A 72,089-nucleotide genomic window follows, 5' to 3' on the forward strand; every position below is an offset into this window, starting at 1 on the left:
TTTTGTGTGTCGAGTTGCATGTGACAGGTTAGTGTAGAAAGTTGTGTGCAGCAAGTTTTGCGCATGGCGAGTTTTGCGCGTGGCGAGTTTTATGTGTGGTGCCTTTTGAGTATGTGCAAGTTTTGTGTGAGGCAACTTTTGCATGTGTTGCAACTTTTGTGCATGTGGTAATTTTTCCGCGTGTGCAAGTTTTGCGTGTGCCGAGTTTTCCATGTGGCGAGTTTTGCACGTGTGGCGAGTTTTGCATGTATAGAGTTTTGCGCATGGCGAGTTTTGAGCGGCGACTTTTGTGTTTCGACTTTTATGTGGCGAGGTTGGTATGTGTTCGAGCACGTGGTAGTGTGTGGCGCATTTTGTGTGTGTGTTCATATCCCCGTGGTGGTGTGGTGATTATCCCATGTTGTGGCCCCACCTTAGCAACTGTACAGTATATACTCTTTGGCGCCATCGCTGTCATTCTTTAAGTCCCCCTTGTTCACATCTGGCAGCTGTTAATTTGCCTCCAACACTTTTCCTTTCATTTTTTACCCATTATGTAGATAGGGGCAAAATTGTTTGGTGAATTGGAAAGCGCGGGGTTAAAATTTCACCTCACAACATAGCCTATGACGCTCTCGGGGTCCAGACGTGTGACTGTGCAAAATTTTGTGCCTGTAGCTGCGACACCTCCAACACTTTTCCTTTCACTTTTTCCCCATTATGTAGATAGGGGCAAAATTGTTTGGTGAATTGGAAAGCGCGGGGTTAAAATTTCACCTCACAACATAGCCTATGATGCTCTCGGGGTCCAGACGTGTGACTGCAAAATTTTGTGGCTGTAGCTGAGACGGTTCAGATGCCAATCCCGGACATACACACATACATACACACATTCAGCTTTATACACTCACCGGCCACTTTATTAGGTACACCATGCTAGTAACGGGTTGGACCCCCTTTTGCCTTCAGAACTGCCTCAATTCTTCGTGGCATAGATTCAACAAGGTGCTGGAAGCATTCCTCAGAGATTTTGGTCCATATTGACATGATGGCATCACACAGTTGCCGCAGATTTGTCGGCTGCACATCCCAAAGATGCTCCATACAAGGCAGGATGGATCCATGCTTTCATGTTGTTTACGCCAAATTCTGACCCTACCATCCGAATGTCGCAGCAGAAATCGAGACTCATCAGACCAAGCAACGTTTTTCCAATCTTCTACTGTCCAATTTCGATGAGCTTGTACAAATTGTAGCCTCAGTTTCCTGTTCTTAGCTGAAAGGAGTGGTACCCGGTGTGGTCTTCTGCTGCTGTAGCCCATCTGCCTCAAAGTTCGACGCACTGTGCGTTCAGAGATGCTCTTAGGCCTACCTTGGTTGTAACGGGTGGCGATTTGAGTCACTGTTGCCTTTCTATCAGCTCGAACCAGTCTGCCCATTCTCCTCTGACCTCTGGCATCAACAAGGCATTTCCGCCCACAGAACTGCCGCTCACTGGATTTTTTTTCTTTTTCGGACCATTCTCAGTAAACCCTAGAGATGGTTGTGCGTGAAAATCCCAGTAGATCAGCAGTTTCTGAAATACTCAGACCAGCCCTTCTGGCACCAACAACCATGCCACGTTCAAAGGCACTCAAATCACCTTTCTTCCCCATACTGATGCTCGGTTTGAACTGCAGGAGATTGTCTTGACCATGTCTACATGCCTAAATGCACTGAGTTGCCGCCATGTGATTGGCTGATTAGAAATTAAGTGTTAACAAGAAGTTGGACAGGTGTACCTAATAAAGTGGCCAGTGAGTGTATATTAGATATACCTATTCTATGTGTATATATCTACTCTATTCTAACCTGTCAGTGTGATTTTACTGTACACCGCGCTGAATTACCGGCTTTTCAAAGGACACCGGTGCGTAAAAATCGGACAGAACTCGCATGGTGCGAGTGCTGTGCGATTTTTTTTCTCGCACCCATTGACTTGCATTGGCGAGTCTCGTCCGAGAATCGCAGCAATATGCAGCATGCTGCGATTTTTTTCTCAGCCGACCCAGATTTTTCTCAGTCCGATTTCGGCTGAGAAAAAAATCGCAAATGAAAAGACACCTATTGAATAACATTGGTCCGAGTGCAATCCGATTTTTTATCGGATTGCACTCCTCCGTTTTCCTCGCAAGTGGAAAGGGGCCCTAATTGTTCCACTCCTGGTTTTGGCTTGCAAATACTGAGGTAAAATACTGACCAAATACTGCTAGTGTGACGGCAGCCTATCTCACATGATACTAGCAGTAATCTTGGAAACGCAGGAGCTATGAATCAAATGACTCGATGTGTGAAAAAAGAAATAAAAAAATGCAAGAAAAATCAAAAGGTAATAAAAGAGATTAATTTTAAAAAATAAAGACAAAATACCAAAAAACGCACTTACATGCCAGCTAAAAGAAAGTAAAAGACATGGTCCTGATAGGTTTTTGTAAACTTGCTGAGTTTTTTTTCTTTTTTATGGAAAACCAAACAAATAAATGGTGCCATGAGGTGTTATCTGAAATGTAAAAAATGAACTACAACCACATGTTTAGGCCTCATTCACCTCTATTTTTTGCATGTTTTCATGGCTAGAACACGTTCCCATTATAGTCTATGGGGTTGTTCTTGTCTGTCCATAAACAAAAACTGGGATGTGTCCATTTTTGATCCGAGTCCTGGATTCTGCATTATTCTGCTCCGTATTTTGCTCATTAAACTCAATAAGGGCATGAGAAGAACTGATGGCATATCGACAACATCCATATTAGAACTGTTTATTATGGATCCTCTGTGATTATTAACTATATGTGGCTTTGTATTACATTTGTAATAGTTGACGTATAAAGTGGAACGTCAAACGGATGAAGAAACAGAAGATTTTTCATCTGCAGCCGGTCAAAAGTAATGAAATCTTGATAGTAGAAAGTGACATTCTGATCAAAATACTGGTGAAAATGTGATTCAGCACAATGATGGAAATATAAAAAAGAGACTGATGAGAGGTGTTAAAAGGAACAAGGCAGCGGATACGTGCTCCGATCTACGGGCAGCAGGGATCAGGCACTGGCTGTATGGTCTCAGCCCGGTATGTGGGACTCTGTAAATCTGCGGCATTTCAGAGAAAATCATAGTTCAAAAGCCACCTGGGACCGAGCCGCACAAGAAAGTAGTTGGACAGGCGGATCCCTGATGGCTTCTTCCCGCGTGCTACTAGTGACTGACAGGTCTCTCCCTATACATGCATGGAAGGAGAGCTCTGTCACACCTGGGCATCGGGCGGGTATAGAAGTCGCCAGGGATCCGCCTGTCCAACTAGTCTCCAGGCCGGCTCATTCCCTGATAACTTTTAAAGTATATCCTTCTCTGAAGCACCGCAGCATTTCAGAGTGAAACATACATATGTGGCTGGAATCATACAGCCAGAATCTAATATATGCGGCTCGTTGATGGCCAGCATGTCTCAGCTGTCAGGTTCCCTTTAAGATGCGTTTACAGTGCGTTAAACAACTGCTGACTTACATTTTCGCACAGGCTGACCGTGCTGCACATGCGCAATGAAAGATCTGTAATAGATCACTTACTACACATTGGATGCCATTGTTCTCAGCAGCACAGGTCATGTTAACACAGGACGATGCAATGCTGAGGACAATGATCTTGTGAAGACCAAAAGAATTATTATCATTATTTATTATTCTAGCGCCATTTATTCCATGGCACTTTACTTGTGAGGAGGGGTGTACCTAATAAATAAACAAGTACAGTAATCTTAATCAATACAAGTCATGACTGGTATAGGAGGAGAGAGGACCCTGCCCGCGAGGGTTCACAATTGGGGATGGGTGAGGATACAATAGGTGAGGGTAGAGCTGGTCATGCAGCGGTATGGTGGACCAGTGGTTTCTGCAGGTTGTAGGCCTGTCGGAAGAGGTAGGTCTTCAGGTTCCTTTTGAAGGTTTCCATGGTAGGCGAGAGTGTCATGTTGGGGTAGAGAGTTCCAGAATAGGGGGAATATGCACGGGAAATCTTGTATGTGATTGTGGAAAGAGGAAATAAGAGGGGAATCAAGAAGGAGATCTTGTGAGGATCAGAGGTTGCGTGCAGGTAAGTACCGGGAGACGAGGTCACAAACCTACTTCACCACCCTGATCTTCTCACTATCCCACAACCCCAAGAAACTTTTTGACACCTTTCATTCCCTCCTCAGGCCCAAAGCACAATACCCTATCACAGACATCTATGCTGATGACCTGGCCTCCCACTTTATAGAGAAAATAGATAATATCCGTCAGGAAATCCACTCCCAGCCACCAAGTGCAGTGACTCCCATCCCTCCCTGCATTTCACCTGGCTCGCTTTCCAAGGAAATCCACTCCCAGCCACCAAGTGCAGTGACTCCCATCCCTCCCTGCATTTCGCCTGGCTCGCTTTCCACATTCGATCTCATCACAGAAGAAGTCTCCAGGCTCCTCTCTTCTTCTCGTCCGACTACATGTACTACTGACCCAATTCCCTCACATCTCCTCCAGTCTCTCTCTCCAGTCGTCACTACTCACCTAACTACAATCTTTAATCTCTCCCTCTCCTCAGGCATGTTCCCATCCTCCTTCAAACACTCTATCATTACTCCATTACTAAAGAAACCCGTCCTCGACCCATCCTGCACAAATAACTACAGACCAGTCTCCAATCTCCCCTTCATCTCTAAGCTCTTGTAGCGCCTGAACTACTCCCGCCTTACCCGTTACCTCTCCATCATTCCCTCCTAGACCCTTCACGGTTTGGTTTCCGCTCCCTACATTCGACAGAAACTGCACTCATCAAAGTGACCAACGACCTTCTGACAGAAAAATGTAACGGTGACCACTCTCTGCTCATTCTTCTCAACCTTTCTGCAGCTGTCAACACTGTTGACCACCGTCTCCTACTCTCTAGGCTCCAGGCACTAAGCATTAAGGACACTGCTCTCTCCTGGTTCTCTTCCTACCTTTCTGACGGCTCCTTCAGTGTTCTGTTCACTGGCTCCACTTCATCTCCTCTTCCTCTCACTGTCGGGGTACCTCAGAGCTCAGTCCTTGGCCCCCTTCTCTTCTCCCTCTATACAGCCCCAGTTGGACAGACCATCAGCAGATTTGACTTTCAGTACCATCTTTATGCTGATGCACACAACTATACACATCATCCCCTGACCTTACCCCTGCTGTACTACAGAACACCAGTGACTGTCTGTCCGCAGTCTACAACATCATGTCTGCTCTCTATCTGAAACTCAACCTCTCCAAAACTGAACTTCTTCTGCTCCCGCCTGTCAGGATTCTGAACATTTTTTACCTTTTGTGCATTACTGCCCTTTTCCAACATGGCGTCTTTGGTCTCATGTGCACTTGTCTTCCTGCTATAAAACTCCACCCCAGCCTTCAGTCTGTGCTAGATTATTCTGCTTTGCATCCACCTCCTGATTACTCCCTGGCCTTGCACCTGCACCTGCTCCTGTGAACCTGTGTTGGAGATCCTGCCACTCTGCTCTGAGTTCCTGCTGCATACACCAGTGTTCAGTAATCCTCCTTCATCTGCTGCTCGTGTTACTTCCATCTGCATTTGCTGGACATGTAAGCTGTTTGCTGCTCTGCAAAACCTGAGACTATTAACCAGGCCTCCCTGGTTGAGCTAAGATATAATTTGAACTGCCTAATAGCATATCTATCTGTGTCTGGACTAAGTCAAGGATCTATTCGTGTCAAGTTTCCTCAAGAATAACTGTGCTTCCTAGACTTTCTGTTTGTTTGCATCTACCTCTGAAGTTTCCTATTAACTGCTAAGCTGCGTTTATTATTTGCACCAAGTGTTGTGGACTTGAGTTTCTCTCTGCACCTGTTTGAATCACTATGTGATAATATAAACTTTACCACTTATAAAACTGTGTCCTGTTGTCTTGTTCCACGCAAAGAGTCTCCTGAATTATCCCCTATAATTATTACACCGCTATCTACTAACCTCCCTAAATCTGACATTTCCCTCTCTGTGGGTGGCACCATAATAACACCCCGGCAGCAGGCGCGCTGTCTGGGTGTTATGTTTGACTCTGATCTCTCCTTCACTTCCCATATACAATCTCTTGCCCGCTCGTGCCGCTTACACCTAAATAACATCGCTAGAATCCGCCCTTTTCTCACCACAGAAACAACAAAAATGCTCACTGTCGCCCTGATCCACTCCCACCTGGACTACTGTAACGTTCTATTAATTGGCCTCCCCCTTACTCGACTTTCCCCTCTCCAGTTCATCCTTAATGCAGCAGCCAGGGCCATCCACCTGGCTAATCATTACTTGGACGCGTCCGCTCTTCGCCAGTCGTTACACTGGCTGCCCATTCATTATAGGATTCAATTCAAAGTACTTGTTCTCACCCACAAAGCTCTCCACAGTGCGGCACCCCCTTACATCTCCTCCCTCATTGCTGTCTACCGGCCTAACCGACCACTGCGCTCTGCAAACGACTTTCGACTAACTTCTGCACTATTCCGTCCCACTCCGACTCCAAGACTTCTCCCGTGCTGCGCCAATGCTCTGGAATGCTCTATTACAAGAAACTAGGACCAGACACAACTTGCACAGTTTTAGGTGCTCCCTCAAAACATATTTGTTCAGAGCAGCCTATCATGCTCCCTAATCAAAGTCATTTTATATGTAAGTGTGCGTGTGTAGCCCATTCACTATCTCCACCTATCCCCCACCCCCTGAAGATGGCTGGACCTTCACTGTAAATACATCATTGTAAATACACACCTGTACTTTGTATCTCCCCCACCTCATTGTAGATTGTAAGCTCTCATGAGCATGGTCGTTTTACTTTGCTTTAACCCCTTTACCCCCAAGGGTGGTTTGCACGTTAATGACCGGGCCAATTTTTACAATTCTGACCACTGTCCCTTTATGAGGTTATAACTCTGGAACGCTTCAACGGATCCTGATGATTCTGACACTGGTGTCTTGTGACATATTGTACTTCATGATAGTGGTAACATTTCTTTGATATTACCTGTGTTTATTTGTGAAAAAAAATGGAAATTTGGTGAAACTTTTGAAAATTTCGCAATTTTCCAACTTTGAATTTTTATGCCTTTAAATCACAGAGATATGTCACACGAAATACTTAATAAATAACATTTTCCACATGTCTACTTTACATCAGCACAATTCTGGAACCAAAATTCTTTTTGTTAGGGAGTTATAATGGTTAAAAGTTGAGTAGCAATTTCTAATTTTTACAACACCATTTTTGTTTAGGGACCACATCACATTTGAAGTCACTTTGAGGGGTCTATATGATAGAAAATACCCAAATGTGACACCATTCTAAAAACTGCACCCCTCAAGGTGCTCAAAACCACATTCAAGAAGTTTATTTACACTTCAGGTGTTTCACAGGAATTTTTGGAAGGTTTAACAAAAAATGAACATTTAACTTTTCTTCACAAAAAATGTACTTCAGCTCCAATTTGTTTTATTTTACCAAGGGTAACAGGAGAAATTGGACCCCAAAAGCTGTTGTTCAATTTGTCCTGAGTACGCTGATACCCCATATGTGGGGGTAAACCACTGTTTGGGTGCATGGCAGAGCTCAGAAGGGAATGAGTGCCGTTTGACTTTTCAATGCAAAATTGGCTGGAATTGAGATCGGATGCCATGTCGCATTTGGAGAGCCCCTGATGTGCCTAAACAGTGGAAACCCCCCAATTCTAACTGAAACCCTAACGCTAATCCCAACCCTAACCATAACCAAAACCACACACCTAACCTGAACACGCCCCTAACCCTAACTTTAGCCCCAACACTAACCCTAACTTTAGCCCCCAACCCTAACCCTAATGGGAAAATGGAAATAAATATATATTTTTTTATTATTTTTCCTTAAGTAAGGGGGTGATGAAGGGGGGTTTGATTTACTATTTATAGCGTGTTTTTTAGCAAATTTTTATGATTGGCAGCTGTCACACACTGAAAGATGCTTTTTATTGCAAAAAATTGTTTTTGCGTCCCCACATTTTGAGAGCTAGAATTTTTCTATATTTAGGTCCACAGAGTCATGTGAGGTCTTGTTTTTTGCGGGACGAGCTGACATTTTTATTGGTACCATTTTCGGGCACGTGACATTTTTTGATCGCTTTTTATTCTGATTTTTGTGAGGCAGAATAACCAAAAACCAGCAATTCCTAAATTTCTTTTGGGGGGAAGGGGGGGCGTTTATACCATTCAGCGTTTTGTAAAATTGATAAAGCAGTTTTATTTTTCAGGTCAGTACAATTACAGCGATACCTCATTTATATGATTTTTATGTTTTGGCGCTTTTATACGATAAAAACTGTTTTATATAAAAAAAAATATATATTTTTGCATCGCTTTATTCTGAAGACTATAACTTTTTTATTTTTTCGCTGATGACACTGTATGGCAGATCTTTTTTTGCGGGACAAGATGACGTTTTCAGGGGTACCATGTTTTTTTATATCCCTCTTTTTGATCGCGTGTTATTCCATATTTTGTACGGCAGTATGATAATAAAGCGTTTTAAAGTTGTTTTTTGCCTGTTTTTTTTTTTTTTTTTTTAACGGTGTTCACTGAAGGGGTTAACTAGTAGGACAGTTTTATAGGTCGGGTCGTTATGAATGTGGCGATACTAAATATGTGTACTTTTGTTTTTTTTTATTTAGATAAAGAAAATTATTTATTGTAACAATATTTTTTTTTCTTTATTTAGGATTTTTTTTTTTTTTTTTACACGTGTAAATATTTTTCTTTTACTTTGTCCCAGGGGGGACATCACTGTATAGTGTCAGATCGCTGATCTGACACTTTGCAGTGCAGTGTGTCATATCAGCGATCTGACAGGCACTGCAGGGAGGCTTGCTCTGAGCAGGCGATTGCAAGCCACCTCCCTGCAGGACCCGGAAGGCCCCCCACGGCCATTTTGGATCCGGTGCCTGCAGAGAGGAGGAGGTAAGAGACGCTCGGAGCAACGCAATCACATCGCGTTGCTCCAAGGGTCTCAGGGAAGGACGCAGGGAGCCCCCTCCCTGTGCGATGCTTCCCTATGCCGCCGGAATGCTGCGATCATGTTTGCTCGCAGTGTTCCGGGAGTTATTGTGCCAGGAGCGGTCCGTGACCGCTCCTGGCACATAGTGCCGGATGTCAGCTGCGATAGCTAACACCTGGCCCCAATCGGCCGCGCTCCCCCCGTGAGTGCAGCTGATCGGTGATGACGTACTATCCCGTCGGTGGTCATACGGGCCCATACCACCACGACGGGATAGTACGTCATATGTCAGAAAGGGGTTAATCATTATATTATTGTTAACACTGTTACTTATGACTGTTGTGTTTGAAACTGTTTAACTGTAAAGCGCTGCGGAATATGTTGGCGCTATATAAATAAAGATTATTATTATTATTATTATGGAGGACACAGGTCGTGGATGGCTTTGTATGTCATGGTTAGGGTTTTGTACTGGAGTCTTTGGGTAATGGGGAGCCAGTGAAGGGATTGACAGAGGGGAGAGGCCGGGGAATAGCGGGGGGACAGGAGGATTAGTCGGGCAGCAGAGTTTAGAATAGATTTTAGGGGTGCGAGAGTGTTAGAGGGGAGGCCACAGGGCAGGAGGTTGCAGTAGTCAAGGCAGGAGATGAGGACATACACTAGTATTTTTGCAGATTGTTGGTTGAGGAATGTGCGGAACTGGGAAATATATTTGAGTTGAAGTCGGCAGGAAGTGAAAAGGGCTTGGATATGTGGTTTGAAGGAGAAATCAGGTTCAGGATTACCCCGAGGCAGCGAGCTTGTGGGACTGAGGAGAGTGAGCAGCCATTGACTTTAATGGATAGGCCTGTTGGGGGGATAGAATGGAGATGGGGAAAGATGATGAATTCTGTTTTGTCTATATTAAGTTTTAGATATCTAGCGGAGAAGAAGGATGAAATAGTGGACTGACATTGTGGGATTCTGGTTAGTGAGGAGGTGATATCTGGTCCAGAGAGTTAGATCTGTGTGTCATCAGCTTAGAGGTGAGATTCTATGAGCTGTCCCAGGCCAAAGGTGTAAATGGAGAAGCGCAGGGGCCCTAGGACTGGACCTTGTGGGACTCCGACAGATAGGGGGCGAGGTGAGGAGGTGGTGTGTGAGTGGGAGACGCTGAAGGTCCGGTCTGTTAGGTATGATGAGATCCAGGATAGGGCCAAGTCTGTGATGCCAAGAGATGAGAGGGTCTGTAGTAATAGGGAATGGTCCACTGTCTCAAAGGCAGAGGACAGAAGGAGGAGGACAGAGTAGTGTCGCTTGCTCTTGGCGGTTATTAGGTCATTGATGACCTTAGTTAGGGCAGTTTCAGTTGAGTGATGCAGTCGGAAGCCATAATGTAAGCGTTCGAAGAGGGAGCAGGAAGAGAGGTGGGAGGACAGTTCAAGATGGATGTGTTGTTCCAGTAGTTTTAAGGCATAAGGAAGATGTGATTTGGGGCGAGACGAGCTAGATTTAGAAGATGGGTCAAGAGAAGGCTTTTTGAGGATAGGTGTAATCATTTCACCTGATGAATGTTTTGCTCATTCATCGGATCATCAGCAGCTGGTTTACACTGCAAGATTATTGTGTAGCAAATAGCAATGGTTTCAAGGTTCACTTATTCCTGGGTCCTACTAGGAAATCACATCCGATGATTAGCCGCTAATGACCCTCGGCTCCTGCTCTGCTGCGAGGGTGAGCCACGTGTCAGCGCTCCGTGCTCGATCCTCTCGCATGAGAGAACCGCAGAACAGCTGCGTCTCCTCTCATATCCGAGTGCAGTGCGATGTTTCAGAAGCACCCATAGACTTATATGGGTGCCTACGATCCAAATTCAGCAATAATCGATCAGAATAAATGGACGTTTCGGACAAGCGTATTAGGCAGCCGTACAATGGATAACATGCAAGTCACTGGGAAACACCCAGAGAGTAAAATCCACAGCTTGCACTGATCTGATCTGGTTTTAGATCAGTTTCGCCCATTACACTCAATGGGTGAGTTAATAAAACTGATGCTGTATTCGCCATCCGAATGTCATTCACTTTTTATGGCTCCATTGCATAGAAAAGTAATGGCGTCATTTACAACTGCAGGGTGTGAATGAAGCCCAATGCGCTACCTCCAGGATTACTGCACTTGTCCTTTCGGAACACTAGGAGGCGCCATAGCGCACCCCAAACTTCTCATGAAACACAACTGACCAGCAGAGGGCGACACTGACTTCTGGTCACTACAACATGAGTCCTGTATTTTAGGGGCTGGACACAAAATGTGACGTATATTTTGTATGAATCGACAGTTCTTGCTAGTAGGTAAGAATGACTACACATAAAACAACAGAACCACATAAACTCATAACATGGCTCAAGGAATGAAAAATACAATTTTATTGACATAATCTGGACATAACAATAAAAACAACAAAACCAAAGTACCTCACAGTGCAATTAAGCCATCACTCAAAACTGAGGCACTATACATATATACTTCTTATTGCACAACCACATTCCCAATAAATACTCCTGATCTTAGTGATAATAACACTTAATGATAATGGTCTGAACCTTTGTTAAAATTTCAAAGACTATCACTGGTAATTAAACCTAAGTGAAAACAAGCCTATTGACGGTCCTTCTGCTAGGTTACAAGTCAAATCAGGGACGCTAAAATGCGGGTATATATGTGCAGAAATAAATATAACTGTAATTACCTAGTGGCGTGCCGAGACCTGAGCGATTGTCCCACCCCATGACGCGCGTTTCGCCTGTTCTTCTTCCGGGGGCGTATTTGGCTAGGGAGGTGTGTGCTGTATTTAAGTGACTGGGGGCCAATCAATGGCATGCGTGGTTTAGCAACAGTAACTAAGTGGAGGCACACGTGACTGGGGTATGACGGCGCATCCGGCGCTCAGCCGACCTCAATTGGGAACATCCCACCTCCGGTCAGCTGGACGCCAGCACCTCGCCCGGCAACTGCAGGGCGAAATCCTGACATCGTCACTAAAGACCAGAGACAGGAGCCCCGAAGTGGTCCGAGCAGCGCATGCGCACACCCTGTCAGATCGTGCGGCACAGTAAACAGAAGATATTGTTATATGGAACAAACGAATTACATTGCTCAAACCCCAAAGCAGTCTAACAACACTGCATGGTATATAACATAATAAAGGTGCTAATGTGCTGAATCGCTAAAGTGCATATATTGAATGGGTGACCTCATGATGGTGCTTATAATGGGATTAACATACAGTTGTGTACTTTGTGCATGAACCACAAAGCCGTCTAACAACACTGCATGGTATATAGCATAATCAAGGTGTTAAAGTGCTAAATCGCTAAAGTGCGTAAAATGAAATAGGTGACCACCTGATAGTGCTTATAGTGGGATTTACATACAGTTGCATACTTTGTGCATAAACCACAAAGCAGTCTAACAATACTGCATGATATATAACATAATCAAAGTGCCGATGTGCTGAATTGCTAAAGTGCATATAATGAATAAGTGACCTCATAATGGTGCTTGTAGTGAGACTTATATACAGTTATGCTGACAATAAATATGATTAATAACCCAATAAAATTAGATTACATAAAATACCAAGCATGCAATTTACACAATAAGATAGGTAATTAGTGGCTACCAAAATACTAAATAACATACAATAAAGTGATGCAAATCTGCACAGAAGTGCCTATGAATCCATAACGTACCTGAAGCGAAAATACTACATATTAAAAAATATATATAGCCAAATACATAATTAAACATACATATATTAAATATATTAAACATACATATATTAAAAGAAATACATAGTGATATAGACCAAATACCCACACATGTCATGTAAATAGTTGATAAGATAGATAATAAATAATAATAAAATAAAATGAAATGAAATGAAAAAGGTGTATAAATATATTACCCACATGCATATAAATGCGCATACATAAACCCAAAAACCCCCAACAAAGTCCCCACGCTAAACTACCAAACTACTATATAGCACATGCAACAGAAATCCCGAGTCCATATCCATATCTCTGTTCAAATATTTTTTCTCTTTTTCTTTTTTTCTTCAATGGAGAATTCTTCCATAAGACTGTCAAAAAGACCATGAGCTCTACATGATAGGCACCCGATCACCATAGCCACAAGAATACATAATCTAAAAACAATAAAAACAATGTCAATACAGTTCTCATAAATAACATAAATAGCAAACCCCCCCTAAAAAGACTTCCTATACACCGTGGAGAACAAAGACTCTTTCTCATAAGAATGCTCCGAATCCAAAACTTTCATTGAGGCCCTGTGGTGCCATTGTACCCAGCCGGTAAATCCATCGACTTTCAATTTGCGCAAGTAATTTCCCCAGATTGCCTCCTCTGATTCCCATTGATACCAAGTCAATCCCAACCACCCTCAAACCGTGTGGGTTGCACTGATGATATTTTTTGAAATGCCTTGGTATCGTTTTTAATGTTGACTCATCCTCAACTGTTTTGGCACCCATAATATCCCTACAATGCTCCCGTGTACGGATTTTTAATTCGCGTGTGGTTAATCCGATGTACACCTTTTTACACGGACAGGTGGCATGGTAAATTACCCCACGAGAAGCACACGTAATTCTTTTTCTAATAGTGAATGTTCTGGTGCTGTTGAAATTGGAGAAGGTCTTGGCCTTAGTATGATTGCCACAAGCTTTACATAGGCCACAGGGATAGAAGCCAGGGTCTATACATTCAATGGTATTTGAACTTCTCCCTGGATTATATAGGCTGTGTACTAGGATATCCCGTAAATTTTTGGTTCGTTTAGCCACTATCATAGGTCTCTCCGGTAAAATTCTCTTCAAACCAGGGTCAGTTTTTAACACATTCCAGTGCTTGTAAAGAATTTCCTTAAACTGATGCCATTTATTATGGTATGTGGTGATAAAACGTACCCCATTCAGTTTTTCAGGCTGTTCTAGTTTCTTTGGCCTATAGAGAAGATCATTTCTATCTATCTTCTTTGCTCTTTGATATCCACGTCTTATATTCCTATGGCTGTAACCTCTCTCCGAAAATCTCCTGCTGAGGTCGGCAGCTTGTCGCTCAAAATCTTCAGGCTTTGTGCATATCCTTTTTGCACGTAAAAACTGTCCTATTGGAATTCCTTTAATTGTCCCTGGAGGGTGAGAGGAAGTGGCATGGAGGAAAGAATTTGTAGACGTAGGTTTTCTATATAAATCTGTAAATAAGAAACCATTGTCATCTGCTTTAATAGACAAATCCAAGAATTCGACACTCCTGCCAACTTTAAAGGTGAGTTTGATGTTTAAATCATTTTCGTTTAGTGCCTCCATACATGATGATAATTCAGCCATTGATCCCTCCCAAATGAACCAGATGTCATCAATATACCTCATCCAACCTGAAATCAGGTTGGCATGAGGTATAGGATCACATACAAAAATCTGTCGTTCCCATAAGCCAAGAAATAAATTGGCATACGAGGGGGCACAAGTGGCCCCCATCGCAGTGCCCTGGCATTGTTTATACACACCACCCTTGAAGGTGAATATGTTATGGGTAAGGACAAATTCCAGTAATTGCAACAGCAATGCCACCAGATCACCATCAAGGTTCGTTGTCTTTAAATACCATGACACCGCCCTCAGACCATCCTGATGTCGTATAGATGTATATAGGGCCTCAACGTCAGCCGTCACCATGGTTACCTCCTTTCCGATGTGTATATTATCCAGTCTACGCAAGGCTGAATTCGTATCCTGAATATACGAAGGTAGATCGCTCACCAGAGGTTTTAGATAGTAATCAATAACCATGGTGATGACCTCGCAGAGGCCCCCATTACCAGATACGATGGGTCTTCCGGGCGGGTCAATGGCATTTTTATGAACCTTGGGGATCAAGTACAAGGTTGGAAGGCGGGGGTGCATTTCCTTCACTACTTCCACCATTTTTTTCGGAATAATCCCCTTTTCAAAGGCTTGTTCTAAAATACCAATTAATTCCCGATGAAATATGTCCAGGGGGCTGGATGGCAATTTGCGGTAACACGTCTGATCGTTCAATAATTTGAATGCTTGCCTCTCATACATTGAGTTGGGCCATACTACTAAATTTCCCCCTTTGTCGGAGGGTTTGAAAACAACCTCCCTCATTTCTTGTAGGCTGATGATGGCCTCCCGTTCCGCCCTACTGCAGTTGTTTACCCCGTATCCACTATGGCATAGTTTTTCAATATCTTCTGAGACTAGTCTAGTGAATACTTCCACCGCCGGGCAGGTACTCAAAGAGGGGAATTTCTTAGATTTACTGATGAGGGATAAAGGGAACTTTTGACTTTGCAGTTCATACTCACTCTCTTCTGCCAGTGCCTCCAGATTCTCCAAGGCTTCCCTCTCAACATCTGATATAGATATCCCTTCAGGACCAGATTTCAAATGTAACTTCTGCAAGATGACTTTCCTAGAGAAAAGATGCAGATCCTTGATCGCTATAAAGGGGTCTGGATGTGTAGAAGGAGAGAATGTTAGACCCTTCTGGAGGACCGAAATCTGGACATCTGATAAATTATAATCTGACAGGTTTATTACCTTGAGGTGGTCATTCTTTGCTTTTTTGTAACCCTTAGTGAAGAAATCAGATGGTTTCCTATTTCCCCCATTCCGAGTGTTATATTTAGTTGGGTGGTAATTTTCACGTTCATTACCAGACATATTATGTTCAGATACCGAGGATACCGAGCTGAAGGATGCTTCCCGTGGTCTTGATCTTTTAACAGAATCCTTTTTAAATTGCCACTTAAAGATTCTATTTTCTTCATAATCCGTTAAATCCCTTTGATATTTTTTCATTTTTTTATCACAGATCTCCTTTTCCCATTTTTCCATATCTTTATTAAGGTCATTTGACCACACCTCCAAAATATCTTGTTTAATGTCTTTTTTAATTGCTGCTTCTAATTTCTCCAAATCACTTTCAATGTTTTTCAATGATTGAGAATTACTCTCAATAATTATTTTTAAAAATTCCAATGAACACCTAGATGCCGCTGCTGACCATCTCTTAATCAATATTTCGTCATTCAATTCAAACGTTGGAAATAATTGAACCCTCAGGCCCCTTGGGATTATTTCATGACAGACATAATTCTCCAAGGATGTCTTGGTCCACCATATCCTAGTTTTTTTAAACATCGCATTCTTATACTGTCTGAAAGTCTCCTTATCAGATATGGAAGTCTCACCCATTGCCTTAGAGGTACCAGGTTTAAACATATCCGTAGCTTTCTGTCGCCAGGCTGATTCCCTGGCTTTGTAATCCATATTCACAAAGCGGATTTTCTGTCTGAAAACAGAACATACATATGCATACATATTAATCCTATATGACCTATAGCTAATACTTGCTTGGTCCCATTCCGTGCAATCAAATAAAACAACAGAACCACATAAACTCATAACATGGCTCAAGGAATGAAAAATACAATTTTATTGACATAATCTGGACATAACAATAAAAACAACAAAACCAAAGTACCTCACAGTGCAATTAAGCCATCACTCAAAACTGAGGCACTATACATATATACTTCTTATTGCACAACCACATTCCCAATAAATACTCCTGATCTTAGTGATAATAACACTTAATGATAATGGTCTGAACCTTTGTTAAAATTTCAAAGACTATCACTGGTAATTAAACCTAAGTGAAAACAAGCCTATTGACGGTCCTTCTGCTAGGTTACAAGTCAAATCAGGGACGCTAAAATGCGGGTATATATGTGCAGAAATAAATATAACTGTAATTACCTAGTGGCGTGCCGAGACCTGAGCGATTGTCCCACCCCAATGGTGTGACAAGGGTGGGACAATCGCTCAGGTCTCGGCACGCCACTAGGTAATTACAGTTATATTTATTTCTGCACATATATACCCGCATTTTAGCGTCCCTGATTTGACTTGTAACCTAGCAGAAGGACCGTCAATAGGCTTGTTTTCACTTAGGTTTAATTACCAGTGATAGTCTTTGAAATTTTAACAAAGGTTCAGACCATTATCATTAAGTGTTATTATCACTAAGATCAGGAGTATTTATTGGGAATGTGGTTGTGCAATAAGAAGTATATATGTATAGTGCCTCAGTTTTGAGTGATGGCTTAATTGCACTGTGAGGTACTTTGGTTTTGTTGTTTTTATTGTTATGTCCAGATTATGTCAATAAAATTGTATTTTTCATTCCTTGAGCCATGTTATGAGTTTATGTGGTTCTGTTGTTTTATTTGATTGCACGGAATGGGACCAAGCAAGTATTAGCTATAGGTCATATAGGATTAATATGTATGCACAAGAATGACTACACGACGACTATAGCCATCATAGCAGAAATACAACACTGCCTGAACCTGTGTAATCTACTGCGCAGGCGTACAGCTCCTCTCCCTTCTCTGGACTACACTTCCCGACGGTCCTTGCGGCGGATGTGTCGGCACAGTCATGGCTTCCCGCATAGCATGGCTAGTGCGGAGGATTCAGCCGCAGAGGGTAACCGGTCACCGGAGCCTGTGTGCAGCAGGTGAGAGGCAGCTGGACGTCCCGTCATTACTGTCCTCCGCTCTTGCCTGTGTGTTCACCTCTTTTCTCTGTGCAGCTCCCGGCTCGTCCCCCTTCCCTGTGCGCTTCTCAGACCCCGAGGTGCAGGGCATCCTGAGGAAGATGACGGGTCTGAACCTGCAGAAAGTTTTCCAGCCCATCCCGCAGGTGTCCCGGCCGCCCACCTACAAGCTGATGACCCAGCAGCAGTATGATGAGGTACGGTGCCCCAGAGGGGTCGGGTGCTGCCCCCAGAGGGGTCGGGTGCTGCCCCAGTGGGGTCGGGTGCTGCCCCGGAAGGGTCGGGTGCTGCCCCGGAGGGGTCGGGTGCTGCCCCGGAGGGGTCGGGTGCTGCCCCGGAGGGGTCGGGTGCTGCCCCGGAGGGCGGTAAACGTGTCCCGTCTGTGGGGCATCTGCAGATCACGGCCCAGAATGGCGCTGACTGACACACAGCGGGATACGGGCACAGGGATTTATAGTGCCTGGGACTGGAGCAAGGCGGGTTACCGTATATTAAAGGGATCTGTCAGTCCACCCCCCCTAAGCCATCTATATGGACATGTAGATCATAGGAAGCGGAGGAAAATGATAACTTGATATCTGCGATCCGATGTCTTATTCCAGAGAGATCCATGTTTTTGTCATATGTAAATGAGCTGTTAAGATCTATGGGCCGGACATAGATCTCCCTGAGAATCTGCCTCCAGAGATTATTATAAGTGAAAGGGAGTGATACCAGTGTGAGACATGTAGATCAGGAGAGCGGATTGTCAGTTATTACATGTCTCACACTGGTGACGCCTCCTTGTATTTATAATAATCTCTGGAGGCAGATTCTCAGGGAGATCCATGTCCCGCCCATAGATCTTAGCTAATTTACATATCAGAAAATACTGGATTTCCTTGGAATAAGACATCAGATTGAAGATCTCAAGGTGTCATTTTATTCTGCTTCGTACGACCTACATGCCCATATAGACGGCTTGGGAGAGTGGAGCCAACTGACAGAGTCTCTTTAAAGGGAACCTGTCGTCACCTTTTTACATCTGAAGCAGTGGTATGGCTGTATAGGCACTTGGCCCCTATAAAAATGTTTTGGTTTTTTTTCATATAGAGATGCATTATACCAGGCATGAGAAATACAGTGTTGAAGTCATATGCAAATCAGGGTGGAGGTGCCGTGGGGGCGTGTCTGGGCACTTACCTGATTTTTCCACAAGATTGGAGGCAGTATAAAGGACCGCTAACACAATCCACTAAGATGCCCCAAACTTGCTGCAGGGGATGGCAGTCCTCAATGTAGACTGGATCTCCCTGAGGGCCATGATAGAAAGAAATTCATAAGAAAAAGAAAACTCATAATAATTGCACGTACAAAACAGTCGCACCCCAAACGACAGAACATACACCAGGTCTGCACCTCAGGGCCTCCATGTCCATAGTGTGGTACTGTGTGGTGATCGTTATTTACCAAGTAATGTGAGACCCATCTCTGCAGGCCCTCCAGAAAGCCGTGATGGTTGCCCAGCAGCACCTGGAGGTGCCACCTATGCCAAGCGAGCGAGAGCCAATAGATGAGGCACTGGCTGTGGACGAGATCCTTGAAGGGACAGATACCGCTAAGTTTGTGTTCACAGACATAACGTATAGCACCCCTCACAGTGTAAGTACTATCCAGCCGTGGCAGCGAACACCGTCAGCCGCAGGTACTTGTTGGGCACTGACCATCACATGTTGTCTTCTTAGGAAAGGTTTATTGTAGTGAGGGAACCAAACGGTGTCCTGAGGAAAGCCACATGGGAGGAGAGAGACCGCATGATCCAGGTATATTTCCCCCGGCATGGTCGTAAGATGGTTCCTCCACCAGTGTTCAGAGAGGAGAACATGAAGGTAAAGATGTCCGGATGTTTCCTCCAGATCTCCGCTGTTAACGGTGTCTGATAATGACCTTGTGTTGGTCTCTTCAGCTTTTGTTCCAGCAGGACCGCCATGAGGAGCTTCTGAATCGCTGCCTTGTCCAGTTTGAGCCTGACGCTGCCGACTACATCAGGGTAGGGCTCGGGGTCTTTTGGTTACTGTTGTGTCTACGACATCTCTCACACTTGTCTTTTTTTGAAATGCAGATCAGAAACCAAACCTTTGAGGACGTTGACAGACAAGGAAAGTATGACTTACTGCGATCCACGCGGCACTTTGGTGGCATGGTGTGGCACCTGTGTTCTGAAAAGAAGGTCGATGGGCTGCTGGTAGACATGCTTCAGAGAGACCTGTAAGTGTCTTCATAGGGTCAGGAAGGGGGATTATTGGGGAAGAAAATCCCATTACATATACAGGTCCTTCTAAAAAAATTAGCATATAGTGTTAAATTTCATTATTTACCATAATGTAATGATTACAATTAAACTTTCATATATTATAGATTCATTATCCACCAACTGAAATTTGTCAGGTCTTTTATTGTTTTAATACTGATGATTTTGGCCTACAACTCCTGATAACCCAAAAAACCTGTCTCAATAAATTAGCATATCAAGAAAAGGTTCTCTAAATGACCTATTACCCTAATCTTCTGAATCAACTAATTAACTCTAAACACATGCAAAAGATACCTGAGGCTTTTAAAAACTCCCTGCCTGGTTCATTACTCAAAACCCCCATCATGGGTAAGACTAGCGACCTGACAGATGTCAAGAAGGCCATCATTGACACCCTCAAGCAAGAGGGTAAGACCCAGAAAGAAATTTCTCAACAAATAGGCTGTTCCCAGAGTGCTGTATCAAGGCACCTCAATGGTAAGTCTGTTGGAAGGAAACAATGTGGCAGAAAACGCTGTACAACGAGAAGAGGTGACCGGACCCTGAGGAAGATTGTGGAGAAGGACCGATTCCAGACCTTGGGGAACCTGAGGAAGCAGTGGACTGAGTCTGGTGTGGAAAGGCGTGTGCAGGAAATGGGCTACAGGTGCCGCATTCCCCAGGTAAAGCCACTTTTGAACCCTAAACAGCGGCAGAAGCGCCTGACCTGGGCTACAAAGAAGCAGCACTGGACTGTTGCTAAGTGGTCCCAAGTACTTTTTTCTGATGAAAGAAAATTTTGCATGTCATTCGGAAATCAAGGTGCCAGAGTCTGGAGGAAGACCGGGGAGAAGGAAATGCCAAAATGCCTGAAGTCCAGTGTCAAGTACCCACAGTCAGTGATGGTGTGGGGTGCCATGTCAGCTGCTGGTGTTGGTCCACTGTGTTTCATCAAGGGCAGGGTCAATGCAGCTAGCTATCAGGAGATTTTGCAGCACTTCATGCTTCCATCGGCTGAAATGCTTTATGGAGATGAAGATTTCATTTTTCAGCACGACCTGGCACCTGCTCACAGTGCCAAAACCACTGGTAAATGGTTTACTGACCATGGTATTACTGTGCTCAATTGGCCAGCCAACTCTCCTGACCTGAACCCCATAGAGAATCTGTGGGATATTGTGAAGAGAAAGTTGAGAGACGCAAGACCCAACACTCTGGATGAGCTTAAGGCTGCTATTGAAGCATCCTGGGCCTCCATAACATCTCAGCAGTGTCACAGGCTGATTGCCTCCATGCCACGCCGCATTGAAGCAGTCATTTCTGCCAAAGGATTCCCGACAAAGTATTGAGTGCATAACTGAACATTATTATTTGATGGTTTTTTTGTTTGTTATTAAAAAACACTTTTATTTGATTGGACGGGTGAAATATGCTAATTTATTGAGACAGGTTTTTTGGGTTATCAGGAGTTGTAGGCCAAAATCATCAGTATTAAAACAATAAAAGACCTGACAAATTTCAGTTGGTGGATAATGAATCTATAATATATGAAAGTTTAATTGTAATCATTACATTATGGTAAATAATGAAATTTAACACTATATGCTAATTTTTTGAGAAGGACCTGTACATCAGCTGCTACATGAGAATCTGAGTCAGCATTGCGGATGGGATCCATTGCCATAATAGGTAAAGTTCCTCCAAACTACAGAGGACCGAGAGCAGTGTAGACCCCAGCCTGGGGAGATGGGCATGTAGGTGGCAGAATGCACATCTTTATGCCCCTGGCCCACAATTGTAAGTGCCCAGAAGGCAGCCCCCTTATGTGCTGATCACTGCCCATCTTCTGCCCTGAGTGATGGTATTAACATAGGCGCTAGATTTGGATGATTTCAGGACACGCTTGTGACTCTGAGGTCTTTAAACTTGGATCTCTTAGGTATCACGCATCCCCCCCCGTTCCCTTACATAGCGCTGTAAGTGACGGACTCCCCTATAATACCATTCTCATAGCTAAACACTGTACATGTAATTATTATTGTATTATTTTACTCCAAATTTATAATTACCTTTTTCTTATTTTGCAGTTAAATTACAATTAATGGAAAATCTTCCACTTAGTCCCTTTTTTTAATCTTGGGTTGTAGATTTGAAGATACAGTAAGTCTGGTGCGACTGTATCACATGGTGCACCCGGACACGGCCTGTGCCAAGGAGTCCCAGGGGGCCGACGGCAGAGAGCTCATTAAGGTATTTCAGCAGTAGCCTGATTATATATGGGGGCACGCCGTTACTCTGAAGTCGTCATTGTCCACCTGAGCAGATCTGAAATCTCTGCTCTTATTTGGTGACTTCTTTTTATCTATGGTGTAGTGTATGATGTAGTGTGACTACGTGTTCTGCCCTCTAAATATCGTAGTAACATCGGCGAGCTAAAACCAGTGGAGGTGTTCAGTAAAAATGACAGAATAACCTGGAGAAGGCACCAGAAGGAGCATAATGCACCTGTTACATGGCTTCACAAGGGCTGTAATGTAGTCGGGGCCTAGTGAATAACCTAGTAATGGGAGGAACCAGGGCTCCCCGACAGCCCCATTCACAAGGCTGCAGCTGTCAGCCAAACTTTCCCTAGGTACCGGACTGGCTCAGACAGGTTATTAATCTGCGGTTCATGAGGACGACTAACACTAAAATGGCAAGGGTTAAGCCATGACTTGATTATAGCACTGAAACCATAAACTACTGGAGTCAAAGGTGTACAGCCTTACCCTTCGCTGGTGCCGCAGGCGTGTAGCCTTCCAAATGCGGGCTCTACACCGGAGACCCAGGTCCTTAGCTTTCTGCTTCCTAACCTGTGCTTGAGGCAGTCACGAACATGTACTCCTTGCAGGATCTATGCTAATGTTAGACATGTCACCTCCCCCTTGCGGGTACCGTGCCAGTCACAGACGTAGCCTCCCCCTCGCGGGTGCCGTGCCAGTCAGACATGTAGCCCCCCCTTGCGGGTGCCAGTCAGACACGTAGCCTCCCCTCCATGTCAGTCAATATCATCTGTAAACTTTCCATTCTTTTTGCAGCTGTTTGTAAAAATGGAGGCACAGAAGCCAGGTTATCTAGAACTAGCCCTGCAAGCCTACCCAGAGTCCGCAGCTTCATCCTCCTGACACCACCAATGGACGCTGGAGCTTTTTTCTGTATGTTAATAATGTGTAAAATATTTGTAATTTCTACATAAAAAAACAAAACAAAACCCTAGTTGCCTACTATGTGTCTATATACTGGCAGCCTTTCTGGCTTCTGTACTCAGCTCATTTATGGGTTTGCTGTGTGATTGCAGTAGGTGATGGCGGCCGCTCTCCTCCCTGCACACAGACCACTTTCTACTCTCCCGTACAAGTCACTGCATTTTCATGTTCTGTAATGTGAAAAACACTATATAATTAAGGAATAAAAACAATTAGAAAAACTTGGTCACTAGCTAGTTTCAATTTAATTAATAAGCAACACATTCCCTTTATTGTTCATTTTTACTTGCTCAATGCAAGTTCTGTAAGCGAGGCCGGATGCATCTTGGCAGACTATGGCCGGGAGTGTGCAAGCCGCAGAGCATCTACAGACTAGTAGCGTGAGGCCGGACAACCACTTTAATTTCCAAAAGCGTATCTATTTCTTGTGTCCAGTTGTAAGTTTAGGGATAATCACTGTAGGAACGGTTTTAAAAGCATGATCATAAAGCTCGGGAACAATCCTCCGCCATGCTTTATACTGCAGCCCTACCTGAATTTGCTTTTCTGTATACAAACAAGGCCTGCAGGAAGTAATTTTTAATATAGCAAAATAAAGTGCATGAAAAATTCATTTGTTTTTGCATAAGTCCTTAAGGTTATGTATACCTCCTCACAGAATCATTTGCTTCCTAAGCACAACATTTATCAACTTTCAAAGTGGTCTTCATTTAAAAAAAATAAAAATAAATACAAGTGTCTTAATTTATCTAGCTCAGTGCTTCTGTGAAACAAAACAAAAAAAGGTTACAAATCCTTCGGAGCTCCTGCTGATTCCCTCTGCCCTACCTTCTCTCAATGATAGGGTAGGTGCCCACAGTCAGTAAACTCTGCAGGTTGGACGCTCCGTACTTGTGCAGCGTCCAGATGTTACAGCATAGTGGATGGGATTTCAAGAAACCTTCTGCCCACTATGCGTCCAGAGACGCCCGCCGATCAGACCCGGAGACGGACATGCGAGAGTTGTACACAGACAGATCTGCAGTGGAAAGGTATGTCAGGGAGGGCAGAGAAAACACTGTAGAAATGTATAGCACATGAAGATGAAATAGAGTGGCATGTAAAAGTTTGGGCACCCCTGCTCAAGATTACTGTCATTATGAACACACATGAATGAATGACACATTTATTTTGTATTTAGGTGTGTGTATATATATATATATATATATATATATATATATATATATATATATATATACATATATACATATATATATATATAATTAGTCCAAATTTAAGGTATCATCTTACCTGTGGTCCAGTGGCGGTAGAGCGGGGTCACGGGAGCCACGATCCCCTTCCTCAGGAGCTGGCAGATGTGGGCAATGCTGCAGGCCTTGGGTGGGAGGAGGGTGTATCCCAGCAGTGCAATGCTGCGGGCGCGGTGTCAGCAGTGAGGCAGAGCAATTTGCTTTGCATGGTGTGGGTTGTCGTGAGATCCCAATCTACCCACGCTCCCCCTCCAGTGGCCCACGGCTCCAAGAACATGGCCGCTGGGAAACCTATGATGCACTCCACTCTGCTCACCGCCGACACTGGTCCCGCAGAATCGCCACATTTCCGCTGCCACCGGCTTCCTGAGGAAGGGACCCTGCTCCACTGCAACCCCCCCCCCCACGTAAGCCTGCATTCGGACTATAAGACGCACCACCCATTTTCCTCCTAAATTTGAGGAAAATGTACATCTTATAGTCTATTTTGAGGTCTATCCACCGATTTTCAATGATGTTCAGATCAGGGGTGTGAGGAAGGCCAGTGTAAAACCTTCAGCTTGCACCTTTGAGGTAGTCTGTTGTGGATTTTGACATGTGTCTAGGATCATTATTAGTGATGAGCGAGCGTACTCGTTGCTCGGGTGGCCTCCGAGTATTTTTTTAGTGCTCGGAGATTTAATTTTCATAGCGCCAGCTGAATGATTTACAGCTACTAGCCAGCATAAGTACAGGTGGGGGCTGCCTGGTTGCCATCAACTTCAGCTTTTTTACAAATTGTGTTATTTGCATCCAGAATTTGTTGAAGTTTCATTGAATCCATTTTTCCCTATGCCATTGGCTGCAACACAACCCCAAAGCATGATTGATCCCCATGCTTCATGGTTGGCGAGATGTTCTTTTCCTGAAATTCTGTGCCCTTTTTTCTCCACACATGCCGTTGATCATTGTGGCTGGAGAGTTCTATTTTAGGCTAGGTTCACATTGCGTTAGGGTATTCCGTTTAACGGATCCGTTTCTAAGCGGCACTAACGCTATGTAACGGATTCGTTAACGCACCCATAGACTTACATTAGGGCATCCTAACGCATGTCAAAATCGGCATTCATTAGCAATGATCCATTATTTTGTGACGCACCTTCGAATGCGGACTACCGCGTTTTCGGCGAGCGCACAGGCTCTGCATAGAACCCTATTAACGCATGCTGACACAATGCGACCATGCATTAGCGCATGCGTTAACGTGATTGCAAAAATACAGACAATTTGGGGCTCATCGTTAGAGCATCCGTTAAACGGATTGCCGTAACGCGATGTGAACCTAGCCTTAACCTTATCGGTCCACAGGACTTGTGTCCAAAATGCATCAGGCTTGTTAAGATGTTTTGCTGCTTACTTCTGAAGCTGAATTTTATGGTGAGGATGCAGGAGATTTCTTCTGATGACTCTTCCGTGAAGGCCATATTTGTGCACGTGTCTCTGAACTCCAGGCTTCTAAATCTTTCTGAAGGTGTTTTGTAGTCAAGTGGGGGTTCTGATTTGCCTCTCTAGCAAGCCTACAAGCAGCGGTTACTGACATTTTGCTTGACTTCCACTGTTCCTTTAAACAACCATTTCTTAATTACACTTCAAACTGAAGAAAAGGCAACTTGAAAATGCTTTATTTTCTTATAGCCTTCTCCTGCTTTGTGGGCCTCCACCATTTTCAGAGTGCCAGGCCGCTGCTTAGAAGAACCCATTGCTGCTGTTTTTGGCACAAGGTTAGAGGAGGCTGGGTTTGTATAAAGCTGGGAAATTTGCATCAACTGGCCTTCCCTAAGGATGATAGTGAACAAGTCATAACCCTAGCAGGATAAGTAAGGTCTGAACTCTTAAGGTTTCAAACTTATCTGAGCACACAAATCTCCAAGGGTGGCCAAAATTTTGCAGTGGCCCATTTAACTTTTCACAATTTTTAAAATGTAAAAAGTTACATTATATTTCTGTTTTTGCCTAAAATACAAAGGAAATATGTCATCTTTAACCTTAGGCCTTTTAGAGATCATTTCATCTTCAAGACCAATAATTTTGACCAGGGGTACCCAAACGTTTACATGCCAACTTAGGTGTAGGATAGAAGCTGTGTTGATACACGAAACCAAGTGAAGAAAGCAGCACCTTGGATAGATATGAACATCACATCCAGCCTCTTACCAGGACAGACACTGGTATAAAAGAAAAATCTAAGACAGTCAGGGTGTTGAAAAACAAAGGCATTAAGATTGCAGACAAACATGTAAAAAATCATTATCCATAGCATTTAAGAGGATGACACATCCCTGCATTATCCACACAGTCTGCTCGGAATCGCGCTGCGGCGCAGGCGTACTTCTCTGCCCTGTTGAGGGCAGAACTTTGGGCAGAGCAAAGTACTGCAAGGTGCTGGGAAAGGTCAGAGATGCCCAGCGCCTGCGTGTCATCCACACAAACCAAGAAGATGGGAGGCGCTGGACCAAGAAAAGTGACACCCCTCAGACCGGAACGCACCGCTGGTGAGTATAAGAAGTTATTTTTCTTCTCTTCCAGGCTGGATGGGGGTCTTATATACAGCATTATAGAATACTGTACATCAGCCCTGAAAGGCGGTGGCCATAACTTGTATCCACCAAACCTGGTGACAGGTTCCCTTTAACCCTTTCATGACCCCAGCCTATTTTGACCTTAATGACCTGGCCATTTTTTGCAATTCTGACCAGTGTCCCTTTATGAGGTAATAACTCAGCAACGCTTCAACGGATCCTAGCGATTCTGAGATTGTTTTTTCGTGACATATTGGGCTTCATGTTAGTGGTAAATTTAGGTCGATAATTTCTGCATTTATTTGTGAAAAAAACGGAAATTTGGCGAAAATTTTGAAAATTTTGCAATTTTCACAATTTGAATTTTTATACTGTTAAACCAGAGAGTTATGTGACACAAAATAGTTAATAAATAACATTTCCCACATGTCTACTTTACATCAGCACAATTTTGGAAACAATTTTTTTTTGCTAGGATGTTATAAGGGTTAAAATTTGACCAGTGATTTCTCATTTTTACAACAATATTTACAAAACCATTTTTTTAGGGACCACCTCACATTTGAAGTCAGTTTGAGGGTTCTATATGGCTGAATACACCCAAAAGTGACACCATTCTAAAAACTGCACCCCTCAAGGTGCTCAAAACCACATTCAAGAAGTTTATTAACCCTTCAGGTGTTTCACAGCAGCAGAAGCAACATGGAAGGAAAAAATGAACATTTAACTTTTTAGTCACAAAAACGATCTTTTAGCAACAATTTTGTTATTTTCCCAAGGGTAAAAGGAGAAACTGGACCACGAAAGTTGTTGTCCAATTTCTCCTGAGTACGCGGATACCTCATATGTGGGGGTAAACCACTGTTTGGGCGCACGACAGGGCTCGGAAGGGAAGGAGCGCCATTTGACTTTTTGAATGAAAAATTGGCTCCAATCTTTAGCGGACACCATGTCGCGTTTGGAGAGCTCCTGTGTGCCTAAACATTGGAGCTCCCCCACAAGTGACCCCATTTTGGAAACTAGACCCCCCAAGGAACTTATCTAGAAGCATAGTGAGCACTTTAAACCCCCAGGTGCGTCACAAATTGATCCGTAAAAATGAAAAAGTACTTTTTTTTCACAAAAAAATTATTTTAGCCTCAATTTTTTCATTTTCACATGGGCAACAGGATAAAATGGATCCTAAAATTTGTTGGGCAATTTCTCCTGAGTACACCGATACCTCACATGTGGGGGTAAACCACTGTTTAGGCACATGGTAAGGCTTGGAAGGGAAGGAGCGCCATTTGACTTTTTGAATGAAAAATTATCTCCATTGTTAGCGGACACCATGTCGCATTTGGAGAGCCCCTGTGTGCCTAAACATTGGAGCTCCCCCACAAGTGACCCCATTTTGGAAACTAGACGCCCCAAGGAACTTATCTAGATGCATAGTGAGCACTTTACACCCTCAGGTGCTTCACAAATTGATCCGTAAAAATGAAAAAGTACTTTTTTTTTTTTTTACAAAAAAATTCTTTTAGCCTCAATGTTTTCATTTTCACATTGGCAACAGGATAAAATGGATCCTAAAATTTGTTGGGGCAATTTCTCCTGAGTACGCCGATACCTCACATGTGGGGGTAAACCACTGTTTGGGCGCACGGCAAGGCTCGGAAGGGAAGGCACACCATTTGACTTTTTGAATGGAAAATTAGCTCCAATCGTTAGAAGACACCATGTCGCGTTTGGAGAGCCCCTGTGTGCCTAAACATTGGAACTCCCCCACAAGGGACCCCATTTTGGAAACTAGACCCCCCCCAAGGAACTTATCTAGATGCATAGTGAGCACTTTAAACCTCCAGGTGCTTCACAGAAGTTTATAACGCAGAGCCGTGAAAATAAAAAATAATTCTTCTTTCCTCAAAAATGATTTTTTAGCCCGGAATTTTTTATTTTCCCAAGAAGGGTAACAGGAGAAATTGGACCACAAATGTTGGTGTCCAGTTTGTCCAGAGTACGCCGATACCCCATATGTGGGGGTAAACCACTGTTTGGGCGCACGGCAGGGCTCGGAAGGGAAGGCACGCCATTTGGCTTTTTGAATGGAAAATAAGCTGCGATCACCATGTCGCGTTTGGAGAGCCCCTGTGTGCTTAAACATTGGAGCTCCCCCACAAGTGACCCCATTTTGGACACTAGACCTCCCAAGGAACTAATCTAGATGTGTGGTGAGCACGTTGTTGTCCAGTTTCTCCTGAGTACGCTGATACCCCATATGTGGGGGTAAACCACTGTTTGGGCACACGTCGGGGTTCGGAAGGGAAGTAGTGACGTTTTGAAATGCAGACTTTGATGGAATGCACTGCAGGCATCACGTTGCGTTTGCAGAGCCCCTGATGTGCCTAAACAGTAGAAACCCCCCACAAGTGACCCCATTTTGGTAACTAGACCCCCGAAGAAGCTTATCTAGATGTGTGGTGAGCACTTTGAACCCCCAAGTGCTTCACAGAAGTTTAGAACGCAGAGCCGTGAAAATAATAAATACGTTTTCTTTCCTCAAAAATAATTTTTTAAGCCCAGACTTTTTTATTTTCCCAAGGGTAACAGGAGAAATTTGACCCCAAAAGTTGTTGTCCAGTTTCTCCTGAGTACGCTGATACCCCATATGTGGGGGTAAACCACTGTTTGGGCACATGCCGGGGCTCGGAAGTGAAGTAGTGACGTTTTGAAATGCAGACTTTGATGGAATGCTCTGCGGGCGTCACGTTGTGTTTGCAGAGCCCCTGATGTGCCTAAGGCTACGTTCACACGTTCAGTTTTTTCATCAGTTTTTTTTCCTGTCCTGTTTTGAAAATCCGCAGCTAAAATTCAGCGCTGATTTTAGCTGCGGATTTTGATCCTTTTTCTTCTGCGGATTCCACTGCGGGTTTCCAAATGCAGTTTCCTATTGGTGCTGCTGGAAACCCGCAGCGGAATCCGGAGAAAGAATTGACATGTTACTTCTTTTTTCCGCAGGCAAATCCGCGCGGATTTTCCTGGGGAAAAAAGGATCGTCGGCACAGCGGATTTTGTTTTCCATTGGGTTACATTGTACTGTAACCTACATGGAAAACGGATGCGGATCCGCAGCTGAAATTCCGCTCCGGATCCGCACCAAAAAACGCACCGTGTGAACATAGCCTAATAAGTAGAAACCCCCCACAAGTGTCCCCATTTTGGAAACTAGACCCCCCAAGGAACTTATCTAGATGTGTGGTGAGCACTTTGAACCCCCAAGTGCTTCACAGTAGTTTATAACGCAGAGCCGTGAAAATAAAAAATCATTTTTCTTTCCTCAAAAATAGTTTTTTAGCCCACAATTTTTTATTTTCCCAAGAGTTACAGGAGAAATTTGACCCCAAAAGTTGTTGTCCAGTTTCTCCTGAGTACGCTGGTACCCCATATGTGGGGGTAAACCACTGTTTGGGCACACGTCCAGGCTCGGAAAAGAGATAGCACCATTTGACTTTTTCAATGCAAGATTGGCTGGAATCAATGGTGGCGCCATGTCGCGTTTGGAGACCCCCTGATGTGCCTAAACAGTGGAAACCCCTCAATTCTAACTCAAACACTAACCCCAACACACCCCTAATCCCAACCCTAACCCCAACACACCCCTAACCCTAGTCTTAACCCTAATTCCAACCCTAAGGCTATGTGCTCACGTTGCGGATTTGTGTGCGGATTTTTCGGCACTGTTTTTGAAAAATCTGCAGGTAAAACGCACTGCGCTTTACCTATGGATTTACCTCGGATTTCCAGTGTTTTTTGTGTGGATTTCACCTGCGGATTCCTATTATGGAGCAGGTGTAAAACGCTGCGGAATCCGCACAAAGAATTGACATGCTGCGGAAAATATAACGCAGCGTTTCCGCGCTGTATTTTCCGCACCATGGGCACAGCGGATTTGGTTTTCCATAGGTTTACGTGGTACTGTAAACGTGATGGAAAACTGCTACCAATCCGCAGCGACCAATCTGCCGTGGATCCGCAGCCAAATCCGCACAGTGTGCACATAGCCTAATTCTAACCCTAATTCCAACCCTAGCCCTAATTGCAACCCTAATTCTAACCCTAGCCCTAAGTGCAACCCTAGCCCTAAGTGCAACCCTAGCCCTAAGTGCAACCCTAGCCCTAAGTGCAACCCTAGCCCTAAGTGCAACCCTAGCCCTAAGTGCAACCCTAGCCCTAAGTGCAACCCTAGCCCTAAGTGCAACCCTAGCCCTAAGTGCAACCCTACCCCTAACCCTACCCCTAACCGAAAAACAAAAATAAATATAATTTCTGTATTTTATTACTGTCCCTACCTATGGGGGTGATAAAGGGGGGGTTTATTTACTATTTTTTTTATTTTGATCGCTGTGAGCGAGGGGAGGACGGGGGAGGGGCGGAGGTGAGAGGAAGGCGTTTAGAACAGGACGGAGGGGTAGGGAACACTGACGGCGGCTGCAGATTGCCACCGCCAGTCGTGGGGGGGCCAGAACGGGGTCTCCAGCCATGGCCGATGCTATTGCAGCATCGGCCATGGCTGGATTGTAATATTTCACCAATTTTCATAGGTGAATAATTACAGATTGCTCTGATTGGCTGTTTCACTTTCAACAGCCAATCAGAGCGATCGTAGCCACGGGGGGCGAAGCCACCCCCCCTGGGCTGTAGTACCACTCCCCTTGTCCCTGCATGTCGGGTGAAATTGGAGTTAACCCTTTCACCCGGCCTGCAGGGACGCGATCCGGCCATGATGCATACGCTGTGTCAAAGGTCGGGAAGGGGTTAAGGTCATTTTGTAAGATGCATTTATGGAGTATGCTACAAATAGGTATGTAAGGATCAAGTAGCAAAAAGTCTCCACCTCTAATCTCTGTATAAGATCCCAGTGTAAATACATAATTTACATGCATTATACCAATCTGATGTGTGTGAACCTTTTATAGACTGGAAATAATTTCATGACTGAAAAATGAGAATGAGTTGTAGACATGTTTGCAATAACTTTTATTGAGTTAATGCACAAAAATCAAAGGTTTACGTTTTGTCAAAATAGTAGAGAAGAATTAATGATGAGGAAATGTACAAGGAAGGCCCTGCTGCTACACTGATGGACTGTGTCTAGACATGGAACATGATGATCATTCAGATCCCAAATGCAGTTTGGCCAAAAAATGGAAAAAGCCATTTTGGTCACTTAAATTAAAATTCTGTTGAATACAGTTTAGTCAGAGAGCTCATCATCCAGGTTTATGTCTGTTGTGTCGATGTCGTCTAATTCCATGTTGTCCAGATCATCTTCTAAGTCCAGGAAAGCCTAAGAAAATAAAATCAGCTCAGTTTCGATCACAACCCGAAAGCCCTGTCTACTGCCCTTCACATCAGGTGACAGCACCTACCTTCTCTTCAGAGGTTTTGGATGCAGGAGGTTCCGTCTCTGGCACAGGGCTGGGTGATTTTGGTGCTGGCACTGTGGGTATAGGTGCCGCTACTGAGGGTGTTGCTTCGCTTTCTTTCTCCTCTTCCTACAACAACATTCACATCAGTATTACAACAGCTGAGGAATCTGCTTTTTTTTGCAAAGGTTCGAAGCAAGTTTTTCCTCCACAATCTCTACTCTTTTTAACTACACTATTGTGTTCAAAAATAGCAAGTATGACCTGGACACATGATGCAAATTAATCACCTATCATAAAGCCTCCCCATGTGTCCATAGGATTAACAACCTATCAATTATCACATAAGACTAAACCAAAAAAACCTGTCCCCTTGAGAAAGGTGAGGTCCGAAACGTGCGTCTGGGCGGACGCACTCATCTGGACTCCGGTTTTGGCCCCAATACTCCCGGCAACCACCAATTGGTAAATACAATATGTGTTATTGGCATGTTTCCTCTGGCACTATGGGAGACATTGAGGCGGTAACATGTAGCCGGTGATGTGTTTGGGTTATGACTTCTATCCATGAGCAGGCTGGATAATTGGTGACATTATAAATAGTGGCATAGTGCCAGGTTTATGTGTATATATATATATATATATATATATATATATATATACACACACACACACACGTGTGTGTGTGTGTGTGTGTGTGTGTGTGTGTGTGTGTGTGTGTGTGTGTGTGTATATATATATATATATATATATATATATATATATATATATATATATATATATGTGTGTGTATATATATATATATATATATATATATATATATATATATATATATGTGTGTGTATATATATATATATATATATATATATATATATATATATATATATATATATATATATATATATATATATATATATATATATATATCTCATAGGCTGCAGTTTGTTGAATTTACTTGTGGATAGAGGTAGAGCATGGCTCATACTGTTATATACAGTTGTAAGCATATATGATTATGTAAACCGGTAGTCCACATGTAGGCGTTCGTAACACATTTGTGAACATGTTGTTCTATTTTTCACCTTCTTCTCTAATTGGTTATATGGATTTTAAAGTTTGTGATGAAATAAAATTTATATGTACTTTTTTATATAAACTGACCTTTTGATCATCGTTTTTTTGGTTTAGACTACTGTGTTCAAGAAAAACAAAAACTGCCAGAAAAGATGGGAAACAGTCTGACATTTCATATTTTAGACTCCGATTGCCTCAACAAACTCAATGTTTACATGGGAGGCAAAGGAGAGGGAGACATGTGAATATCACTTTTGGGGTATCTAGATGGAAGTCCACAGCACAATACTGAATAGGTAGCAAGCTGTGAGTTGCCTTAGAACAGCTACTGGGAAGAAATTGACTCTGTTCCTCCCAGGAGCCGCCGGCTTGTAATCAGGGGTGTAGTGAAGCTACAGTCAGTGCTCGCAACATGGTGAGTGGCAGCCGTCAGCACGTCGCGGCACTTTGACAGCTCGTTCTGTACAATTGCACGGCAAAGCCGGCTGCCCAGTGTTGGTGTGTCCTTACAGTCTATGCTCAATGTTCTGAGTGGTCACCGTATCTTCTCCAGTGTGCCTGTAGCCTCTATGACAGAGTCAGAGGAATAAAGTTCATTACGGGCAGCACGGTGGCTCAGTGGATAGCACTGTAGCCTTGCAGCGCTAGAGTACTGGGTTCAAATCCCACCAAGGACAACATCTGCAAGGAGTTTGTATGTTCTCCCAGTGTTTGCGTGGGTTTCCTCCGGGTTCTCCGGTTTCCTCCCACATTCCAAAGACATACTGATAGGGGACAGCGATGATAATCTGTGCAAAACTGTAAAGCGCAGCGGAATATGTTCGCGCTATATAAAGAGATTATTATTATTATTATCTCCAGGTAGCTGTGTTATCAGTACTAAAATGTAACTATGTCAATCTCCAGATTAACCCTATATTTGCCAGTTGATGGTGTTTGGTAACATGACAGGTTATCTATAAAGGAACAATGACCCCTCTCCCTCAGAACACTGTTCATTAGTTTGTCTAAAGGTACCGTTACACTTAGCGACGCTCCAGCGATATAGTCAAACTAGATCGCTGGAGCGTCGCTGTTTAGGTCGCTGTAGAGACGTCAAACACAGCAGCTCCAGAATGATGCAGGAGCGATCCTGTGACGTAACGGCGACTCACTTATCGTTCACACTCCATGTAAAAACATTGCTGACATCGTTGCTTTTGCTGTCAAACACGACGATACACGCCGACCTGACGACGAAATAAAGTTCTGGACTTCTAGCTCCGACCAGCGATATCACAGCGGGATCCAGATCGCTGCTGCGTGTCAAACTCAACGAGATCGCTATCCAGGACGCTGCAACGTCACGGATCGTTGTCGTTCTCGTTGTAAAGTTGCTGAGTGTGAAGGTACCTTTAGCAACATGCTGCAAAGTCTTGTTGCAGAAGTCCTACACCAACAAAGACCCCATGTAGATTAGATAACTGATGGCCAAACAATGGTTACTGCCCACTTTCAATCAACAGAAATCATGTGAAAACTATGTGCTGCTCATTTATGCATCCCCTTAAACATTGGGCAAAGCAGCTCTCCTCCAAAAGCAAGAAAGCTCTCACGTCAGTGCAAACCAGACAGGGGCACAATAGCATACAGGTCACCATCTGTTCATGACAGGTGTATGTACATGAAGAACTTGGCTGCTAATGTTCCCTGTCTGAATAAAGGTTTTGCATATACAGGACCACGGCTCCATTCATATTTATGGGAAGAGCAGGGGGCTCTCAGCTCCGATACTGAATGATGTGTTCAGGTATGCGCACGTCTGCTCCATTCATCCCTATGGGTTGAGTGGTGGGCTTGCATTGAGCGAGGCCATGCTCATCTAGTCGGATTGTGACCGGGAGTATGCATATTGCATACTTGTGGGATCATATGACTGCCATTCCTGTCGCTGACACCGGAGAGTCCTCACAGTGCGCAGTGGGCACAATGTGAGGATTCACAAGTCTGCAGTCACAAACTAATGTTGAACAAGCTTCATTCATTCATAGGTAAGATGAATTATGGAGCGGAACTCACCGCTATGGCGGCCTCTTCAGAGGGTTCAAATCCCTTTGCCTCTTCCAAGACATTTCTCTCTTCATTTGGCTGCAAAGTGGAGATGACGGTCAGCCTTTACGACATTAGCCTTCGATTGTGTAACCTTTTACAGAAATTACAAGCAGTGTACAGGTACTCACAGTGACATGGCGATACTGGCTGCCAGGACGCAGCATGGTGCCTTTCTGCTTCAGAAACTGTTCGCCCGAAAAGGCCTCTTTCAATCCAGGAAACAAATTCTCATACTCGGTGGGGTCAGCCAAGGAATCTGCAGCCTTCTGGTTGATTTTGGATAGACTTTCCTTCCACAGCTTCACCACCCTAGTAACACAAATTAAAGCTAAATTCAAGTCCTATGACATGTGCACTGGAAAGTCAGATCCTGGAGATATAAACATTCATGGGATAAAATGTCCAAGCTTTACTAGATATTTCTTTTAAGCCCTTAAGCACTACCACAGAATATTCGATGAACTCCGGCACTCAGAAAGAACAGTTCATATAATAATTTTTTATTATGATCAATTTATCCTCAATTGATTCTAATATATGATGCCACAGGTGATAGTAATACGAACAAAAAATTTTTACAGACTTTTTACACAACGTCTTATCATGCCTTTTTCAAGTTATGTCTGTTTTCTGAAACAGAGAAATATGACATCTATTACAACAATATTGTGGCAAGAATATTCAACTAAAGAAAGAAAAAAAAAAGGGAAAGGAAAAAAAAAAAGACGGAAAAAAAGGGGGAAAAAAAAGGCCAGACCATTCTGGTCATAAAAGGGATGTCATAAGGAGATCACCTTTGAAAGAAAGATCAAGTGCATTATTCCACCCAGGATAAAGAGAAGCTCAGGTCCAAAAAGGAGGAAAACCACCAAGGATTCACCAAATATGTGGAAAAAAAAAAAAATAAAAAATTATATATATATATATATATATATATATATATATATATATATATATATATATATATATATATATATATATATATATATATACACACACATACATATATATACATACATACATATATATATATTTTTAGATATATATATATATATATATATATATATATATACACATACACACACACATATATATATATATATATATATATATATATATATATATATATATATATATATATATATATATATTATATATATTACACATATACACACACATATATACACACACATATATACACACACATATACATACATACACTTCACTAGTATGTAAGTTCCTATACGGATAAGGCTACGTTCACATTTGCGGTCGGCGCCGCAGCGTCGCCGCATGCGTCATGCGCCCCTATATTTAACATGGGGGCGCATTGACATGCGTCGCACTTGCGTTTTGCGCCGCATGCGTCCCTGCAGCGCCCGCGTCCGGGCGCAGAGGACGCAGCAAGTTGCATTTTTGCTGCGTCCAAAATCAATGAAAAAAAGGACGCATGCGGCGCAAAACGCAGCGTTGTGCATGCGTTTTTGTTTGCGTTGTGCGTTGCGGCGCACAACGCAAATGTGAACGTAGCCTTAGTGGTATGGCATCCCACTATAAAAAAAAGAACAACGACAAGTAAGCACATCAATATGAGTGTTATAGACCGATCAGAATTATCGATCGGTAAGTATTAAACTACCTGTAACAAGGTATCAGATTCACGTAGCCAGCAGGGCAGAGGGAGCTAAACGAAATCCGGGATGTGGAGCCTAGCCGCGTTCCAAAGTGAAAGTGAGAGACAGACGGCGTGCGCGCATTCTTAAGTGTATCGTGTCCGTGCAGGAGCCAAAGACTTCCGGGTGATGGATTACAGGTGAAGTTGGGAGTGCGCATAAATTCATCATAATAAAAAATTATTATATGAACTATTCTTTCTGAGTGCCGGAGTTCATCGAATTTTATGAGATTTTTCTCCTGAGCACCCCCTTTTTTCACTGTGAGCACCCCATAATCTCTCTGACTACCACAGAATAGTCATACATTAATGTCTATACTAGAAGGAAATCCCACAAAATAAAAACTGAGCATTTCTACCTGGACACCTGGCTCGGCAGGTATGTTCGTGCCAGGAAGGCCGCCTCGGGCAGACGACCAGTGGAAATCAGTAGCTCCAGGCAAGTGTCTACTCTGAAAATGAAAAAAGTAACGAATGTGACAACTCGGCCTTGTGCAAGCCAAATTCTCCGACACAAGACAAAGGAAAAGTCTAATAATTTACAAAGGCAAGGTTATTCTGCAGGCACTTACTTTCCCAATAAAAAGTAGCTCAAGAAAGCCACGTTGTTCTTGCCATCTCTGTCTGCCCCCTCTGCCAGCTTGTTCACCATGGAGGCATTTCCTGAAGATGTAGCTAACAGTAATAGACCTCCATAGTCCTGAGCGTTGTGCAGACACTCCTGGGCCAGGCCAAACTGGCATTTGCTGATGGCCAATTCAGCCAGCTGCTTCCACTTCTGTTCAGACTACAGACAGAAAAACACAAAAAAGGAAAATTACTATTAGCAATTACTAAAGAGAATATGCATTAGAAGGAAATCCACCAAGAAAACAACAGTTCCACAGGCAGCCGTCTATACGCAGTAATCTCTCCAATGGAGCGGGAAATAAACACTTACTACACCTCAACTATTTTAGAGAAACCCCTTCCTGCTCCATGAAAGCACCTGCCTCTACAGCAGTGGTTTCACCAAGTCAATCTATGACCGTGGGGCAACACTGGTGGGGTATTGGGCCGGCCATCACACCTTCCCGGCAGAGCTACCCCAAGATGCCATGGCAGCCGCAGCCTAACTAAGCAAAGGAGATTGTGATTCTTGCTGTATACTGTAATATTTAAGTATTCAAATAAAATGATTGCAGGTTAAAGTCCTCAAAGGTGGAAATAAAAATAGATAAAAAAAAGTTTTTAAACAGATAAAAATCTGAATCACCCTTTTTTCCAATTCAGAAATAAATTAAAAGCATTGGATATTTTTGCATCTGTAAAGTCTGGTCTCTTGAAATATAAAATGATTTAACTGGCCCAAAAATGCAATGCAAACGGCTCAATATGTTGTATATGCCCCAAAATGGTATTCGTAAAACTACAACTTTGCATGTAGAAACAATTCCTCATACAGCTTCCCCGTCGGAAAAAATTGTGTCTCAGAAAGTGGCAATAAACAAGTACCAATTTTTTTTAAGCCACTAGAATCGTACAGACCTGGAGAATCTTGGTGGTAACTGTACAATAAATAATTTAGAAATAGTGATGAGCGAATATACTCGTTACCCGAGATTTCCCGAGCACGCTCGGGTGTCCTCCGAGTATTTTTTAGTGCTCAGAGTTTTAGTTTTTTTCGCCGCAGCTGAATGATTTACACCTGTTAGCCAGCATAAGTACATGTGGGGGTTGCCTGGTTGCTAGGGAATCCCCACATGTACTTAAGCTGGCTAACAGATGTAAATCATTCAGCTGCGGCGAAAAAAACTAAAACTGAGCAGTAAAAAATACTCGGAGGACCCCCGAGCGTGATTGGGAAATCTCGAGTAACAAGTATATTCGCCCATCACTATTTAGAAACCAAACCCCAAAAGAATGGCAAAAGTGCCTTTTTTTTTACCCTCTTTTTCACCATTTCAACGCACTTGGAATTTGTTCCCATCTTTCAGTACATCAGATGATAAAATTGATGGTGTCATTTAAAACTACAATTCGTTCAGCAAATAAATAAATCCTTATGTGGCTATATCAATGGGAAAAAAAAACAAGGCACAAAAATAAAAGTTGGCTTGTAAGGTTAAGGGGTTGTCCAAGATAAGAAAAACCTGTCTGCTTTTTTGCAAGATTAGCACCACACGTCAAAAGTACTGCGACAATACCGCACACTGTCGAAAGGTCAGTTGATTCTTTTTTTAAAAACGTAGACATGGTTTTTAATTTTGGGACAACCTGGGTTGTCATATTGGGGCATATGCACAGGCCTTTTTGCCATCAGTAGTCTGTAATGTCACATTTCTCCTGTAAGATAGATACGTGCAGCTGCCGCAGCCTCCACCACGACAGCAGGTGACTTCCACAAGGTCTTCAGTTACAGATTAAGTTGTCCAGTGTACAAAGAAAGAATCTTGAAGAACAGGAACATAAAGAAGTATGGATGTGATGAGGATGATGGAGTATGGGAATCCAAGTATAAGGCGTGAGAATCGAGATCCTACATATTGTACAGAATCCAAAAAGACCCAGCTCCTTACCTCTGCTTCCACTGCCAGCTGATAGGCAATTTTGAGTTCTCCCAGCTGCAGTGCCAGCTCAAAGCGATGCTCCGGATCTGTGGAGACCGCCAGCGCTTGTTGTTTGAAGCCCTGCAAACAGAACGCCATATATTGTCATACACGGAGTGCCATCACATACAAGGTGAGAGCTTAGACAACCGTCCTTACTTGCTTCTCCAGAAAGTGGGCGACACGTGTCCTCTGCTCTTTAGGGATGGTTGGGATTACTTTGTCTGCCATGCTGAAGTCTCTCCTCATTACAGCGGTCTGATACTCCAGAACCGACACCAGCAGAGAGTAGCTGACGATGTTCAGTTCTTTGTCTCCCAGGTACAGGCGATTATCTTTAGGTATGTACCCCAGCAAATACATGGTTCTACATAGAGGAGAATGCAAGGTGATGGGCACGGAGAAGTCACAAGCAGGCACTGAGCGTCCAGTGATCTCCTAGGCTAGCTAATGGCCGATGAGCCAAAGTGTTCACCTGACCAACTACATGAAACAACGAACCATTGTGATAAATTTTATTCATTACTCCAGGTACAGCTGGATGATGGATCCAAGACTGGCCTAGCCTAAAATAAGACAATTACACTCTAGGAATCACTGCACAATTGTCTAGTAAAAGGGAACCAGTCAGCTCCCCGGCCCTCCTAAGCTGCCACCATAACTGTATATAAGCCAATTCCTGGATTATAGAAGATCCTTTATGGCCATACATTTATTTCTAATTCTAAAAATATCAAGTTATAAATCTGTTTTTGGATATAAAATTAGTGAAGACTAGTCCGGCTTTAGATTTTGAAATCACGCCCAGGGGAACATGACAATGTCCACTAGACGGCAACGTCACCATCAGGGTTCTGCAACATTTCCTGCATGGAGGCAGGTGCCCACTCCCTAGCTTAAAGAAGCTAACCACCATATTGCATAGCACTGGGCACTTACAATTGCTCATTTTGCCCTTCTACCCAGCTAATTATTCCCTTTTCCATTAGGTCTGTTGACATCACGTGATTATAAACGGACTAGCTGACTCCTTCTAAGCTCTACGTAGAAATAGGAAGTCTCTTTTCCCTGTATGTGTCATGAGTCACTGCAAAAGTCCTTGAAGTGATGAGGCAGCAGCTGGGTCAGGAGTGGAAGAGGGAGATAATAAATACAGGGACAAGAGACTTTCTGTTCCTACATAGAGCAGAGACAAGAAGAATTTATTGGGTTGAAAGGTTAACTGAGCAATTGTAAGTACAGTACACAGTGCTACATAATATGATTATAGCAATATATTAGGAGGATAAAACTGACGGGCGTGCTTCTTTAACCCCTTCCCGACCTGTGACACAGCGTATGCGTCATGAAAGTCGGTGCCAATCCGACCTGTGACGCATATGCTGTGTCACAGAATGATCGCGTCCCTGCAGATCGGGTGAAGGGGTTAACTCCTATTTCACCCGATCTGCAGGGAGAGGGGGAGTTGTACTTCAGCCCAGGGGGGGTGGCTTCACCCCCCCGTGGCTACGATCGCTCTGATTGGCTGTTGAAAGTGAAACTGCCAATCAGAGCGATTTGTAATATTTCACCTATGAAAATGGTGAAATATTACAATCCAGCCATGGCCGATGCTGCAATAGCATCTGCCATGGCTGGAGACCCCGATCTGCCCCCACCCCACCCCACCGATCGCCCCCCCAGTCGTCCTTTTTGCCCCGATCTCCGTTCCGCTCCCCTCCTCCCTCCTGTCGGCTCCCCCGGTCCTCCTGTCCGCTCCCCAGGTCCTCCGATCCCCCCCCCCCCCGTGTTCCGGTCCCACCCCCCCATACTTACCTAGCTCCGATGTCCCTCCCGGTGTCCGGCCGTCTGCTTCATGGGCGCCGCCATCTTGGAAAATGGCGGGCGCATGCGCAGTGCGCCCGCCGAATCTGCCAGCCGGCAGATTCGTTCCTGCACATTTTGATCGCTGTGATAAGTTCTATCACAGCGATCAAAATAAAAAAAATAGTAAATAAATCACCCCCTTTATCACCCCCATAGGTAGGGACAATAATAAAATACAGAAAATATAATTATTTTTGTTTTTCGGGTAGGGTTAGCGGGTAGGGTTAGCGGGTAGGGTTAGCGGGTAGGGTTAGCGGGTAGGGTTAGCGGGTAGGGTTGCACTTAGGGTTGCACTTAGGGTTGCACTTAGGGTTGCACTTAGGGTTGCACTTAGGGCTAGGGTTGCACTTAGGGCTAGGGTTGCACTTAGGGCTAGGGTTGCACTTAGGGCTAGGGTTGCACTTAGGGCTAGGGTTGCACTTAGGGCTAGGGTTGCACTTAGGGCTAGGGTTGCACTTAGGGCTAGGGTTGCACTTAGGGCTAGGGTTGCACTTAGGGCTAGGGTTGCACTTAGGGCTAGGGTTGCACTTAGGGCTAGGGTTGCACTTAGGGCTAGGGTTGCACTTAGGGCTAGGGTTGCACTTAGGGCTAGGGTTGCACTTAGGGCTAGGGTTGCACTTAGGGCTAGGGTTGCACTTAGGGCTAGGGTTGCACTTAGGGCTAGGGTTAGAATTAGGGTTAGAATTAGGGTTAGGGTTGGAATTAGGGTTAGAATTAGGCTATGTGCACACGGTGCGGATTTGGCTGCGGATCCGCAGCGGATTGGTCGCTGCGGATTCGTATCAGTTTTCCATCACGTTTACAGTACCACGTAAACCTATGGAAAACCAAATCCGCTGTGCCCATGGTGCGGAAAATACAGCGCGGAAACGCTGCGTTGTATTTTCCGCAGCATGTCAATTCTTTGTGCAATTCCGCAGCGTTTTACACCTGCTCCATAATAGGAATCCGCAAGTGAAATCCACACAAAAAACACTGGAAATCCGCGGTAAATCCGCAGCTAAAGCGCAGTGCGTTTTACCTGCAGATTTTTCAAAAACTGCGGAAAAATCCACACAAATCCGCAACGTGAGCACATAGCCTTAGGGTTGGAATTAGGGGTAAGACTAGGGTTAGGGGTGTGTTGGGGTTACGGTTGTGGTTAGGGTTGGGATTAGAGTTAGGGGTGTGTTGGGGTTAGTGTTGGAGTTAGAATTGAGGGGTTTCCACTTTTTAGGCACATCAGGGGGTCTCCAAACGCGACACGGCGCCACCATTGATTCCAGCCAATCTTGCGTTGAAAAAGTAAAATGGTGCTCTCTCCCTTCCGAGCCCCGACGTGTGCCCAAACAGTGCTTTACCCCCACATATGGGGTACCAGCGTACTCAGGAGAAACTGGACAACAACTTTTGGGGTCCAATTTCTCCTGTAACCCTTGGGAAAATAAAAAATTGCGGGCTAAAAAATTATTTTTGAGGAAAGAAAAATGATTTTTTATTTTCACAGCTCTGCGTTATAAACTTCTGTGAAGCACTTGGGGGTTCAAAGTGCTCACCACACATCTAGATAAGTTCCCTTGGGGGTTTAGTTTCCAAAATGGGGTCACTTGTGGGGAGTTTCTACTGTTTAGGCACATCAGGGGCTCTGCAAACGCAACGTGACGCCCGCAGAGCATTCCATCAAAGTCTGCATTTCAAAACATCACTACTTCACTTCCAAGCCCCGGCATGTGCCCAAACAGTGCTTTACCCCCACATATGGGGTACCAGCGTACTCAGGAGAAACTGATCAACAACTTTTGGGGTCCAATTTCTCCTGTAACCCTTGGGAAAATAAAAAATTCAGGGCTAAAAAAAAATTTTTGAGAAAAGAAAAATTATTTTTTATTTTCATGGCTCTGCGTTATAAACTTCTGTGAAGCACTTGGGGGTTCAAAGTGCTCACCACACATCTAGATTAGTTCCTTGGGAGGTCTAGTTTCCAAAATGTGGTCACTCCAATGTTTAGGCACACAGGGGCTCTCCAAATGGTGTCCGCTAATGATTGGAGCTAATTTTCCATTCAAAAAGACAAATGGCGTGCCTTCCCTTCCAAGCCCTGCCGTGCACCCAAACAGTGGTTTACCCCCACATATGGGGTATCATCGTACTCAGGACAAACTGGACAACAACATTTGGGGTCCAATTTCTCCTGTTACCCTTGGGAAAATAAAAAATTCTGGGCTAAAAATCATTTTTGAGGAAAGAAAAATTATTTTTTATTTTCACGGCTCTGCGTTATAAACTTCTGTGAAGCACTTGTTGGTTTAAAGTGCTCACTATGCATCTAGATAAGTTCCTTGGGGGGTCTAGTTTCCAAAATGGGGTCACTTGTGGGGGAGCTCCAATGTTTAGGCACACAGGGGCTCTCCAAACGCGACATGGTGTCCGCTAACGATTGGAGCTACTTTTCCATTCAAAAAGTCAAATGGCGCGCCTTCCCTTCCGAGCCTTGCCATGCGCCCAAACAGTGGTTTACCCCCACATATGAGGTATCGGCGTACTCAGGAGAAATTGCCCAACAAATTTTAGGATCCATTTTATCCTGTTGCCCATGTGAAAAATAAAAAATTGAGGCTAAAATAATTTTTTTGTGAAAAAAAAGTACTTTTTCATTTTTACGGATCAATTTGTGAAGCACCTGGGGGTTTAAAGTGCTCACTATGCATCTAGATAAGTTCCTTGGGGGGTCTCCTTTCCAAAATTGGGTCACTTGTGGGGAAGCTCCAATGTTTAGGCACACAGGGGCTCTCCAAACGCGACATGGTGTCCGCTAAAGATTGGAGCCAATTTTTCATTCAAAAAGTCAAATGGCGCTCCTTCCCTTCCGAGTTCTGCCGTGCGCCCAAACAGTGGTTTACCCCCACATATGAGGTATCAGCGTACTCAGAACAAATTGGACAACAACTTTCGTGGTCCAGTTTCTCCTTTTACCCTTGGGAAAATAAAAACATGGTTGCTAAAAGATCATTTTTGTGACTAAAAAGTTAAATGTTCATTTTTTCCTTCCATGTTGCTTCTGCTGCTGTGAAACACCTGAAGGGTTAATAAACTTCTTGAATGTGGTTTTGAGCAAAAAAAAATGTTGTTTCCAAAATTGTGCTGATGTAAAGTAGACATGTGGGAAATGTTATTTATTAACTATTTTGTGTCACATAACTCTCTGGTTTAACAGAATAAAAATTCAAAATGTGAAAATTGCGAAATTTTCAAAATTTTCGCCAAGTTTCCATTTTTTTCACAAATAAATGCAGAAATTATCGACCTAAATTTACCACTAACATGAAGCCCAATATGTCACGAAAAAACTATCTCAGAATCGCTAGGATCCGTTGAAGCGTTCCCGAGTTATTACCTCATAAAGGGACACTGGTCAGAATTGCAAAAAACGGCCAGGTCATTAAGGCCAAAATAGGCTGGGTCATGAAGGGGTTAATCAGCACTGCGCATGCTTCGGCAGGTATTACTGATGCCGACCCCGTTGTGCAGTAAGGCAAGATCTGTGTCACTATTGCTTCTCTAGGCAAGAACAGTTTCCATGAAGCCGGGGAACATAAACCCGGCTTCATTATACATGGCCTAGAAGGCAAAACACCGTGTTCATGCGCGAGGATGGCAGCACCTCATGGTAATGTCGCTTCTGAAGTGGATGTTGTGCATCTTTATAATAAGTGTATGGCACTTTTTTTTTTTATAATCAAGGAATGAGGCTTATATAAAGTTATGGTGGCGTTTAGTCAGGGCAGGGGAACAGACAGGTTCCTTTTAAGTAGAAGTCAGCAACAATACGGCAAAAGTTAAGATTTTTTTTGTAACATAGGAGCCTATGGATGCTGAACATCAAAGCCTTCTGGGAGATTCGCTGGACATCTAACTACAATGTAACCTGCAATGGAAGTGTGAATATGCCGTAACTATGCACCAATATATGTTAATCACTCACCTGTCCAAATGTGCAATGGTAACAATTTCTCCACCTACATAATAGTTGAGTCTGTTTACTGTGCTGGTGTAGATGAAACAGTCTCCAACCCAGAGGCCAGTTTTCACAATCTCCTGAATTTCACCGAGCACCTAAAAGGGGAAACAAAAATAAATCAGAATTGCAGCCTTATTGATCAGCAAACTAAGAACTGCCTATAAGTGGTGGTGATGTGCCCCCTCCTATGTGCTACCAGGACTGCGCTCTTGGGGTCCATCAGATGTGGTGCTTGTCCATCATGCTGACAGGGAGGCAGAGGGCACTCAGATACATACTACTTAGCAAGGTGTCAGCCATGGGAAAGGTAATACATCTAAGGTTTTTGCTCTATGCCACAATAAACTATTAATCACTACTTGCCTCAAAAGCATCTTCGATGCCGTCCTCAGAAACGCCTTCATGAGTCTCCTGGGCAGTGGCTACTTTCTCGGAGAGGTATTTGAGGATAAAGAAGGATTCTTCTGTAGCAATGCACACCAGCTCTCCGGAGTCCGACCAGAAAATCTGCCAATGAGAATGGTCAAACAGTAAGATGTAACTGATGCTGCAAACTATAAACTCAGCAATATCAACACTGTGTCAAAATCATAAAAACCTCACATGTTTCGGCTGAATTTCTATCCTCCGGATGAGCTCTGTGTTCTCCCAGTCATAGAAGGCCAAACCGTTCACAGACCGCACACCAAGTAAAAATCCCCCATAGATGCCTGAAATTAGAGGGGGACATTTATGAGCAGGACAAATGGTTTCTGCTACTGAACTGTTCATTATAAAGCACTGGCCAAACGTGTGTATCTCGAGTGGGAAGGAGGAGAGAGGCTGCGAGGAGAGAGCTGCGAGGAGAGAGCTGCGAGGAGAGAGCTGCGAGGAGAGAGCTGCGAGGAGAGAGCTGCGAGGAGAGAGCTGCGAGGAGAGAGCTGCGAGGAGAGAGCTGCGAGGAGAGAGCTGCATGGCACCTCCTGCTTACGATTAGTCAATGTCATGCAGAGAAAAAATTACATGTCCCCAGAAACAAATCTTTGCTGATGCCCCCTTTGTTTTAGCGAAAACAAGTACATAATCTTGACTAGTGAATATTAGTGATGAGCGAATATACTCATTACTCAATCTCTCGAGCATGCTCGGGGGTCTTCCGAGTATTTTTTTAGTGCTCGGAGTTTTAGTTTTTCTTGCCACAGCTGAATGATTTACATCTGATAGCCAGCATAAGTACATGTAGGGGTGGGCCTGGTTTCTAGGAAATCCCCACATGTACCGTATTTTTCGGATTATAAGACGAACTTTTGTTCCCCCAAATTTTGGGGGAAGTGGGGGGTGCGTCTTATAATCCGAATCTGTGTGCTGTGCTGTAGAGGAGGGGGGCGGCTTCTGGAGTGGTGTCAGGGGGCTGGGGTGGGCTGCCTGCTGGCTGCTGAGACAGCAGGAGGTCCTGTGCTGCCGCTCATTAGCCTCATGTAATATTCACTGCACCTGCTGTCGATCACCTCGGTGCTGAACCTGAATTGATTCACAGGGGAGCAGCGAATATTACATGTGCCTGCATCTCCCCCCCACTCCCATCATGGATATGGACCCCGGTCACTCTTATATGCCCCCCCTGTGGTATTCATGTATCTTCAGACAGAAAATTACAACCTGAAAGATCAAGTAAGACACTAGAGGTATACAGTGACAGGACACTTTTGGTCTTCCATCAACCATTGCAAACAGCTGAGTGTTAATTGCTCACTTGTGTAAGAGTGAGATACAAAATTTGCACATAATGAACATAAGGTCCGTAAATAACGTGTCTCATAACGAACCTTCTGCACCAAAGTCAGGCTTGAAACTCTTCTTTTCTTTGAAGTTTTTGAAAATCTTCACTAAACTGCTGCTTTCTCGGATGGCGTACCTTCAGGTAAGACAGGAAGCATAACTAGGAGGAGGCTCACAAAACACAATAACATTACAGGGGTTGTCTGGTGAAAATAAATTATCCCCTATCCCAGTATTGGCAATATCTTACTGGTCAGGGGGTGTCCCACTGCTGAGACCAGCACCCACCAGTAAATTGGAGAATATTTATCACTGATGGCGAATAGGTCTGATACCTGAGCACTGCTCCATCCATTCTTTATTAGGCTGCCGAAAAAGCAAAGCGGGGCAGTCAGCAGCCCCACAGGGATTGAATGGAGCGTAGATAGAGCAGGCCACTCCATATTAATGGATAAAAGTTCTGGCAACTGGTACAGGTTAAGGGCTTGAAGACCCCCCGCCGATAACATCCTATCGGTAGGTGATAACATGTTTTAACAACACAACCCCTTTAATACTTATAGTCCATTAATTGTGATAATTACATTTAGAATTACATCTATAAAATCACGTCTGTGCCTTACTGCAATAAATATTAACCCCTGCACGATATTTGACATAAGTTAACATAATGGTTGGGAAGGGGTTCTGGCAAAATTATGTAAATTTACGTTACGGCAGTAGCTGAGAGCTCAGCGTACGTTACGGTCAAGCCCCGGCTGTCACGACCATCAGTGGTGCACGCACTTCCCCTGGGCCATTTAACCATCTAAATACAGTGATCGATATGCACCACCGAAACATCACCGCAAGGAGACGATTGTTATCATTATGACCTCCGGGTCTGCCAGCCACGGTGACCAGTTTAGACCAAGCCCAGAGAACCCGCTAAATTTATGGGGTCTATGTCTCCAGAAGCACGAGCTGGGTAGATTTGCCATTTTCACTCAGCAACCATAAGAGTAAAGTTTGCACTATGATATATTATTATTGGATGCTCCTTTCCTTCTGAGCTTTGCTCTGTGCCTCAAAGTAGTTCCCAAATAAATGTAGAAGAAATTGAACAAACTGATTTCCATTTTTTCCTATTCGCCCTTATAAAAATTAAAAAATTTGGGCTAACGCAACATTTTAATGGTAAAAATTTAATTATTCTTTCTTCACCGCCCAATAGTATAAATTTCTATGAGGCACATGTGGTGTTAACCTGTTCACTGCACCCCTAGATGAATTAATTGAGAAGTGTAGTTTGTAAAATGAGTTCACATATGGTGGGTTTCTGTTGTTCTGGCACCTCAGGGGCTCTGCCAATGTGACATGGCACCTGCAAACCAGTCCAGCAAAATCCAAACTCCAATATGATGATTCTTCCCTTCTAAGCTTTGCACTATACCTCAAAAGTAGTATCCCCCCACATATGGGGGATCCGTGTACTCAGGAGAAATTGCACAACAAATTGCAACAAATTGTGCCTTTTATTTCCTCCTCTTTTACTGGGAGAATTTAAGAAAAAAATTTTTCCATGGAGTCAGCCCAATGTTATACAATTTTGTGATTCGCCTGAAGGTTAAACATGCCCAACTGCACCCCTAAATGAATTCCCTAAGAGGTATAGTTTCCAAAATGGGGTCACTAGTGGGGGTTTCTGCTGTTCTGGGATGTCAGGGGTTCTTCAAATGTGATATGGCATTTGTAATATATTCGAGCCAAAACTGTGCTCGAGAATTCAGTTGGTGCTCCTTTCTTCCCGAGCCCTGCAGTGCACCTAAACAGTAGTTTCCCCCCCCACATATTAGATAGCAGTGTACTCAGGAAAAATTTCACAACAAATTTTAAGGACCATTTTCTTCTGTTACCAGAGTGAAAATGAGAAATTGGGGGCAAAACCAACATTATTTTGTGGGGAAAAAAATGTATTTTTCCATTGTCACGGCTCAACATTATAAAATTCAGTGAAGCACCTGCGGGTTGAAGGTGCTCTCCATACATCTAAAAAAATTCCTTGACAGGTGTAGTTTCCAACTGTGATCACTTGTGGGGGGTTTCAATTGTTTAGGCAAATCAGGAGCTCTTCAGACGTGACATGGCAAATGCTAATGATTGCAGCAAAGCTTGTACTCCAAAAGCGGTACTCCTTCCCTTCCGATCCCTGCCGTGCGCCCAGTTTTCCACAACATATGGACTATCGGCATACTCAGGAGAAGTTCCACAGCAAACTGTAAGGTCCATTTTCTCCCATTACCTTTGTGAAAATGCAAAATCTGGGGCTAAATCAAGATTTTTGTGGGAAAAAATAACATTTTCATTTTTTCCATCCACATTTTCTTTAATTCCACTGAAGCACCGGAAGGGTTAATAAACTTATTGAATGTGGTTTTGAGGACTTTTAGGGGTGCAGTTTTTATAATGGTGTCAATTTTGGATATTTTCTGTTATATATGTCATCAAAGCCACTTCAAATGTGATGTGGTTCCTAAACAAATTGGTTTTGTAAATTTTGTTGAAAAATATAAAAATTGCTGGTCAACTTTTAACCCTGCTAACTTCCAAACAAAAAAAAAAACTGGCGACAGGTTCCCTTTAACTATTTTGCGTGATACATCAACTGTATTTTTCGGATTATAGGGTGCACTTTTTTCCCCAAAATTTGCGCAGGGTCACAGGAGGCAGGGTTGCTGCTGCAGGAGACTGGCTGCAGCAGGAGTGGGAATATGCTGCGGGCCCCGGGCTGGAAGGAAGGGGTGTCCCAGCAGTGTGAGGCTACGGGCCCCGGGCTTTCAGAAAATGTTGGCGGTGAGCAGAGTACCCGCACTCCCCATTGATTTCTTGGCGGTGGGCATCCGGAAAATAAGAGACGAGATGTCAAACTGCGCATGCGCTGCCACCGTTGGCCATTTACCAGAAGCCCATTCAATGGGGAGTACAGAGACATTTTCTGAAAGCCCAGGGCCCACAGCCTCACACCACCAGGACATCCCCTCCCCCCAGAATCGCGTCACTCCTGCCACCACCAGCTTCCTGCAGCAGTGACCCTGCCTCCTGTGACCTCGCTCCAGTGATAAGCTACTGTAAATTCAGACAATAAATCACACCACCATTTTATTTAAAAAATGTTTTCCTATTTTCCTCCCCCAAAATTTGAGGTGCGTCTTATGGTCTGGGTTGTCTTATAGTCCACAAAATACGGCATTTGGTTTAAGGACATAAAAACTATAAGTTTGGAAATTGAGAAATTTCAAAATTTTGGCCAAAATTTACCACTACCATGAAGTACAACGTGTCACAAAAAACAATCTCAGCATTACTGGGATATGTGGAAACGTTCCAGAGTTATCAGCCCACAGTGACACTGGTCAGAATTGCAAAATTTGGCCTGGTCAGGAATGTGAAAACAGGCTTGGGGTGAAGGGGTTAAGACTTACTCAGACGAGTCGTGAGCCCATGCAAATTCCTGTGCAGATCCAAAGCTCTTGTTTCTTAGGGCCATGGCAGTGTAAATTATGTATTCTCCATCGCCACACACCACTACGAACCTGGAAGACATTGGAGATAAAAGTGCTTACTGCCTACCCCACATTGACTGTAGCCTCCAAAGATGAAGTCTTGCACCATATTGCACCCACAGTCTTACCTCCCATTAGGGTTATGTTGGATGGTCTGCGGATATATTTCACAGCTGCCCATGTCCTTCACGGCTAGTGGAAGCCTCTCTCCATCTTTAATCTCTGTCTCGCCCATGGCTTTGAGATTAGCCTGCTGCACTTCGGAGTGCTTGGCCCAGATTATTTTTCCATTTGCATCCATGGACATTGCTGGCTCTTCACGACCCAACTACAGAGATAAGGAAAGACGACAAGCCAATGACATAAGCCAAAAGTGGGAATATAGGCCGACTGTTCAGATAATTATAAGAAGCAGTCGGCAGAACTAACAATAGACCTCACCTTGACAATGATGCTGCCCTCATCGTACCCTAGAGCCACATTATTGGAGCCACGAAGACCAGACACACACCACACTCGCTCCATGCCATAGTTCAGGGTACTCTCCAGACGGTAGGTGCTAGAATGCCAGATCCTCACAGTCCCTAGAGAAGAATGGAGGTTGTGAAAAGGAAAACTAAAAACTCTCTCTAAACCTGCACCGTGTCGTAAATGGGCCTATATTATTAAGATTAACTGTATTATATTCCCCAGTTTCTCCTTACAGAGCCCATACACTTTAGATTGCTGCTTGCTGAACTATCTTTGTTTTGAGTAGAAATTAGAAGACTTCTTACTAGTGATGAGCGAGTGTGCTCGTTGCTCGGGTTTTCTCCGAGTATTTGTGACTGCTCGGAGATTTAGTTTTTGTTGACGCAGCTGCATGATTCACAGCTGCTAGCCAGCCTGAGTACATGTGGGAGTTGCCTGGTTGCTAGGGAATCCCCACATGTAATCAACCTGTCTAGTAGCCGCAACTCATGCAGCTGCGGCAAGGAAAACCATCTCCAAGCAGTCACAAATACTCGAGCAACGAGTACACTCACTCATCACTACTTCTTATGTAAAGACTTCTTATTAAATCCAGCAATTTCTCAGTCACCGTGGTCTCCTGCACGGGTCAGGGAAATCAGTATAGTGGCCAAACGGTTGCTACTAGCCTTTCCACAAAATTTACCAGTACATCACAATTTACATGACGTTCCGTGTGAGAAAAGTGACGCGACACTACTCCACGGAACTGAAATATTCCAGAAAAATAAATAAATACACCCAACAGGAAAGTAGATTGTAAGGAACACGTACCATCTTCTGAACCAGTGATGATAATGGGAAGCTCTGGGTGGAAGCTGACACAGGAGACGTTCTGAGCGTGACCCTCCAGAGTCTGGACACAGGTTTTGTTCTGAATATGAGAAGATACAATAATATATCGTTACATGGAATAACAGACTAACCGCCTAACACGTCGCTTACTAGCATGCTCGTTTACTAACCTGGTAGTCCCAGATCTTGACAAGTCTGTCATCGGCTCCAGAGATTAGGTAGGGTTTGTCACCTCCACTGTAATAGTCTATGCAGTTCACCCCTTTCTCATGCCCCTCCAGAGTGAAGTTGGGGGAGGAGGACCCAAGCTGCCATACCTGCACAGCAGAGAGACAAGTATAGATGATACATTAAAATCCATAAAGACCATAAGTCACCTGGATCATATATACCAGACACAGGTATACTCTACCTTAATGGTGCGGTCTAGAGAGGCGCTGGCAAACTGGTTGTTATCCTTGGGGTTAATGACGATCTGCATGACGTAATGTGTGTGGCCTTCAAACACCTGGGAGCAGGACCACTTCTTCTCCCAGTCCCACAGCTTGATCAGCATGTCATCTACAGAAAACAGAGGGGACATTGGGCTACATATACCAGGTACGAGCACCCCGTGTTATTCTAACATATATTACGAGTCTAATACAGGAGGACGGCAATGATTTGTGAAGACAAGCAAGGATTTCCACTGCTCCTCTATTACTCCATGTACTTCTATAGCATTGTCATTTTTCACTTTAGCTCTACCCATCACCTGTCTCCATTTTCTCCTCCTGTGAAATACATAGTGGAATTTATAGGTTCGCCGCAGTATACAAATGTTCATTTTTTTACTGTGTAGGTCTATGAGAATGTCCAGTGCCCAAATCCACTTATTCCCCAACCTGCAAATTAAGCGTGCAGTAACCTCAGCCTCCGCATGACAAGGTTTTCCAATTTAATTGTGTGGCTTCGGTGGGATTACATACATCAGTTCTGTCTGGAATTTTGTTTTATACCTGCGCTGGACACAACTAATGAAAAAGATGTGCTCTTGGTTCACCAATCCAGCGTACATAACCGGTTAATAAAATGCTGCACTCAATGATATTTTTTATACAGATCTCAGGCCAAGCCACAACTGAGGTCTGTGAATGGTCCTTTAAAAATCCATGAGATCAATTCCTTCAGGCAACAGCTTACACAAGTCAACTACACAATGGAGGGGAAAACTAATGGCTGGCTGGGTCCATATATCTTGCCCCACAGATACACCAGGCTTTACATTAGAAGACTCCCATGCAAGAACCTTCAAGCCAAAATGACCTCACCTAGATTCCTTAATTTTCACCCAAGGTTTTCCAGTCACTGACTGTGGCCCCCACTAGAAATAATAGGCATTACTGAGATGTTTCAGCCTGCTGACATGAGTTTTATGACTTGCAGACAACCTGCAGACCACCACAAACAGATCTCAGCCGTTTGTTTACAGGTTCACGGCCGCCCATCAGGAATTTAATTTTCCTTCAATTGCTTTTCATTAGGATAGTAGCAGAAAGATTACTAATCCTAATGAAAATATATTAGGCCATTTACCGTCCCAGCTATATATACCCACACAAATCCTATAAGAGAGAGCCGTTAATGCTAACAAGCTCAAAGTCTTACCACTGCTGGTCAGTATGTAGGGCTGGGTGGGGTGCACGGCAATGCAGCGGATGTAGTCAGAGTGGGCCTCGAACATGTGGACTCTCTCCAGGGTGTTGTAGTTGAAGACTCGGATCTGCATGTCATCCTTAGAAGAGAATACAGGTCCATGAGATCAATGACTCCATAATTAAAGGGAATCGGTCAGCAGGGTTTTGCATATTAAAAGGGTAGAGCCCCTGATACCCACAAGGTGTTACTTACTGGGCTGTGTTTTTCTAATTTAATACAATCAGTAGATTATAATTACAGGACTAGGTGCCTCCACCCCCCCCAGATTAGCAGCTTTCTGTCACAATACAGTGTTCTCAGAAGGCAGTGGTGTGGGTGGGGTTATATCGGGCTTCTATCACATCCGCTGCACATGGCTGGAATCAGAATCTCTGCCCCTACATCATGCTGCTGCTGTCTGATTACACAGCAAAAATCTGCACAAAGATTTAACGCAATCGTCTACCTAAAAAGCTACTAGGACAATAAGCTACTAGGCCAATAAGCTACTAGGCCAATAAATCTGTGTATACTCATATTTCATACAATGACTGATTCTAAAATGGTTATCAGGCTTTAATTCCGGTGCCAGTAATGTGGACGTGTTCAAGAGTGACCATCTCTGTCCATTTACTTTTATCCTGTTTTTGAAGACCTGCTCTGTAGTGTCCTGATCTGTGAGGTCTCAGCTGTTAGATCAAAGCAATCACAAAGTTTCCCCTGTCCTGACTGGTCTCATTCAGAAGAACATCATTTTTGATCTGTGTTCAAAAGGGACAGCGTGAGATATATGTACATGAATGAGCTGCCTCAGATGAACATTTTTCTATACTGACAGTGTTCATGTGCAAAAGAAAATCACGCCCTAGCCTATATGCTTTTTGAGAGACACTCACCCACTGAACTCAGCTTAGTAAAAGAAAGCCTTCCATCCTGGCACCATGTGTATGGCTTCTGTTTATAACGGAACCATTGCTAATGTTACATAGGTAATGACTTGGGCCTGTTATTTTTAATAATCTTTATGGAAACGACAGACATATGGATGACAAACCGGAGACTTTACACAGGCTCAACCCGGCCTTACATAGCGGGAAGTGAACACTAAAGTAGAGCTTTTAAAAGCGTCAGCTGCTGGGATATATAGGGAGAGAACTTACAGACTGGGGTACAAGACACAGTCATGCCTGCATCACACACACTGCATGAGGGAAAACGCGGAAATAATGATACTCAGAAATTAAGTTTGGAGAATTGTTCAGGTAAGAAAATAAAGGGGCTTTCTAAAAAAGAAAAAGAAAAAATATATAACAAAGAAGAAAAGGAAATGATGGGGAAGGCATTTCCAGAAAAGAAGAAAAGCTTTACTCATCCTGGGAATCCACTTAACATTTAGTTTGGCTCTTCATAATAATGCATTATTATTAGTCGCAGTCGTAGGGCTTCAGTGTGCACAGATGCTTTTCCCATGTGTTTGCGGCAAATATGAACATGCAGGGGCAGCACTAGCCCCCATACGTGTGTATATCTCACACTGTGATTTATGCTGTAGCACGGTAACCTCTCAATTCAATTAAATGGGAATCAGGGAATCTGAAGAGAGTCATAACTGTCAGCAATCAAGTGTCAGAGAACCCGCTAAATTGATCCCTGTAGGAAGACGCATAGTTTATACTTACTGCTCCGGTGACGACCCAGTTTTTCCTTGCCACAAACTTTGCTGCTCTGACTGGTAGATCACATACTTCAAAGGTTTTCACCAGGGTCTGGAAGAATAACAACAGGTTTTCATGGACAAGAAAAGATGGAGCATCCCCTGTATTCATATAGTCCTGTGTAAAGTGTTTTACCTGCGTCTCGTGATTCCATACACACACACTGCCATTGTACAGACTGGCCAGCATCCATGGCTCTGTCGGGTGCAGGTCGACGCTCTTTACTCGGTCGGACCGAGCTGTCAGCTTCCTCTTGATGTCAAGTCGCAGAGGCTGCAGATAATAGACAGACGAGGCTGTGACGACCATAAGCATATAAGCAGCCTGCATAAGGCATTACTACACCATACACCTCTATAATGAGCACATGTTCTACACCGCAGGAGGAGGCCGGGAAGAAAGGGCCATTCACCTGAACGTAATACTACATTTCACCTGCAGAGGGAGTTGTTTGCAGGGCGGGGGTGTGCTGGGTGTCGGGCATGAGCAGAGAATAGCCCACTGTCACTCTAAGGACAGAAGTTGCCCTTGAACAGATGACCTATATTCCCTCTGCATAATGAACAGGTAGCATCTTTAGTAGGGACCGCACACGTGCTAGACTTGTCGTCAAACGCTAAGGTTTGTGCCTTTTGGGTCATTTACGGCACAACTACATGCCAATAAGTGCAATTTCCACCGCTGGATCCTGCATATCTCCCTTCAGACCACTAGCTGAGAGGCGACTGCACATCACCAGCTCTCTCCAGCCATGCAGTTTCCTCCCATACAAATGAATGGAGGCAGATGCTGATGCAGAAAGACTTTCCGTTTCCAGGGCAGGTTCAGTGCGGCCCAGTTCTGGAGGCAGATGTGGCCCCACATCTATGGGACATTTGGCACATCCTGTAGGATATCTGTGGCACTTCTGGATATGCCATAAATGTCCAAGATAAGAATACCTCTTAAATGATGTGTTTGCAAAAAAAGGTTTTTCATTAACATTGGCTTCTGCGAAGTTAAAATAAACTCTATGCACATGACCGCTGCAGCCAATCACTGAGCTCAGCAGCTCATGTTCTCCACATCAGCACCAGCACACAGACTCCACAGCCATGATGTCTCTAAGGCTATGTGCAGACGGCCGTAAATTCTCTAATCCGAGGGAATCGGGTCGATTATACAAATCACACTCCAATCAGAGTGTGACCACAGTGATTCACTTGAATGAGAAATTTCTCCATCTTCTTCCTTCTCAGTCTGCGGAATCGGCCTGCATTCAGATGTCATCCAAGTGCAGTCCGACGATTTTCACACTCATTGACTTGCATGGCCGAGTGCGATCCAACTATCAGATCAAACTCGGGCATGCAGCGATTTGTTTCTGACAAGTGCACGGCCCCATAAAATAACATTGGTCCAAATGCGATCCAAAATTTAGTTGTTTTGTCAGATAGCAGATAACACGGTCGCCAGTGCCTGACCTAATAGCAACATTAAGGCTATGTGCACACGTACCGGATTTTTCGCATTTTTTCAGCCAGAAAAAAGGGTTAAAAAATGCATACAAAAGCATCCCATCATCATTAATGCATTTAGCAATTTTTGTGCACATGATGCGTTTTTTTCCGCGAAAAAAAAAAAAAAACGCATCGCGGTAAAAAACGCAGCATGTTCATTAATTTTGCTGATTTTTCGCCTTTTTGCCGCTATCTTATTGCATTGGGAAGCTCCGGAAAAAAATACGAAAAATCTGTAAAAAAAAAAAAAAAAAAAAAACTGTGCAAAAAAACGCAATAAAAGTGCAGGAGGATTTCCTGTGGAAAAAGTCCGATTTTCTTCAGGAAAATTCTGCAGACTTTCCTGAACGTGTGCACATAGCCTTCAATGGAGTGGTTGCCGGTTTGCCAGCTCTTATTGGCTTTCATGACGCAACTGTGTGGCACCGATGGGTCACATTTGTAGCCAGGGGCCTACTGAATGCTCCTGTGCCACCATCTTTGTACTCCTGTGAAGCTCAGTTACAAGCGGAGCTTCATACGAGACTGCGATTTTCACTATATAAGGCAATGCTGTGGTACTGCAGTGTATTATACAGAGTGCTTAGATGATAACACGTGCGAGTCCCCTTTAGTAGACTAAAAAAACTAGAGTTTATAAAAAATTATAAAAAAAAAAATATTAAAATTCTAATCAGCCTCTTTTCTTCCATTAAAAATAAAAGGAAAAAAATAGATTTGGTATCGGTGTCTGTAGAAGTCAGATCAAAATATAAAATTAATGAATAAGGTAACTATTAGGGCGCAGTCAGACGGCCGTATAACACCTACGACGATCCTCTCAATGCTCAGACTGGCCGGCGGCTCTCCTGATCCTAGCGTGACGCAGGTATTTCTATGTAGCATTCATGCTCAGGTCAGGAGAGCCGCCGGCCAGTCCGCACACTGCGATGAGATCGTCGTCCGTGTTATATGTTCGTCTGTGTCTGACTGCGCCCTTATGAAGAGAAAAAAAAAATCATAACAGAATTATGTATTTTCGGTCACTATTCCTCCCTAAAAAAACAACATTACAGGTCTCAGAAAATAGAGACACACACAAAAAACACACAAAAAAAATACCTTCTGAAATTTTTTCACTGCTAACAAAAATAAATCTGTACAAATCCTGCATTACTATAACTGCACTGTTGTCAGATGTCCAGATAATTTTTACCATGTATCAAATATCGTAAAAAGAAAACCCAAAAATCCATGGCAGAATTGCAATTTTCTTAATCATTTCATCCCTCTTGGATTTTTTTTTCCCCCACTTTCTGATACATTTTATGGCAAAATGAATGGCGTCAATCAAAACTACAACTCATTTCACACAAAAAAACAAAAAACCAAAACAGTCCTCATAAGTCTATGGCTAGGTGCACACGTTGCGGATTCGTGTGCGGATTTTCCGCACCGTTTTTGCAAAATCCACGGAATTCCTGCGGTTTTTGTGCGGATTCCTATTATAGACCAGGTGTAAACTGCTGCGGAATCCGCACAAAGAATTTACATGCTGCGGAATAAACAACGCTACGTTTCCGCGTGGTATTTTCCGCACCATGTGCACTGCGGATTTGGTTTTCCATAGGTTTACATGGCACTATAAACCACATGGAAAACAGCTGTGAATCCGCAGCAAAATCCGCAATGTGTGCACATAGCATAAGTGGGCAGATAGGTAAAAAAAAAGGCTATGGCTCCTGGAAAAAGGGGATGAAACATACAAATATAAAGCCGAAACATGGCTGCGGAGGTGAAGGGTTAATCCGCGCACGGCCCCCCGGATTCTGCAGCACTTCTCTGCAGACCGATGACCACACGACGCGGAGCAGTGTCCGCTGCTACTTTGTTCTGATTATGGATCCAAAAGGAACAATGATAGAGGTCGCCCCCACGCAGACCCCTCTGTGTGAACACGGCCCTAATTACCTGACAACGCGCAGAACCCAGGAGTCCGTGTGCTTCCTCTCCGGGTTGTCACACGCTGTATTCACCGCGCCAATGACTCCCAATATGGCTGCCATCACAGCGCTCGCCGGGGTTGTCAGCACTCGCCCCTCCCGTGTGGAGCACAGGGGACACATAATGGGGTACAGCCAGGCCCCACCAGCAGATGTGCCACTCAGAGTCTCGGGCAGCACGGTGGCTCAGTGGTTAGCACAGCAGCCTTGCAGCGCTGGAGTCCTGGGTTCAAACCCCCACCCAGGACAACATCTGCAAGGTTTGTATGTTCTCCCTGTGTTTGCGTGGGTTTCCTCCTGGTGCTCCGGTTTCCTCCCACATTCCAAAGACATAGTGATAGGGAATTTAGATTGTGAGCCCCATTGGGGACAGCGATGATAATGTGTGCAAACTGTAAAGCGCTGCGGAATATGTTAGCGCTATATAAAAATAAAGATTAAAAAAAAGAGTCTGGGAAAACTGGGTGACAACCACTGTAACATCCGCAATGGGCAGAGTTGTGAGCCAGCTCTCTACAACCTCACACACAAATCACATTGGGGAACTAGAAGTCCCAGCATGCTGCAGAACACTGCACACGATTATTCCCATCTGATGTCACCCCTGCGTGTCCCATCCGTCCACAAACACTCAGGACACACAACCGTGAAGCCTCCGTCCGCAGCTCACGGCTCCGGGCTCCACTCACCATGTCTCCGGTTCCCCCTGGTCTCTCTCCCTCTGACTGACGTGGAGCTTCCGGGACTGATGGCAGATCTCGCGAGATTCCAAACCTTTCCACTTCCGGCTCCAGAGATCAGCCCCGTTGGCGTTGCACCGCCATCTTGTGGTTGGCAGTGTGAAGAGATTGTATGACGTGGCTACGTGGCTACGTCGCACCGTCTGGGCAGCCATATTGCGACTGGCATAACGATGTCGTGGTTTCCCCGACCTGGAGCCAGCAATGCTGACTGATAATAGGGCAATTTTTTTTTCCATTGACTCAGCCATATGAGGACTTGTGGTTTGCAGGAGAAGTTGCAGTTTTGAATGACACCATTCATGTTACCACATACTGTACTGGAAAACAGGAAAGAAAGAACTTGCAATATAATCAAATATTGAAAGCATGCACTTCTGCCATTTTGGGTTTCCTCTTTGCAGTGTCCATTGTGCAGTATATTGAGCGCAGCGTGTTCTGCAGGGCGGCTCCATTACACCGATACCAAACACGGACGCTGTCATCTATTTTAGTATTAAAAAAGTCAGAACTTAAAAAAAAAAATTCCTTAGACCCATAACTTGTATTTCTCCATCCATTTGTTTTTTGTCTTACAAGCTGTAGTTGTTACTGGTACCGTTTTGGGGAACACACAACGTTTGATTACTTGCTTAAGTTGCGGTGACCGAGTAATTCTGGCATTTTATGTTTTTTTTCTTTACATTATTTACTTTTCTTGAAGTTGTAACAGCAAAATATCTTGTTTGTTTTTTAATTAGAGCACCACTCCAGCATTCTTTTTTCACTTTACCGCCAGAGAGGAATCACTGATGTCTGTTTTCTGCCCATAGTTAAATACAAGCCGCTTTTGCTGTTCTCAGCACTGCTCCAATCCTTTTCTGCTATTCTCAGTGCCTCTTTGGTCCTCTTCTGCTGCTACAAGCCCTGCTCCGGTCCTCTTCTGCTGTTCTCAGTTCCACTCCAGTCCTCTTCTGCTATTTTCCGCACTGCTTCAGTCTTCTGCTGTTCTCAGCACCGTTCCTGTCCTCTTCTGCTGTTCTCGATTCCACTCTGGTCCTCTTCTGCTATTCTCAGTGCTGCTTCGGTCTTCTGCTGTTCTCAGCACCGTTCCTGTCCTCTTCTGCTGTTCTCAGCACCGTTCCTGTCCTCCTCTGCTGTTATCAGCGCTGCTCTAGTCTTTTGCTGTTGTCGGTGCTGCTACAACCCTCTTCTGCCATTATCGGCGTCGATCTGGTTCCTTTCTGCTGTTCCTGGCACCGCTCCTGTCCTCTTCTACTGTTGTCAGTGCTGATTCAGTCCTCTTCTACTGTTTTTGATGCCTCTCCGGTCCTCTTCTGCCTCTCTCAGCGCTGCTCCAGTCCTCTTCTGCTCTCCTTAGCATCTCTCCTGTCCTCTTCTTCTGTTTTTGGTGTCGCTCTGGACCTCTTATGCCGTTCTCGGCACTGCTCCTGTCCTCTTCTGCTGTTGTCCGTGCTGCTCTTGTCCTCTTCTGCTGTTGTCTGTGCTGCTCCTGTCCTCTTCTGCTGTTGTCCATGCTGCTCCTGTCCTCTTCTGCTGTTGTTCGTGCTGCTCCAGTCCTCTTCTGCTGTTTTTGGTGTCGCTCTGGACCTCTTATGCCGTTCTCTGCACTGCTCCAGTCCTCTTCTGCTATTTTCAGCACTGCTTCAGTCTTCTGCTGTTCTCAGCATCGTTCCTGTCCTCTTCTGCTGTTATCAGAGCTGCTTAAGACCTCTTCTGCTGTTGTCGATGCCGCTAAGGCCCTCTTCTGCCATTTTCAGCGTCGATCTAGTTCCCTTCTGCTGTTCCTGGCACCGCTCCTGTCCTCTTCTGATGTTGTCAGTGCTGATTCAGTCCTCTTCTACTGTTTTTGATGCTCCGCTCCTCTTCTGCTCTTCTTAGCGTCTCTCCTGTCCTCTTCTGCTGTTTTTGATGTCGCTCTGGACCTCTTATGCCTTTCCCAGCACTGCTCCTGTCCTCTTATGCTGTTGTCCGTGCTGCTCCAGTCCTCTTCTGCTATTTTCAGCACTGCTTCGTTCTTCTTCTGCTGTTTTCAGCGCTGCTTCGGTCTTCTTCTGCTGTTTTCAGCGCTGCTCCAGTCCTCTTCTGCTGTACTCAGCGCCGCTTCGGTTCTCTTCTGCTGCTATTGGCGCTGCTCCGGTCCTCTTCTGACCTTCTCAGCACCACTCTGGTCCTCTTCTGCTGTTCTCGACGGCGCTCTGGTCCTCTTCTGTTGTTCTCAGCACCACTCTAGTCCTCTTCTGCTCGTTCTGAATAATCCGATTGCTCCAGTGTTTGTTGGGTGGACTGGAAGTCACTAGAACGAGGCTCTCATAGACTTACAATAAGGGTGCAGTCAGACGCCTTATAACACTGACGACGATCACATTGCAATGCTCAGACTGACCGGAAACTCTCGTCACCCCAGTGTGATTGCATGTATTTTTATACAGCTGTCACTCTCGTCTCAGGAGAACCACCGGCCAGTACAAGCATTGCGATGTGATCGTCATCCATATTAAACGGTGGTTTGACTGCGCCCTAAGAGTTTGTGACCATTACTTATGACTTAACAAAAACCAAAATAAGAACAACACCCTAAAAAATACTTTTAATGGATATACGGTACATTAAAAAGATGCTAATCATCACTTGAAAAAACGCAAAATTAGCATCTTTTTAATGTATATCCATTAAAAGTATTTTTTAGGGTGTTGTTCTTATTTTGGTTTTTGTTTATTCTTATTATACCCTGTTTAAATTATTTGGTGTTCCTTCATTACTTATGACTTCCAGTCAGTCAGAAGATTTGGTCACAAGATGGCAGAGCTGTGCTAGGAAGATCAGAAGATAGCAGCTAATAAGTAATTTACTAGGGGCAGGGTACAGACATTAGGCTATGTTCACACGTTACTTTTTTGCTTAGTTTTTTTCTGCAGGAAAAACCTGCTCTCTTGGCAGCAAAGAAGCTTCTTTCAAACAGCGTGTTTTTCTGGGGGGTTGCTGTGTTTTTTGGTGTAGATTATATGTGTAATTTATCTGTAATACATGTTTAATAAAGTTAGTTTTAGGCTAAGTTTCCATAATGAGTTTTTAGTCCGTTTTTGATGTTGCAGATTTTCTGCATCATTTTTGCACCCATTAAGTAAGGTAGGTTACTTGCATTTAAAAAAAAAAAAAATATGCAGCATCAAAAGCTCACCGAAAACTCATCATGAGAACTTAGACTTATTCTCTAAAACAGTAAAAACGAATGGCTGCGTTTTTGCACTTTCTCATTGCTTTCTATTGTGAAAAAAACGCTGCAAAAATGCTGAAAAAAATTGACATGGCGCAAATTTAAATAATGCAGCAGTTTTTGAATTCAGTCAGAAAAAAAAAAAATTGTGTTCATGAGATTTCTGACATCTCGCAGCTATTGCTGGTACCGTAAAAAGCAGCTTTTAATTTGCATTAAAAAAAATCCTGCAAAATTGCAACGTGAACATAATTTTAGTGATACCACATCGTCGGTGAAATAAAAAAAATGCCGGAGTGGTGCTTTAAATTCAGGCTTGTCCTATTTTTAGTAGGACCGAATCATGATTCGCACATTTGATGCTCCCAGAAAACATGTAACAGTCTCTGGCTCTAAAACAGCCACAGTGCCAATACTTTTGACCAAGTGATTGCTTCTCCATTTTAAATGGGTTTATTTCTTATGGCAGAACAGGGGTTAATCGGCCATGTTGGAAATCCCTGTGCTGGTTAGCCACTCCTTTTCCCTTTATAATCTGGGCTCTGTTACTAATCCTCGTCAGAGCTAGCATTTGCTGCATGGCTAATGGTGAGAGAGGAGCACATAAGAGAAGGAGAGTTGAAGGAGTTGTTAGCTACTGTTGCTTGGTTTGTGTGCATGGTAATTCCTTATCCTTCACAGTTTTTGTTTATTCCCCTACCTTCACACTCCGATGCATTCCTCTGTTACATGTGAGTGAATATTTTGCTTGGAGTTTTCTGTTAACCCTTGTCCATGTTGTCTTGTTTGTCGGGTTGGTGTACTGGGGTGCACAGTTGCGCCCTTCTTCCCTGGGTGGGGGAGAGAGCAGATGGAGGGCTAACTCGGGAGATAAGGCAAGGGCAGAGTCCCCGGCATCTTCGCTATCTGAAGTATTCCAGGGAGCAGGGCGAGCTAGGGTGCCCACTGTTCCCGGGTCCCCCGACAGCTATGTCGTGACATCAACATTTGCCACCCCCATAGTGGATGGCCGAACACTCATTTCGCTCACATCTACCGTATCTCTAATGGAATCCCCAGTGTTCATGTGTTTCTATAAGGAGAGGGGATAAGACTGATCTCCCCAGGTATGAAATTCTATGGGGCTGATTCATTAAAGCGGTTACACCAGAAAAATGGCACAAAAGCATTGAAAACTCACTTCTTAATGAATTTGAGGGCTTGTAGTCTATTCAGATCTGCGTAGTGTTAGTCTATGCTAGTCTTCATGATTCGGCTCCTATGTGCACAATTTTTTTCTTCATACCAAATCATCTGATTAGAGAGTCCTGAAAACTGTACAGTAGATCAAAACAGCAAATTTGGGCAACCTTTCTCCAATGTGCATGGAGGCCTTAGGAAGGGAAGGCAAGGCAAGGAGTGGATAAAGGACAGGTGGGCTGGTTGAAGGGAGGGAAGATAACAAAGCACACTCTTAAGGCCTCATAGACATTAGGTGAAAGCTGAACCTGGCAATCATCAGAAGTGTATGGGAGCCTCCCCATAGATGAGAGGAGAGAGAAGAATCAGGCAGCTGGAATTAAAACTCCCGATCCTTTTATTTTTTGGGGAGATAAGTTGCTGCCATAGATGTCTGGCAGCAGCTTTCTCCTCTTTTCCTGCTGAAAACGCATTAACACTCAGCTGAGTGCTCTTATCTTTTGGTGAGGTGAGAGAGATAAATATTAGCCAAATGTTCTCATGTGTATGGCTGAATTTACACCATGATATGAGTTTTCCTCTCTTCATAGAAATATATGCAGCTGTCCCTCTCGGGTCAGAAGAGCTCCAGCCAGTCCAAGCGTTGCTGCAGATTTCAGTCTGATGTTTACAGCCGTCTGACTGTTCCATAAAAGCCATTAATTAGGCTCTTCAGCGGAGTACGCCCATCGGAGACTGGCATGCACCATGCTTGCTGGCATTATTTTGCTTAGCATACATATATGTTGTGATAGAGAGGAGCCATAGTCGGAGGGCACTATATGTTATACTGGCAGGCTCTGGATGTGGACAGCACCTTTTTACTATACAGGAGAGTCTTAGCTGTCAGTGCACTTTGTCCGATGTAGTAAAGGACATTAGTGAGTGATATCCTAGTCCTGCCTTGGCTCCAGCAGTAATTTATGAGCTAGAGATAAATGTTGTAAGATCTGGTCTTATCTAACGAGCCAGCAGATAAAATTGACTGTACAAAGTTATAGAAACAGATTTGGCCCAGATTGCTAATAATATAAAGTGTATGGGGTCCCGGGAACAATTTAGTTAATTCAAGACATTACATATAGCGATGAACAAGCTGTAAAATGCTCAGATGGTCGTTATTCGAACCAAGCAATTCCTAATGCTCTGATGCTCATTTCGAGTAATGAGTATAATGGGAGTCAATAGAAAATCAGAGCATTTTTCCTGCAGATCCTACAAGGAGATCTGGGGGGCAGTGAAAATGTTGAAATGGATGGAAAAAATGCAGAATGAAAGGAGAACAGCATGGGGAAGATACATGGATGCATCTCTGACTACCAGATTACTGCTGAGAACAATGGTGTCATTCTTTTGCTCCACTTTAAGGACTGACAATAAAACAGAAATCGACCAGAAATTGGGGTTTGCAGGGAAAAAAATGTTAAGAAATATTAATTCCTCTATAATGACTTGTATAAAAAGCAAAATTTTAAAAATAATTTAAGTAAACAAAAATTAATTTATTTTTTTTTAGTAATTTTTGTTACATTTTTATTTTTTTATAAAAAAATTGGAAATTTCTGTGTAATTTATAAAGAAAGCAGGAACTGACAAAATTAGATGGAAGAGGGACTCAGATACACCCTGTATTAAACATAAAGGAAGGCCTCATACACATTATGTTTAAATATTTATGTAGAGGTACTCCTAGATTCACAAAGGCTATGCACTTGTGCACAAGTGCAAAGCCTGCTAAAAATTACAATCAGGGTCATCCATACATCTTTGAAGGCACCAACTTTAGTGCCTCATTCAAATATTGTTAACAAAGTGGAGTTATGGTACTGCTACATACACAAAGACTTTGCACAAAGTGCAAATCCAGCAAAAAAATATGAGGTTATCCATACACACTTGAAGGCTACAACTGGAGGGCCTCATTCAGAAACTGAACATTAAAAACACTTTATGTGCTGCTGTCATCTGGTGGTGTAGAAAAGTGGGGGCTAATCCAGGCTTTGTTCATTTTTCTTACAGTAAGCCTGTCAGTATTCTCTGTTGATAGAAGAAAGCACCTGTCTGTTATGCCCATCCCCCCGCGGCACTAAAAACCTGCACAGACAATCAGGGCAACACAACACCTCCAAGGCATAGAGGGACAGCTCATGTCAGGTGTCCAGCTTTGAGACCCAATAGTTGAAGATTGAGGAATTAGCGAGTACGCTGGTTTCGTCGGCCAGGTATTGATGACCATCTTTAAAAACATTTCTCTCCTTTTCAAAAATACCCGGTCATCAGGCCCTGGACGCTGAGATGGTGTCCTGAAATTGGCCAAAGCCTTTGACTGTATAACCTTGCCTCTGCTGTGTGTTTCCCTCGTATCTCCTCTTTGGATGCTTGCCCCCTTCTGATTGTGTTATCTGGGGAGATTTTGATCAGCATATTTTACACAATGGCCTGCTGGTATAGCACCATTTCAGAAAACCTCTCCGTCTCCAGAAGAAGGGATGCAAAGTTCTCCTTGTAGCTTGGGTCTAGCAGGGTGAACAACCAGTACTCTTTCAACCAAGATGAATGTAATGTGAGGGTCACGGGAAAGGCAGCAGTACATAAAGTTGGCAAAGCTCTGTACAACCAACCCTTCCCTGTCTCCACCATGATGATGACACTACATGTCCTCCTCCTTAGCCCATTCAGAGTGAGACAGTACAAAAGTTGTGTGTGTACTAGCCTCTATTGCGCTAAGCAACCAGCTCCTGTTCCTCCTCCTTCTAAGCGTCCACCTCCTCATTGTTACCCAATCCACACTGAGCAGATGAGATGAGCCTGGGCTGGGTAGTATCACCCTGTCTCATGTCTTCCTCCATCTCCACCTGGTTAGCGTGCACAGCTTCATGTTTAATTGTGACCAGTGACTGCTTAAGTAGTGTTATATACCACCAAAATGTAAACCAAAGCACATAATACTCTATTGAGGGCTAATTGACTTGAAAAACATTTTTGAACTTTTTTTTGTAGTGTTATATACCACAGTAATGTAACGCAAAGCACATAATACTCTATGGATGACAATATAGTCCATTTTTTCACCCCCCCCCCCCAAAAAAAAAGTGATCAAGTGCAGCAGCTATATATTTAGCAATGGACCGCAAACTCCTAGTCCCTGCCTAGACGCTGTATTCTGCCACTCTCCCTGCTCCTGCCTCTGTCCCTAGGATAAATGCAAAATGCATCTGATACAAACAGCAAAGCACAAGATTAGCCCTTAGGGCTCATTTCCACTGCCGAGAGACAAATCGGTCCGTAATCTGGACCGAAAAAACGGATGTAACGTATGCGATTGTCATGCAAGTGCAATGCGAGTGCCTGTAATATTAGTTAACCCCTTCAGATGGATTACTTCGTGGGACGAGACGGTTCACCAGAAGGTATGTATCTTGTGCGTTTATTATTTTTCCAAGCGAGGGTGTTCCTGATGGATTGAGAGAACAATAAATTATTACAACAACCGCTGTGTTTATTTCATTAAACTACTTTTAAATCATGTGTGTGTGTGTTTTTTAACCCTTTCCAACAATTGGATTAATAATGGATAGGTGTCATAATTGACGCCTCTCCATTATTAATCTGGCTTAATGTCACCTTCCAATAGCAAGGTGGCATTAACCCTTCATTACCCCATATCCCACCGCTACAGGGAGTGGGAAGAGAGTGGCCAAGTGCCAGAATAGGCGCATCTTCCAGATGTGCCTTTTCTGGGGTGGCTGGGGGCAGATGTTTTTAGCCACGGGGGGGCCAATAACCATGGACCCTCTCCTGGCTATTAATATCTGCCGTCAGTCACTGGCTTTACCATTCTGGCCGAGAAAATTGCGCGGGAGCCCACGCCAATTTTTTCCGCCATTTAACCCTTTATTTGAGCAGCTACAGCGGCCAAATTTTGCACATACACACTACTAACATTAGTAGTGTGGAATATGCAAAAAAAAAGAGGATATGAGATGGTTTACTGTATGTAAACCATGTCTCATATCATGTCGGGTTTGTGAAGGAGAGAGCAAAAGCCGGCAATTGAATTAGCGGCTTTTATGCTATCTAGCGCTGCATTAAATATAAATATACATATATAGGTGTCTCACTGACATATATATATGTATATACACACATTCTATGTGCATATATCTACTCTATTCTAACCTGTCAGTGTGATTTTACTGTACACCGCGCTGAATTGCCGGCTTTTCAAAGGACACCGGTGCGTAAAAATCGGACAGAACTCGCATGGTGCGAGTGCTGTGCGATTTTTTTCTCGCACCCATTGACTTGCATTGGCGAGTCTCGTCCGAGACTCGCAGCAAATCGCAGTAAGCTGCGATTTTTTTCTCAGTCCGATTTCGGCCGAGAAAAAAATCGCAAATGAAAAGACACCTATTGAATAACATTGGTCCGAGTGCAATCCGATTTTTTATCGGATTGCACTCGTCCGTTTTCCTCGCCAGTGGAAATGAGCCCTTAGAAGAACTCTCTCCCTCCAATCAGGGTTGTCCCTAAGCTATGTATTGATGTCAGTGAGCCAAGCATGACGGCATTAGTCCTTTTATAACCTCTGATGAGGTAATGCGGCCAGCCAATCACAGTACTGCCACTACCAAGATGTCAACGACATTACAGTGACTGGCAGGCAAACCGTGCATGCTTATTGGCTGTGTAACAGGCACCAAACATGCGGAGCAGGTATTCGAGCTTCAGATCTGAGCACCAGGCAATGCCAAGTACCCAGATACTCAATTGATTTCTGTGTATCAGCAAGCATGTTCGCTCATCCCTAGTTACATGCTTGGATCGAGAGGCAGATTATAATAAGGGCAGTCTGGGCTCTTGCCCTGGGCCTGAGGCTCTGGGGGGGTGGGAAGGGGTGGAGCCCATGGCCAGATTGCCCCAATTATGGTGTCTTGTGCTCTACCATAGGCTGCACACATATTGGGCAAGGATCTTTCCAGGAGCTCTGCTGCTGGCAATACAGAATGCCGACACAATTACGTCATTGCGCCAAAATGGAGAAGTGGAGCCCTGGGGAATGGAGCAGAGCACCAGGGGAACGGGAGTGAGATGAATATGTGTTGTTGCTGTTGTTGTTGTTTTTTTTTTTTTAATATGTATATGGGATGTGTGCCTGTATATAAGAGGCTATGTGAGGGTTCATCTTGTATATAGGAGGCTTTGTGAGGGCACGTACTGTATATAGGAGGCTATGTGATGGCTCATATTGTATATAGGGGGCTATATGAGGGCTCATACTGTATACAGGAGGCTATGTGGGGGTTCACACTATATAGGAGGCTATGAGGGCTCATATTGTATATAGTAGGCTATGTGGGGCTCACTCTATATATAGGAGGCTATGAGGGCTCAAACTATATAGGAGGCTATGCAAAGGCTCATACTGTATATCGGGATCTATATGAGGGCTCATACTGTACCTAGGGAGGCTATGTGGGGGCTCCTACTGCATATAGGAAGCTATGGTGGTTTGGTGGTTCGTAATAGAATAATAAGCCCCATATTTTGCTCCATACAGAATGAGCCCCATATATTGCTCCATACAGTGTAATGAGCTCAATCTATTGCTCTATACAGTATAATGGGCCCCATATATTGCTCTATACAGTATAATGGGCCCCATGTATTGCTCCATACAGCATAATGAGCCCCATATATGGATCAATACAGAATGAACCCCATATATTGCTCCATACAGTATAATGAGCCCCATATATTGCTCCATACAGTATAATGAGCTCCATATATTGCTCCATACAGTATAATGGACCCCATATATTTCTCTATACAGTATAATGAGCCCCATATAATGCTCCATACAATATAATGGGCTCGATATATAATGGGCCCCATATAATACTCCATAGATAATGTGCCACATGACCATTCAGAATTGGCCACATATAATGCTCCAGTATATGATGGGCCCATATATTGCTCCAAATTAAAAAAAATTTAAAAATGAAATAGCTCTCCTTGCTGGCCGCTGCTCTGCTTCAGACTCCTCAGCGTTGCTGTCTGCACTGTGACTGTTCAAAACAGAGAGCGTGTAGTAGTAATGTCGTCGCGCCCACTGACCTGAAATGTCACAGATTCAGAAGGTGTAAGTATTGCAAGTACCAGGGTCCAGGGCAAAGTGGGGGCCCCCTTGCTGGCACTGGCACAGGGTCCCCATAGCGCGCCGGTGTCCCCGATGGCTAGTGGGCTCCGCCTGTTCAGGGCCCCGGCACTAGCCTGGGTGCACCGGGTGCTTATGCTGACCTTGTGTCTGGTACAGATTCTGGCATCAACTCCACCCTACTCGGCCCGACCAGCTCATTTATAATTAGTAACTGCAACACAGGTGTCACCTGACTCGGCGCTGTCTTCAATCTCTTCCCCAGAAACATGCACTTCCACTCTTGGGGTTCCTACTACTATAATTCATTCTTTACTTTAACTTTCGCCTTTGACTGCAGATGGCATTGTTCTCTTGCAATTTCTCAGCAAATCATCAACTGTACTCGACTTCTCTCTTATCCACCTCTTTACACTATAGTGAGGGTGTGTGCAGTCTCATACTGTATGTAGGGAGACTACGTGAGGGCTCATACTGTACCTAAGATTAGTGATGGCTCTTACTGTATTTATGGAAGCTATGTGAGGGCTCATACTGTAGGGAGGCTACGTGAGGGCTCATACTGTATCTAAGATCTGTGAGGGCTCTTACTGTATTATTATTATTATTATTATTTATTGTTATAGCGCCATTTATTCCATGGCGCTTTACAAGTGAGGAGGGGTATACATAATAAAAACAAGTACAATAATCTTGAACAATACAAGTCATAACTGGTACAGTAGGAGAGAGGACCCTGCCCGCGAAGGCTCACAATCTACTGTATTTATGGAAGCTATGTGAGGGCTCATACTGTATCTAGGGAGCCTACGTGAAGGCTCATACTGTATCTAAGAAGATTTGTGGGGGCTCATACTGTATCATACTGTATCTAGGGGACTATGTGGGGGCTCATACTGTATATATGGAGGCTATGTGACATATTATCTAGTATATATATAATCGTCTAAGGTGCACTTCCGTCTGTCTGTCTGTCACTGAAATCCCGCACAATTCGCCCCTTCCTACTCTCCGTCAGTGCCCCCTCCAGTCTGCGCTCACACAGGGTTAATGGCTGCATTACACTGCGTTACAACGCAGTCCGTTAATGCTGCTATTAACCCTGTGTGACCAACATTTTACTATTGATGCTGCCTATGCAGCATCAATAGTAAAAAGATCTAATGTTAAAAATAATAAACAAAATAAAAAATCATTATATTCTCACCTTCGCAAAACCGCAATGCATTCTTGGGACCGGAGCTGTTATGATCTGGTGACCTTGGAGCCGCATGAAAACTTTCTCTGGAGTCGGTGGAACCTGTACTGACCGAAAATCCTGAACTAACACCGCAACTAGAAGTAGCCGTGGGGTGTGCCTAACAAACCCTAGACACCTCGACACAGCCGGAGGACTAAATGCCCCTATAGATGGAAATAGGAATGCTATCTTGCCTCAGAGCAGACCCCCAAAGGATAGGCAGCCCCCCACGAATAATGACTGTGAGTAGGAGAAGAATAGACACATGCAGGTAGAAAACAGGATTTAGCAAAAGAGGCCACTCTAGCTAAATAGGAAAGG

At 43.9% G+C, this 72,089-nt stretch overlaps 2 protein-coding genes across 2 annotated transcripts; one reads left to right on the forward strand and one right to left on the reverse strand.

The window, feature by feature from the left end:
- Positions 1-17,505: 17,505 nt before the first annotated feature.
- On the forward strand, positions 17,506-23,436 carry MRPS22 (mitochondrial ribosomal protein S22). The gene is made up of 8 exons (XM_077291138.1): positions 17,506-17,655; positions 17,731-17,891; positions 19,171-19,335; positions 19,419-19,562; positions 19,640-19,723; positions 19,796-19,941; positions 22,114-22,216; positions 23,044-23,436. The coding sequence occupies exons 1-8, from the start codon at positions 17,577-17,579 to the stop codon at positions 23,128-23,130; spliced, it is 969 nt and encodes a 322-aa protein (XP_077147253.1). The 5' UTR covers positions 17,506-17,576; the 3' UTR covers positions 23,131-23,436.
- An 8,582-nt stretch (positions 23,437-32,018) lies between these two features.
- COPB2 (coat protein complex I subunit beta 2) lies at positions 32,019-60,052 on the reverse strand. The gene is made up of 22 exons (XM_077291139.1): positions 59,883-60,052; positions 55,848-55,985; positions 55,677-55,763; positions 53,968-54,094; positions 52,733-52,881; positions 52,491-52,637; positions 52,300-52,399; positions 51,457-51,599; positions 51,144-51,343; positions 50,935-51,045; positions 47,521-47,609; positions 46,319-46,425; positions 46,079-46,222; positions 45,680-45,810; positions 40,012-40,219; positions 39,823-39,933; positions 37,837-38,051; positions 37,624-37,716; positions 35,718-35,898; positions 35,557-35,625; positions 32,428-32,553; positions 32,019-32,345 (listed from the first exon to the last, which is right to left on the reverse strand). Exons 1-22 carry the CDS (start codon positions 59,883-59,885, stop codon positions 32,253-32,255), a joined length of 2,772 nt encoding a protein of 923 aa, XP_077147254.1. The 5' UTR covers positions 59,886-60,052; the 3' UTR covers positions 32,019-32,252.
- Positions 60,053-72,089: the final 12,037 nt, after the last annotated feature.

Source organism: Ranitomeya variabilis, chromosome 2 (genome assembly GCF_051348905.1).
Source record: "Ranitomeya variabilis isolate aRanVar5 chromosome 2, aRanVar5.hap1, whole genome shotgun sequence".
Lineage (NCBI taxonomy): Eukaryota > Metazoa > Chordata > Amphibia > Anura > Dendrobatidae > Ranitomeya > Ranitomeya variabilis.

What these genes read in the sequence shown, in the direction of transcription:
- MRPS22 (XM_077291138.1), top strand. Translation starts at nt 17,577, where the DNA reads ATGGCTTCCCGCATAGCATGGCTAGTGCGGAGGATTCAGCCGCAGAGG. An exon ending in CCGGAGCCTGTGTGCAGCAG is followed by an intron (nt 17,656 to 17,730) that starts GTGAGAGGCAGC and finishes TTCTCTGTGCAG; the next exon opens with CTCCCGGCTCGTCCCCCTTC. An exon ending in CGTATAGCACCCCTCACAGT is followed by an intron (nt 19,336 to 19,418) that starts GTAAGTACTATC and finishes TTGTCTTCTTAG; the next exon opens with GAAAGGTTTATTGTAGTGAG.
- COPB2 (XM_077291139.1), bottom strand. An exon ending in TCAAGATCTGGGACTACCAG is followed by an intron (nt 52,400 to 52,490) that starts GTTAGTAAACGA and finishes TCTCATATTCAG; the next exon opens with AACAAAACCTGTGTCCAGAC. An exon ending in CCAAAACCTCTGAAGAGAAG is followed by an intron (nt 32,346 to 32,427) that starts GTAGGTGCTGTC and finishes TTATTTTCTTAG; the next exon opens with GCTTTCCTGGACTTAGAAGA.